The sequence below is a fragment of the Pseudopodoces humilis genome, chromosome 1 (assembly GCF_049639895.1).
Source record: "Pseudopodoces humilis isolate 2021_Gansu_Grassland_sample_001 chromosome 1, ASM4963989v1, whole genome shotgun sequence".
Classification (NCBI taxonomy): domain Eukaryota; kingdom Metazoa; phylum Chordata; class Aves; order Passeriformes; family Paridae; genus Pseudopodoces; species Pseudopodoces humilis.
In genome coordinates, this window is record NC_142200.1 from 61,455,018 (window position 1) to 61,527,106 (window position 72,089).

General features: G+C 39.3%; 1 protein-coding gene across 6 annotated transcripts; it reads left to right on the forward strand.

The window, feature by feature from the left end:
• Positions 1–1,651: 1,651 nt before the first annotated feature.
• ANKS6 (ankyrin repeat and sterile alpha motif domain containing 6) lies at positions 1,652–43,957 on the forward strand. Of its 6 annotated transcripts, none has more exons than XR_015772386.1 (18): positions 1,652–2,059; positions 5,537–6,036; positions 8,346–8,390; positions 10,092–10,296; positions 13,752–13,858; positions 15,299–15,447; positions 22,401–22,611; positions 23,204–23,253; positions 24,274–24,477; positions 26,267–26,432; positions 27,076–27,245; positions 30,813–31,002; positions 32,383–32,499; positions 35,366–35,433; positions 36,721–36,837; positions 37,733–37,829; positions 39,306–39,678; positions 43,192–43,957. XR_015772386.1 is itself a non-coding variant. In XM_088054100.1 (18 exons), exons 1-18 carry the CDS (start codon positions 1,695–1,697, stop codon positions 43,633–43,635), a joined length of 2,889 nt encoding a protein of 962 aa, XP_087910226.1. In that variant the 5' UTR covers positions 1,652–1,694; the 3' UTR covers positions 43,636–43,957. The 6 variants fall into 6 exon arrangements, 4 of the variants coding, with proteins under 4 accessions (XP_087910226.1, XP_014112140.1, XP_014112137.1 ...); XR_015772387.1 differs by having other exon boundaries at positions 39,306–43,237; positions 43,554–43,623; XM_088054100.1 differs by lacking the exon at positions 39,306–39,678 and having other exon boundaries at positions 43,192–43,237; positions 43,554–43,957.
• Positions 43,958–72,089: the final 28,132 nt, after the last annotated feature.

A 72,089-nucleotide genomic window follows, 5' to 3' on the forward strand; every position in this document is an offset into this window, starting at 1 on the left:
ACATAAATTTGTAGGATCAACATGTTCAGTAGCTTATCTCAAAGATAAACTGGAGTGATCCTGTCACTAATTTGACTATATCTGAGCATGCACTTTGATATGGTAAGTATGACCCAGTTTTCTTCAATCATGAATAATGTATTGCATTAATCACTCTTGCCATTCCCTTATTCCAGGCTCTGAAATCTTACAAAAAGTGAATTGCACCATCCAGGGTTTATTGACAATGGCAAGATCCTCATACTGTTGTAACGTAAGGATGGCTGTAGGCTGTTTTGGCCGGACCAGAATTCTCCCTAGCCATGCATCTTCACTCTGATGATGGTCACTGTAAGCTTCTTTATGCTTAAAGAAATTATTTAACATAAATGTAGGCAACACATAATTAAATATTCTACACTAACACATGCTATCTGTAATGAAAGAAGTATCCCTGAAACTGTTCTATTATTTCTGTAATGATAAATATGCAAATTTTTTTTTTTTTCTATGAATGGTACTTTCCCAAAGGAAAAGTGTCCATAACTGCAGCCAAGACTGTTGTTTGCTGTAGACTTTCTCCAAGTGTAACTTGTTTGGCCCTTTGCCATGATGGTCTGGCAATCTGGATTTGCCTGTGTGTCAGAGCCCAAAAGCTGTATAACTTGGAAGATAAGGATGCCACTGCCTAAAACCAGGGGATTGTTACATTTTAGTGGCATTTGGTAGTTTTATTATTCTCAAACTTTTAAGTTTTCCTAGTCTTCTCTTCCCCAAACCCTCCTCCTGTAACAAGTGCCCGGTCCTGCCATGGAAGTCACTGATTTTTATAGAAAATTACCTGTCTGAATTTACAAAATTATATCCCTGAGTGACGAATTTCAAGATTTTTCTTTTATTTTTTGCCTTGCTTTAGATGTTGTAAACCAGTTTAGCCTAGAAAAGATTTCAGGATTTTCTGGTGGGGTTGAAACTGAAGACACACAAGAAATTCACATTTTATGTAGAAAGATTTTAAACTGAAAGACTAATCAGCACTCTCAGGAGATGGGAAATGGGTGTTTGAAGCCGAAAAGACTGAACTTCGAATCCTGTATCTCACTGAAGGGAGAGACCGCTTTGGAGCTAAAGGAGACACAAAGTAGGATGGTGCAAGTAAAGGCTGAAGTATCACGTAAACGGAGTGGGGCTGACAGAGGGACAGCGCCAGGCTGTAGGAAGTCGTGTTGTGAAGAAAGAAAAAGGGATTGTTGTGTCAGGTGAGAAGAAATAAGCCCCATAGCGAAGGCCTGCTGCCATGACCCCGGCAGAAAGACACGTAACGCGGACACATTTAATTGTGTGGCGCTCAGTAACGGCGGGGAAAACGGCCGCATCCCGGAGGGCAGAAATCGCTGGCCAAGGGGACAGGAGCCGTGAGGACACAGGAGCTGGCTGGGCGAGGCGGGGCGGGGCGGCGCCGCTGGGGCTGCCAGCTGGGCAGGAGAGGCTCCGAGACCCCCGGCCCAAGCTGGGATAATCCTCGCCGGCTCCGAGGAGCGCAGCGCGGCCCAGCCCGGCTCCCCCTTCTCGCCGTGCGAGAGCGGCCGCGGCGCTGCGGCCGCCCTGGGCCGGCCTCCTCCTGCCAGCCGAGTCCCCTCCTCCCTGCTGCCTTCCCGGCGGCGGCGGGGGCGGTCGCGGGCGGAGGGGCCGCTCGGGGCCCGGCAGCGCTGCCCATGGGGGAGTGCGGGGTGTCCCCCCAGGTCCAGCTCTTCCTCCGCGCCTGCGAGCAGGGCGACTGCGAGACCGCCCGACGCCTCCTGGGGCTGCCCGACGACGGCGGCCCCGCCGACCCTGCGGCCCCCTCCTCCTCCTCCTCCTCGTGCGGCCCTGAGGAGGCGGCGGCGGAGCCCCGCGGCGAAGCGTCGTCCCCGCCGACCCCCGCCGTGCCCGTGGACTGCACGGACGAGGCCGGCAACACGGGGCTGCAGTTCGCCGCGGCGGGGGGCCACGAGCAGCTGGTGCGGTTCCTGCTGCGGAAGGGCGCCTCGGTGCAGAGCAGGAACCACTACGGATGGAGTCCCCTCATGCAAGCGGCCAGGTAACGGGGGAGAGGGAGGGAGGGATCAGGGCCGAGGCGGGGGTCTACGACCGCCGTCCTGCCTCGCCGCGGAGCATCGGCCTAGTCGGCGGCAGCCCCGGGGCGGGGAAGGGAGGGAGGGCCGCCGAGGCTCTGCCTTCCCCGCCCCCGGGCTGCCGCGGGCGCTCGGCTCCCTCTCCCACCGAACTGCGGTCCCCGGGCCGAGGGAGGGCGCCCGGGAGCGCCGGGGAGCTCCGGGCGAGTCAGCGTGGGGGAGAGAGAGAGGGCGGGCGCCATGTTGAGGGCCGCGGTCTGTTGTCGCCGGTGGAGCCCGGAGTTGTCCCGGGGGATCGGCGTGGGTGAGGAAAGGCTGTCCAGTGTAGAATTGGCTAAGTGTTATCCTGGGGCGTTAGAAACTTTACATGTTAACGACGCGGTGTTTGAAGCAGTGCATGCTGTTTCTTGGTTAAGCCAGCGCAAAATTTGAGATGACGTGAACACGAAATACTGCTCTGTGACAATAGGTATATGCACGTAGCCTTACTTAATTTTCCATATTTTTTTTGGTTTTAGGGTGTGGTTTTTTGTTTTTTTTTGTATGTGTGTGTCTTATGAAAACTACATCTGACATAAAACATACTGAAGTGAACAGAAACAAGCAGTTTCACTTGACTTGCCCACGTTTGCCTAGGTGTCTTGCTGGAGGATATGGAAAATCATTGCTGAGGGTTTTTAATGACACACCGTTGTTTTCTGCATCGGTGATGCTGTCTTTTGCGTAACCCACTCCTACCACAGCACTGTGCTACCAGTTCTTCCTGTGTTGCTAATGCTGCTGTTGGTGCTTGTCTTTATTTCTACAAGGACACCTTGCGCTCAAAGGTGTGTTTTGCAGGGTTGGAGGGCATTGCTGTCCTATAATAACTGAATGCTTAACCGAGAGAAGAAATGGTTTTTGTTGTTCTGGTGGTGGTGGTGGTTTGGTTTTGGTTTTTTGAGTTTTTTTTTTCGTTTTGTTTTTGTTTTTGTTTTTTTTTTTTAATTTCATAACATTAAAATACTTGGAAGAAAAGAATCCATTTCAAAGTCAACATTTCTCTTTTCAATTAATGGCCAGAGAAAGTTCCCAAAGAATGAGTCACACAGCTGGTTTCCCGGTAAGAACAAGGAAGACAAGGTTCAGCAATTTGGTTACTTTATGCAAGTTGAAAAAAAAGAAAAAAAGTTACAGAAAAAGTTTTAGATTTTTTTTTCCCTTTAATGAAAACCATATGCTCATTCCCTAAAAACAATAAAGTCAGATGAGTATAACCCCTCTCACTGCTTTCAAGAAATTACTGGCTGACATTTGAAAAGTACTATATATATAGTTGAAAAGTGTAAAGTAGAAGAACATGTTTCTCTTTTCTTTTTAATGGATAACCAGAAAAGAAACACAGTGTTTGTACAAAGGTAGGCTTTAGACTTATGTAGCTGTTTAATTTTCTGGCTGTGATTAACTGTATTGCAATTGAACAGGAGGTAGCATATATGTACAAAGTTAACTGCGTGCAGGGGTTGCAAGCTCTACCGAGGTGATGCAGTGAAGGGTACCAGGATAGACCTCGGGAGTACACAGGCTCCAGAGGCTTCCTCCTGCAACTGTGTACTTTCTGGAAGGAAGCTAAGGACTTTGGGGCTCGTGGTTGCTTTAAATGGTTAGTAACATTTTTTGGGGTTTCCTCAACTAACATTTGCTTTGCTGTTGTGTACAAAGGCTGCCTTCAGGGTCAAAGTTGGGTTGTGCTAAGTACAGTGTGCAGGAGCGTTAGTAGTGCATGATACCTGCAACAAGAGCATGACCCACACATCCTGTCAAGGTATTACATTTATTAAAATGTATTTTAATAAAACATATTTAATAAAATATATTTAATAAGATATTAAAATATGGGGTTGCCATTTTCTCACTGATAATTGACTGATTTGGTGTATGGCTTACAAGATTGTCTTTTGCTTACTGACAAACTAGCAGAGCCTCTGACATTCAAGTGATATCAAAACTGGTTTGCTGGTAAAACTGGTGTCAGAGTTCAGTACTCTGATCAAGTTCTTGTAGATATTCCACACAAGGAGGGTTTGGTGCCAGGTTTCCTTATTGGAAGATACTTGATATTACAAGGTTTTAACTTAGCCTCATAATACAGCAGTCTCTTGAAATCATAGTGCAAGCCTGACATAGCAGCTGCAACAGACAGTTGAATCACATGGCACACCCATTACCAGTCCCTGTATTCTCATCACCATAATGCTGGGTGTTGGAAGGAATGGGTTAAAAAACACAAAACTGTTGAGGAGGATTGTAAGTCGCTCAAGTCATCTTGTAGACAGGAGTAATTCTTGAGGAGCCTTGTGTGAACTGCAGGCCAGTGGTCCTTTAGCATGAGCTGGTAATGGTGAGTGCTTCTCAACTTCTCTGTCTCTGTCTGTGTGTTGCTTTGGAGATCCCCAGGTTCCTGAGATAACAAATAAATTTACTCTTTGCATTCTAGCTGCGGGAATTTGTGGTTGTTCTGGCTGCATGCTTGTGTCAGCTTATGCACTGGGTATCCCCAATTAGCAGGAAGGAATATGCGACTGGAAGCCAACTCAAGCGCCTTTCTTAAAATTCATTTTCTGGTTGCTCAGTTTTGGTGCTTGGTGTTGTGCTGTGTATGTGACCATGTGGTCTTTCTGACTGAGGAGCAGAATACTTTCCACTGATACTTCCCCACTAGGGAAGGCCATTCACGTGGCCAGTTGTCCCACTCTGCTTGTAAGCCATTTCTCTTAAAGATCACCTCTAGTTCCCTTGGTATTGAGGGAAGTTCAGCTAACTTTACAACAGTGATGGTCATTCACCGTGTTCTTCTCTGAGCTTCATGGCCACATCTGTGTTCACTGAGTCTTCTTCCATTGTGGGATTTCATTGGTAGTTAACAATTGGAAAACAAGGGATATTACAAATATAGAAGACTGACTCTCCAGTTGATAAAATGGTCTTTTTTTCCTTAGTTAGCACTGACTCTTTGCAGTTTTTATTCCAGTTGTTCAATAGTAATGAGGGTACTTAATAAAGATCTCTGGAAACAAGCTGGCTTTGATCTGTTAATGTGGTACAGCTGTGGAAATAAGAGGATGACAGTGATGCTCTGGGTCATGGAAGTTATGAGTTGGTGCCCTGCAGCAGGAAATGAGGCTGGCACTTTGTTGCTTTGAGCAGACCATCCTCTTCAATAGGTGCCTGCTTTAGGAGCATGGTCAGTGGTACATGTGGAATGGTTTAGTTTACAGTCCTCAGCTGATGATTGCTCTCCTCCAGAAAGGTGCCAATTGTCATATTCAGAGATGTGTGTATGATCCCTCAAAGTGTACATATTAGTCGAGAGGCAAATTTGGTAACTAAGTTTTCTAGGTTCAGAGTATGTTGTTTTTTGTAATTCAAGGTGTTAATTCTCTTCCGTATCTCTTTCTCCCAAGGTTTGGACATCTAAATGTGGCCCACATCTTGCTGGAGAATGGTGCTGATCTCAATGCGCAGAACAAGTTAGGAGCCAGTGTCCTTACAATGGCTTCCAGAGGCGGTCACATCAGCATGGTGAAATTCTTGCTGGAATCCGGAGCTTTTGTGGACAATTACGACCATTTTAGCACAAATGTACTTAACAGCAGCAGAGATGACCTTCCTGATATCACTCCACTGATGGCAGCTGCTCAGCATGGGCATGAGGCAGTAGTACATCTGCTGCTAGACTGGGGAGCTGATTGTAACTACTCTTTAAAGACAATGGGTTGGAGTCCTTTAATGCTGGCAGCTGTTAGTGGAAAGGTGTGCTTGGCACAGCAGCTCATAGAGAAAGGTGCCAATCCTGATCACTTGAATGTACTACATAAAACACCTTTTGAAATCTCTGTTGGTTTCAAACACAAAGACATGAAGGACTATTTGGAATCTCTCACAACCATCAGGCCTCAGGCAGGTATGGAATGTTACTTTTTTTTCTCACTTTCTTGCACTTCTGATTGTGTATTTAGAAATTGAGGAGCTTATTTTGTATGGACATGACATTCTTTGTAATTTGCAGCTGGATTTTTGAAAGTGTTGGGGTAGGCACGCCTTCTCTGCAGAGGTATGAGTGCCCAACTTCAGCAGATTTTTTTCCATGCTAGGATAAAATTCTTGTCTGTAGGTGGCTGTTTTGGGGACACTATTCAAGATATTTATGCAATAAATATTTTCAAGATGTTTATGCAAACCAGCACAGGGAAGTGCTTAACAAAAGGGTTTGAAAGAGCTGGATTTTCCAATTTTGGACTGCTTGCTATGAGACGTAAGTATATGTGGCTAGCTCTAGAAGGATCACTTTCCACTGCCATGTGGACATGGCCAAAACTGTTGTCTACATTTGGTGTCACTCCTGCAGGTCAAGCTTCCCTTGTACTTGAAGAAGTAAGGCCAAAAATTAGACATCTGTTTCTGCTGTAGAGAAGATGTTAACTCAGATATTGACTTATAGGTTATTGGAGTTTTCATGCAGCCATGCTGCCAGGCAGAACTGATTCATTGTAGATGTTTGCTCATGACCAGTCTCTTGAAAAGCAGACATCAGTTGGATAGAGTACACAGAGATCCATGGGATTCACTAGTGTCCAAGTGTCTGCATGTACAGGATGTATGTGCAGGCAGAGATGGCCTCATGAATCTTGAAAGTGTTCTGTGGTCATATGACTTGAAGAATTGAAGGACCCTGTTTAAGTGAGGGGACTGGGCTTGCTTTAAAGATTAATGTTTGTCAGTTGTGCTGGGGGGGAATTTCTACCAGCAGGAGGGTAGTAACTCATTTGGGCAGAGAGGGGAGTAAAAACATTATTCTTCCACACAAATTCCTGCACTGGTTTTTGACCATACTTCAGTCTCCTCCTGGCGCTGGAATCTTGAATACCCTGTGAAGAAGAAAGATAATTTCTGTCATATGGAAGACAGGAAAAAAGGAACTTTTCATCTGATCATTGGCGTAGGTAGGGCGAATTGCCTCCTAGGAGAAAGCAGCTCTCTTCCCACTGCTGTTCTTGGTAGCAAATTCAGAACTACCTGGAACGGCTTGAGTGTTCCTGTCCTTGTCCTTACATAGGCTTACCCAGATGGCAGTCTTTCCTTCTGGCATCTTCTCATGGTCTGCTCCCTGAAACTGCCTCTCTTCCAGGGCTTTCACATGGCAAGTATGGAGACTGGTCCCTTCCTAAACTAGTCTTTTGAAATCTGTTTTACAGGGGTGAGCTCATACACACAGTTCCTTCTATAAGACCACTTTCTGAATCAGGAGAAAATGTAGGACCTATCACTTTATTTCCTTAAATAAGAATTTCCTTAAAATAAGAATTTCTTGGAGTATTTTTTGCTTTTCAGCAATTGTTTTTGTTCAGCATATTAAGGTGACTTCCTCTGGAATCAAACTGTGAACATAAACCTTCTCTGTATTTCATAAAAATGCCAGAATTTGGCTCATGAAATCTCTCAGTGTCTCCTTGTTTTCCATAAAATTTTGTTACCCCATTGATTCTGCAGTAATAATTTGTCTGTAATAATTTGGAAGATAGATGATGGTATTTTCTGGCATGAGTGGAAGGTGAAAAATATGTCACTATTTTTCCCTCATCTTATATAGTGTCAGAAATTTTGAAGCACTGGTAAGCCATGTAAAAAGAATGATTCTTCACTCAAAATATTTCAATTTGTAGTAATTACAGTTCTTATTATGGGGATGGTTATCTGGGAACTGAAGAATATAATTTCACAAGTAAATTGACACTATTATTTTTGTGACCTTTACAAATTAACCTGGAAATACTAAAGAGGAAATAAAACTGGAGCAGCTTGTAAAACTCCTTTTGAGTCACCTTTCAAAATAATCCCGTATTATTTGAGTGTTTGCTATTGTACAAGGGATTTTACCAGATCGCAGACCCATATTGTAGTTCTTTAGTGGATATTTTGGACTTCCAAGCAGGAAGCAAAAGCATTTCCAAATTGAAAAGCCTGGGCTGGTGCCTTATTATATTATTATAGTTTCTAGCTTTAGCTCTGCACAGAGGACCTTACAGGTGAGTCATTCTTGCCAAAGGTAATAAAGAAGTTGTCAGTAATTTTTTTGTTCTTATTAAATGCATGCCTAAGCATATGTTTTATAGTGCTTTAAATTTTTAATAGTTTTTCCTTTAAAAATTCTACTAGAAATTTTTGCCTTTTTTTTTTTTCTGATTGCTAATAGGAATGTTTATATTCTTTCAGATTCAGAAAAGAGTCAACCTGATGTCTTTAATGCTTTGAAACTGGGTAAGTACTGCCTGATTCTTCCACCCTGTCTAGTTTTGTCTATCAGACATGTCTGTTTGATAGCATGGGAAACATGATTTTTGTGTTCCCACTTTTCACATGTGAGCTACCAAAACATCTTTGTGGGAAAGCCTCAAGTCTGTTAGATTTTTAGAGTGATCATGTGCCCTTCTTCTACCCCTGTGATTTTTGAGATTTACAGATGTTAATGCTGGGTCAGAAGAAATATTATAGGAGGGGCCAAATAAATACTGCTCAGCACACTGAGTTTCAGCTATTTACTTGACAATGGATGGCAGCACTGTTAAAAAAGCAATGCATTAGGTTAAGGAGTGTCCAGGGTTCAAAGTAAATTGTGGCATCTCTGTAGGTTCCAGGGTTTCTGTTTAACAAAGTCTGTGCTCTGGGTCTGTGTTAAAAAAGTCACCTGCTGTCTTTTACCAAATTGGAACATACAAATAATAGTTCTGTGGTTTTCTATCGTTCCTGTTCCAAGAAATTAGCTGAGTGGCATTGGTGGCTGTGAGTTTCAGTGAGTGCATTCAAGTGGCTGCAGGGTTTGTCTGGGATTCTGACTGACTTTCCAAGGAAAATGTTGATGCCTGTGATTGAGTTGAAAGCAGCCTATGCCATGAAGTAGTTTACCTTCTGAAGGTCTTTATAAAGGTGAAGATTTTTCCATTTGCATGGCAGTTGATGATTTACTTGTTCTTGCTCCTGTTCCTGTGGTGGTACACACAGTCACGCAGTTGTTGTTTTTTTTCTTTATCTTCTTCTCTGCTTTTGCCTGCCATAGGACATCAAAAAAATGCAGGACGTAGGTAAGCTTAAGCTCTCTGTTTAAGGTAATCCTGAATACCTCATACATATCTTAAAAGTGGTCCTTCTTCAAGATTTAGGAAAAAACACACAACCTTGTTCAAATATGTTCTGTAATGTATTTCATACTGCTTTTCCTAATCTAGACAGGAACTCAAGTGACTAGCAGCTCCTTTATGTGGAAACTTGAAAATTAGATTAACTTTTAAAGAACTGCAAAGATGACTAATGATGACAAACAACCTTACTCTTGAGCAAGGAGTAGGGAAGTTTTGTATTGGAGGCGTAGCTCAAATACAGGAGGAAGAAAAAAAGATCACTGAGAATATAAGAAAGTTGAACGCTGGAATAAACTCCATGGGATCTTGTGGAATTCTATCAGCAGAGGTTTTTAGAAGCAGTGAACTATCTCTGTAAGAGGAACTTAAGGGTCATTGTGAGACAGGGCATTATTCTACCTGTTTAAGGCAGTGGATGGCCTCCAACACTTTTTAGAGTGCCTTTGCATCCACCTACTTAGATTCTAAAATCCTTAGTTCTGTGGTTGCAGCCTGTGGAAATGGAACAGGGATCTTTGAAGGAAAAATCATGGTGCCTCAGTACCATCAATTTTCCTTACATTACATCATCTTACAGTAATTTAATAGAAATATTCTTTATTTGTGTCTTCACATGCAGGATAGACTGCAGTTCATACAGCCTTTCTTAGTCATTAATTTAAAAAATAATTCTTGTAATGGGATTTCACCTTAAGTGTACAGATAGAGAGAAAATGAGGAAAATACAGTGCCTTATTTTTTACGTAGGCTGGAAATTTTACGTAGGCTGGAAAGATGTACTAATTAACTAACATTTAGATTATGTTTTATCACTGTTTTTCAGGAAACTTTCAGCTGGTTAAAGAGATCATTGATGAAGATCTGAGTCAGGTTAATATTACCAATGTTGATGGTGCATCTCCTTTAATGATTGCAGCTGTAACTGGGCAGCTGCCCCTTGTTCAGCTCCTTGTTGAGAAAAAGGCTGATATTGATAAACAGGATAATGTTCATGGCTGGACAGCACTAATGCAGGCCACGTACCATGGGTAAGATATGTGCTCTCTTTGTGTCTAGCAGTAAAGAAGTTTAATTTTTCTTACATCCAAATAGATAAAACCCTTTTTGATACTGACTCTAGAAGCAGAGAGGTCTTACAAGAAATTAGGAGACTCATGACCTCAGTTTTTCATGACTCTTGCACTGCCTTCAGCTTTTTGGAGCAGATCTGAGTCATGTTTTGATCACCACAGTATAAGAAAGACATTAAACTATTAGAGAATGTCCAAAGGAGGGCAGCACAGATTGTGGAGGGCCCTGAGGGGAAGCTGTGTGAGGAGTGGTTGAGGTCACTTGGTCTGTTCAGCCTGGAGAAGTCTGAGAGGAGAACTCGCTGCAGTCTGCAACTTCCTCAGGAGAGGAAGAGGAGAGGCAGACACTGATCTCTGTGGTGATTAGGACCTGAGGGAGTAGCCTGAAGTATCAAGGCAAGGTTTAGGTTGAATATTAGGAAAAGGTTCTTCCCTCACAGAGTGGTTGGGCACAAGAATGGTCACAGCACCAAGCCTGACAGAGTTCAAGGAATGTTGGAACAAAGTGCTCAGAGACATGGTGTGACTCTTGGGCCAGAAGCTGGGTTCAGCGATCCTCATGGGTCCCTTCTAAGTCAGGTTTTTCTGTGATTCTGTGATGTTTGGACTTTAGAATGAATAGAGCATTTGGGAACCTGAAGCAAGCTCAGTAAGTACAGGGAACATAGTGCTCCAGGCTGTCCCCAGGAGCCTTGCGCACATTTCAGCTTCCATCCTTTGATGTTTTTCAGTATTGTGAAAGATACTATCACCCCTCCTGCCAGGGTTGTAAGCCTACATGAAGCTGTGAAACTTCAAGGCAATCAGCCTTCCATGTGCAACATTTACCAGTCTTAAAACCATTCCTGTGTTCTCCTACAGCTTTTAGTTTTCCTGGAGTTTTTGAAAATGGAACCAAAAGAATTGTTATTTTCTGTAAAGCTTCTTCCTAAATCTAAGTAGATGGCTAGGAGTCAGACCTCAGAAATTGCCCTGGCTGGTACTTCACATGTGATATCTATCATATACTTGACACTCTCTGAATACAGGATATTCAGTTTAGGAAGGTGAACTTTTCTTTGTTGTTGTAGAAAAGGCCCTCAGCAAGGTGAAGGTTCTCTTCAGTGGTAGTGCATTAATTGTATAAATGCAGGTATTCTGCACCAGATTTTATTTCTGGTCAGCAAATCTCCTTGGACTATGCAAGTGCAACAAAGAGGGGAAAAATAGGAGGTCAAGTTGTTTGCTTTGTGAAACTTTTCTGAAGCAGTTCTTGGGACCTTTATTGATAGTAGTGACAGACATTCCACAGAAGTCCACTAAGATCAGTTTTTCTGGTGCAGCTGTTTCACTTAGCAGCAGTCACCCAACATGCAGCTGGAATAGAAGCAGCCAGCATAAAGTGATGGGCAGGACTGCTGGTATGTCCTCTTGCTGGTACTCAGGTACTTCTCTTGTTTGTTGAAGCGCACACAAAGCTGAGTCCTGCATGTTTTCAGATACTGGCTGTTCAGTTTACTGGAGGACTGGGTTATGAAGATTATTTTCCCTAGTATATCAGTCAGTCTTCATAGTTAGGAAGCTTTGTTAGTAATTTTGTTAATATGCTTAACGTTTGAGGTAGTGGAATTTTAGGAGTCTTTGGTATTGTTCATGCTTAAGTAAAGCTATCTGAAGGACACTATCTTAGTGAAAAGACCAGAAGGACGTCCCAGCCCTGGAAATAGGAAGTAGGAAGGGTGTGACTTCTTGGGAACTTACAGCTATCCATGAAGGATAAAAGATACCCCTAGTCACCCAAGATAATCCCAGCATCACAGCCATCTGTGAAACCATCTCAGTGCTGTCTGGTGTCATAGGTAAATAGTGACAGCCAGACTGCATCCTGGAACAGCTGGATCAGTAGAAGAGCAGCATGGATGCTGCAGAAATACAGTTGCTGTGCTAAGTTTTACTCTGATGAGCAATCATAGTACAAGCAGTGATAGTACACTGGCAGTGTACAGGAGCCCTGTGTGTAAAGCCACATTCAGAGTGCCCTAGCGTGGGTGGAATACCTCAAGTGCATAAATAAGTACTTATCCTTGTAATTCTATGCTTTGTATCTGAGCCTTTTTCTTAGCGTGGACAGTTGCAAATTTTCATAACATCTGGAAATCTTTGGCCTCCACAGAGCCTCAGCTAACCCTTCCTCAGGACCACAAATAGTATGAAGGATCTTGGGCTTGAAAGAGGGAGCAGGCAAGGTCTCTCTGAGCCAGAGGCACTAAAAAATTGTGTCTCTCCAGGCTCTCAAGGTGCAGGACTGGAAAGCAGAATGGAGGGATGATAGTTTTAAAGAAGAGGAGAAAAGTAATAGTAAATATGCAGAGGAGTTGTGGTGAGGATAAGCAGAATTTTTGTTAAAGGAGTAACAATCCTCCATTTCAGGCTGATATTGTGTGGAGTGAGTTCAGGAGTGGAAAAGTCATCTGTATAAGAAATGATGCTCTAGACTAGAGATGTTGAGATCCATTTTTCATCTTCATTATTAGAAGTTGAAGTTACCTGTTGGTGCTTGAGAATGTTTTTCTCTGTGTTGCTGATGTGTGTCAGAGTTTGATTTTGTACAAGGTCAGTCACTGCTCAAGAGTTTTGTATTAAATATATTTTCCCTAGCTTTGTTGTCTGTTCTGTTATTTCATAGGCTGAATTAAGTATTGTTTTTAACTCACAAGGAGTCCTGCTTATTTAGTCAGGTGTATCAGAGGGGAGAGGGGCTAACTGGAACAGGATGGTGAGTGTCTTTTTTGCAGCTAGCTTTGAGGAGCTTTTGTTGGAGGTGTTTGTATTAGTTGGCATTTAATGTTGATTGGTTTTGCATTTTAAACACCTCAGGGAAGTGATAATGTGCCTGCTCAATTATATAATTTATAGCTGTAATTAGGTGAAGTACTGCTTGGAGTTTAAAAGTTATCTTCAGTCAATTTGGTTTTTCTGGATGCAATTTCTTAATGTGCAAGTTGTGAAAATGACGTTGCACTGAAGTATTAGTGATAGCATATGATTACTACTGAAATGTCCTTTGTTGTTCCATCTGCTTTTCTGCCCTAGGTATTCATTGGCTTTCGTGGGAAAGGTGTTCAGCAATATATTGCAGTCGTTTCCAAAGGATCAGCTTAAGAAACTGACTATTCAAATTAGGCCTTTAAGGCTAACTGTCTGCATGTCAATTAATGTAATTCATCGTGAGTAGACAGTGACTGACAAAGGATTTGTGGGAGCTTTTGAAGAGCTCGTGAACAAATTTTACACTAAGTTAGCTGTAGAACATGTAAAACTGATCTCTGATTGAGGAACAATGTTATAAAAGGTTGAAAATGGAGTATTGGGGGCTTCTTTCTTAGTTTACTTGTTCTTTAATATGATCAATGTCTTTTTTTCTTCCCTTAAAGAAACAAAAACGTTGTAAAGTACTTGTTAAATCAGGGAGCTGATGTTAACCTTCGTGCAAGAAATGGATACACAGCTTTTGACCTGATAATGCTGCTGAATGATCCAGGTATGCTATTTCAAAATGCTCTGGAGAAATGTACGACATAAGCAAATACACATTCCTTTCAATCTAGAAAATACATTGCAGTTGCTAGTATCCTCTCATGTCCAGGCTGGACTGGACTGAGAAAGGCACTCTGAAAGTAGTGGGGTTTGAGTTAATTGGTTAGATGAGTGTATCATCTGATACGGTCATGGGTGATACATCATGAGATGGGTTAACATTTTGTGCATTCCTCTTGCCTTTGGTTCCTAAGATGCTTGGAAACTGTGCTGTTGTGTCACCAGAGCCAGCTGAGTGGCATTTGATTGTGGACACACTGGTATTCTGTAGTGTCATCAGCACAGAGCTATGGGCAGGAGCTAGAAATTGCTCCTTGCCAAAAAACACCAAAGGGACAGGACAAGGAGAGCACAGTAGGAACAGAACTAGGCAACTCCTGGCTGAACCTCCCTCTAGTTCTGCAAAGGCTGAGAATAAATCACACCGTCAGGGTTCACGTTTGTTTGGGTGTGCTGTCGGACAAGGCAGCATGCTTTGGGGAGGCTTGAATGAAACAAGTATTTTTTGTTGCAATTTGTTTTACATGTATAATTTGTTATTGTTAACCTTCCTTGGTAACTGACTTGATTTATCTGAAGCTAAAACCATTACTGCTAATGAAGTCTCTGAATTTACATGTTATGGTGATCTTGGTTACTAGCAGATTCTTTTCCATGTCAAAAGTAGATCACTAATAGTAGAACCTTTTAGACAGTAAATACAGAGCATTATTTTAGAACCAATTTCTGTGACAGAATAGTTTGTCGTGCTACTTCTTTCTCTTTCGTTCAGTTCTCTCTGCCTTTCTGAAAATCCTACCTGACTCCTGTACAAAATGCAGATTTACAGAATTTTTTTTTTTTTGCTTTCCTGTCTCCTGTCATGCTTGTTCTTTTTTTGTCCTCTTACTTTTTTTCTTACTTCTTTTTTGTCCATCTTTTTTCTTAATGTTTCTTTTCAGTTCCTGTATTGTCCAGGCTGAGCATCTTCTTTCTCTTTGGGATTTACTTTCGAACTTCTTTTCTGCAACTTCCACTTGAGGAAAGAGTCTTCATTTTCCTTTAATCTATTCTGTGTCAGGTGAGGAAAGGGAGCATCTCAGTATTGTTCTTAACTTGTACAAAATGCGAGAGGAGGCAGTTCACTTGGTCACACGTCTGATTCCAGCTGAGTAGCATGCTTATTTTTATTGATAAATACCTTTAGAGAAATAATAAGAGCCCTTATTGTGGGGAGAAAGCATGGGAAAATAGGTCAAGAAAGAAGGAAGTTTTGGGGGTTCATTTGCTTTGTGTTTGAGAGGTAGATCCATTGCTACTTATGGGATTAACAGGGAAAGTGTCAGTGGCTGTAGTTTGGGAAAGCAAAACAGGCCAAACATTATCTTATTTTGCTTCCTTTCAGACACAGAGCTTGTAAGGTTACTGGCATCAGCATGCATGCAAGTAGATAAAGACAAGAATAAACTGAACAACAGATCATCTCTGCCTTGTTCCAGAAGCAGGCAATCCTTAAATGTCCCAATGTTGCCAGATGACAAAGGAGGCCTAAAGGTAAATATATTCATTCTTGATAAAAACTCATTAATTCCTGTAATGTATAAAGAGAGAAAGCAGTTGCTAAGTGTTTTGGATCTAATATGTAACTGGGTTTGTTGGGGTGTTGTGTGTGTTTCCGAATTCCTTGTTGACAGTGTGTTCTGTTTTTGTGGAGCATAGCATGTATTCACCTTTTTGTCAGGTGGCAAGGTAGTGGGAAGGGTTTGCATTGAAGCATTTCAGTGCCTAGAAATAGATTGCATGATTAAGTGGAAGGTACTGTGTTCATTTGTTTGGAACTCAGTTTCCATTATGATCTTGCTTATAAGTCTGGGCAGAGGGTAGACTCCTTCATTGCCATAAATGTTAACAGGCTACCGACATTGAAAATTAAAAAGATCATAGCAGAGATTTGAAGAGTTGTGGAGGAGTGTGCACTTCAGGCTTACATGTCCTCTGGCATGCTGTATCCTTAACTCAAAACTGATGTTAGTAGGAAACAACATGGAGTTAAAATAAACGTATGCAAACTAAACAAAGATACTGCAACTTGCATTGACTGTTTGCAAAAGAGAAGGAAAAAGAGTAATTTTTGTACTTGTTCTCATTATTGTTGCTTATTTCCAAGCATTGGTTTATTTAGGTGAATAATCTTATGGTGTATGTCAGAATTTCCTGGAGTTCATGATGTTGTCCTTTAAGTATAAATATTCCAGGATCTTGAAAAAAGTTATGTTAATTTCCAGGCTATTTTTGACATGAATTTTAAAGGCCATTTAAAGTTCTGCTTTAGAGCTCAGATCTGTTTTGCAGATATAACTGTGAAGGAACATGTGGTTGTTTTCATATGATTATGCTATTATTCAATATGATAAAACTTCATTTTCAATTTAGATGGACCTATTTTACTTAGATGGGAAACTGACAGATTAGTTTATGGCTTTATGGAGTACAGATCTGTGAAAGTATCCAGTTCTTTTTCTCAGGATTGGGATTAATGAGCAGAGAGACTGCTTTCACATTTGGATTTAGGATGTTTATTTTTCTTATCTATATTACATTTTTATAGACAATAAGCACTTCTACATACTAATCTAATGAGCTGCAAATGGCAAAGTAGGGCTCTGTCTATAAGGTCTTTTAAGTATAAACTGTTTAATTACCAAATGCTAACTAATTTATTTTTACTTTTAACCCAATAACTAAACAGCCGTGTTCCACACTGCACACTTCTCTGTCTAATCATCAATATTACTCAAAACTATGAAGAAGGAAGAAAGGCAAAGACAAGCTAACACCTTAGAACCTCCATCTAGTCTGTCATTCACTACTATATCTCAAACTAAGTTTTAAATATTTCACTCAGTGACTTAACATAATTTTATCTAACTCACACAGTTACATTCTTAGTCTTATTTTTGGAGTTGTTAATATGTTTTTGTACTTGATATGGCTTTACACTCTTAGTTGAATCCTTCTTTAGTGGAAGTTTTTGTGGAAAAACAAACATAGCCTTTGCCTTAGGTTATTAGCAAAAACAGACTTTTAATTTGCTTTGTTTTTGAGTTTTTGATAGATGGTTTTAGCTGTTATATTGATGGGGTCAAATTGCTAAATTAAAGTGACTTGAACATTGTTTTGACGGACAAAACATTTGGGTCTGGTGGCAAACCTTCTATCTAGGTAAAGTTAAGGCCTGGCTAGGGCCTAGGCTTTAAACTTGAAGGATATCTTAACTCATTTTTAAAACAAAGGCTCTAACACAGATCAACAGTGGATTGGATTGCAACCCTTCCAGTGTTACGATACAATGGCTTGAATTAGGGTCATAGAAGATTGTGAGGTGAAAAAAAAAGATTTCTCAGTGATAAGGATATACACACAACTATTGACACAAATGTAATATTCTGGAATATTTACATAATTGGTCTCAAAACTACAGAATATTACAGTGCTTACTAGTCATAATCAAACACTTTTTCAGCAGAAACTGTGTTCTGAATAGTTCTATAATAAATATAACCTGGAATATAATCTATTCTTCCATCACTTCTTAATGCTTTACCAATCAGACTGTCTGACCACGAGGATCTTACATATTTACATTACTTTTACAAATACTCAAAAAGGGCAAAAATGATATTTTCAAGTTTTCTGGCTGGAGGGCAGTGTCATAACAGCAATATCTCTTTGGGCCAGCATGTGACGAGAGGCTGTAGTGAGGGACCTCTCCTGGGATTTGTAGCAATAGTGTTTCTGTGCAGGCAGTTGCTCTGTGGTGAGCTGGAACTGTAAACAAAAATACTTCTGGCAACTCAGTGAGTACAGCATTTTTTTGTCTAGATCAGTGCAAATGACTGAATGTGGGGTCTGCAGGAGCATGGCAGTGTAAAAGTGAGAGGGAATTCATGAAGCTTACTTGGCTTTACATCAGGAGACAGAATAAACACGCCAAGAACATCTTTGACAGATGTTCAGTTCTCTCTCCTTTCACTTGGTGAAGAAGATCCCCTGATCCCATGGTCTCCATCAGCACCCAATTCCACTGCTTGATGCTTTTTGAGGTCAGAATTTTTTTCACCCTGATTTAACCTAGATCTCTTTTGTTGCCCATTAAATTGATTGATTCTTGTTCAGCGGTCACCTTCATTTTAATAAGAACTGTATAAATACTTTGAGAACTATTATATTAATTTTTTTTTCTAGTCCAAACAAAATTGATTAATGCAAATTTGTTTGTCGGTTTTGTTTCCTAAACTTTTTACTGTTTCTTGTTTGAATGTTATCTGTGAAGATGAGGATTCTAAAATGATTGATGAGACTCTGACTAGGATCACAGTATCACGTAAACAAAACTACATGCAAAAACTATGTCACAGATGTGTTTCCTATTATCAGTGAAATTCACTTTTTTTTGCAGCAGCAGCAGTAACTGTGCGTCTATACTTAGTTTCTGCTATGTTGTGACTGATTTTTTTCTTTAGTACACCTGCTTTGTTCCTTTCTTATATTAGTACACTTGATTTCTTCTTGCATGCCAGCTTGACCCCTACTGAATAATGTCGATTTGGCAGTGTTTAAACTTAGAGTGTTAAAGATCCTTACAAAACTGTCTAGATGCATGTCTTCTATAGACTTCAGAAAAACATGTTATGTTTCTTTGTTGTAGTTGTTCGTGAACATTCCTAAACCTACTGCACAAAGTATGTGTTGGGGTTAGAGGCATAGAAAATAGGCCCTTATCTGTGGTGCCTGGCTCTGACACCCAAGAGAGCACTGAGTTTAGCCTGAAACCATGGAGATGGCTTTTGAAGTTAAGCAAAGAAGCTAACAATGTGAGTGTGTAAGTTAGAGTTCTCTTAAATCACTGGATGAAAAAGAGTTTGGAGTTTTAGTTATATTAATAAGTGAATCCAGGATGGAGACTTTGGGGTGTTGTCTCTTCTTGTTGTTCTTCTTTCTTCATCTTCTTCTTCTCAGGGTTTTTGGGTAATAATGAGTGATTGGATGAAAGAGTCTGTAGTGCAGCACACAGGTGTCGGGTCAATGGGTCACTAAAAGAAATAACTTAGTTGGCATTTGATTATTGGATAATAATCCAATATAAAGACCAACATAAAAGACCTTGGAGAGATTCTTCATTTTGCACCTTTCTATCCTACTGTATGTAGCTCCTTGTACTCTGTATATATGTAATATAGATAAGGAAAGAATAAACAACTGAGCCTGAACATGAGAAAATAGCCTCTGTATTGCCAGTCTTGGTCCTGGGGAAAAAAATCCAACCACCAGTGTCACCGTGACAAGTATGTTCTCCCAATTTGAGATCAAATAATTTGCAGTTCGTCTCATTTTTTGGCTGTGGTCTTTTCCTTTTATTAATTTTACTTGAAGCATATGTTTCTCAATTGTTTGATGAATGCTACATGAAATAGCAATAAAAGCTTTATTAAAGTCAAACTGCATTCCAGCTTTTCCTCCCTTCTGCTCTTTTGACTGGTTACTCTGTCAAAAAGAGATTCATTTGGTAGAATTTATTTTCAACAAACCTATTCTGTGTCTTATGAACTGTGATGACATACAAAGTTTTTCAGTTATGCATTTTCATGTTAAGCATTTTGATCAGTAAATTTTCAGATTTTTCTTTTTCAGTAGTTGTATATTTGCCTTTTGCCTGATTTCTATTAATTCTTCCATACTCTTTAACTGAAGATAATCAATATTTGTTCAGAGGTTATGTTGCCTATAATTAATCTGGGGTAATTTTAATCAATATTGTCTGGTTTTAATTTGTGTAAGCTCATTTAAATACTCTTACTCTGTTAAGCAAATGCACATATATTCCTGCCTTCCTCTTATTAATGGTATTCACACTAAAATACCTGATTACAGGTAGGCTGCTTTTGAAGTTTAAGAAAAAGAAACGCTTTTCAGTTTCACCTTTTGATCACTTTTGTCGTTAACTAGTAGACCTTTTATTTTGTGATGTGTTTCTTTTATTTTTAATTTGTGTGTTGTTCCTTTGCATGCTGATAATGTAGGATATTCATGATCTCATTGTTCACCTCTATCACACAAGAACTGTTAACTGCTTTGTTTCTAACCATTTCATGGCCTCTGTGTGAATAGGTGGGTAACCACAGCAACCACCAAGCCACAGCTAAAATGCAAGGAGAAGATTTATTTTGTTACCTCAAGGAAGAGGCTGGGTGCCAGAGACACACAGGGACCCAAGCTCCAGTAGGCTCAGTCCATCCCTATAACAAAAGGCTTTGGGTGTGTCTGTGACAGTGTGTTACCTCTACCCAGGAATTCCACTTCTCCAATCAGGCAGAGGATGAACAACAATAGGCTAATAAATGGAGTTTTCCACACCTACATTTTTAGCATTCCCAGCTGAAAGGTCACTTTGAGTAGAAACCCTTCTCTCCTTCTATTTGATTTTAACCCTTTCCTCCCAACAGTCTCAAAAACAAAGTTGTCCCTTTTCCATATGCAAAAATTTTATTTCCTTTTTTTTAGTTCCTGCCTGTTCCTCTTCAGCATTCACATTCAGTTTCTATTTTAGATTAAAATTGTTTGAGGGCAGAGATTTTCAGTTTTCCCCCTTACTTTTTAATTCCTAGTATTATAAATGTCTAAGGTATTTCTGAAATGGCAACACCATTTTTCTAGTTCTCTGATACTGTTGCCTTCTCCCACTGCTGCTAGATTTCAACCTTTTTATAGACTCTATTTTTAACCAGAAATTAATTTTTGGTACTTGAATACCTCAGTCTATTTAAAGCCCTTTATTACAGCTTCTGTACATGTGTGATGTGGTAGGGGTATATGGAGAGGCTGCAAACTCCTGCAACAGCAAACTAAAAACTCCAGAGATCAGACTGTGAACACCAGAAGACAAGATGAACCTCTCCAATGTCATTACTTTCTTGTCATCGAGCAGTAGTTTTCTGTCTGGTAACATAGTGGCTCTACTTACTCCATTTTGGGGTAGTTTGTGGTAAGTGTTTATTAAGGAAGCAGAAGCACTGTGAGTAGGAGTAACAGAGATGTTGAGCAGTTAGAAGTGATCTTTCTTACAGAAGCAAGTGACCAAAACCAAGAAGTTCAAGCACTCTCTTTTGTAAACTCATTGGACTCTGTGTTAAAACTAGATGAAATTCCAGTTCCTTTTGGAAGGTGAATAAATGCTGAACTGTGGGTTTTATTGCTTTCTCAGAGCTATTTGTCTCTCTTGCCTTTTTTCATCAGATCTTTGTTGCTGAAAGTAATGTAAATCTTTATTAGTTGTGACACCGACGAGATACAGAGGTCTGAGAACTCTATACATTACTAATGCTCTGTGCAGATCTAAAACGTTTTTAATGGTCTTCTGCTACAAGGATTAATAAGCAAAGGATAAGAAAGTTGCAAAAACATATATCAGTGAGTAGCTGAAAAATACTAAATGCCAAGAAGAGAGAAGAAATATGTGTTGCTAGAAGGGATTGTTACCTGGATTTGCTATCACCTAAAGCCACCTATCTACCATAAAGTGTTGTCACTTTAACATGAGTTTTTATAAAGTGTTCCAGAATGGAAAGGAGAAACTTTACTATGAAATAATCAGAAGGTACTTATAATCTGATTTACCTAGAAGCCACATAATTTTTGGTGCAAATGGCATAGGTTTTGTATAGTCTAGAGAAATATCTTGCAAAAGACTTGAAGCAACTTGCACTGTCTGCCTGTAAAAATGTGCAAGTCTGTTGCACACAAAATTTTATTTTGAGCAAAGATAGTCCTTATGTGTAACAGGTTCCACGTATGTGATATCTGTATGGATGGAGGTTATATTTACATAGTCCGAAGGTTTATGTTGTTTTCACAGCTGCTATTTCCTTGCCTTGCTCTTTTTCAGTTTGTAGTCTTTCCAGTCTGGTTTAAATTATCTGTACAGCAGCACTGTATGGATTATGGATCTTTAGTTTGACATAAATCCTACCAGACCTCTTCAGGTTTGCCACTGATTTTGAAAATCTTGACGGGAAGCTTTGATGCATATTACATAAGCTCATATGCGCACCTCTAAAAAGCAGAAAATAGAGATGCCACTCATTGATTCCAGAGAGAGTCAAAATTGATGGTGAAATTGGAAGTTAGTGGGAAAATTAAATATTTGCTGTATAGCTACAAAAATTCCCTATTCAAATTGCCCTAATACTTCTATCTACTTTGGTCTTCTATATACTGTGGAAAAACAATTTAAAATATTTGCCAGGTAAAATAAGGGAAGAGATAATTATTACACATACAGTGAAGGATTCTGTTGGTAACTGCAAACCGCTTAACAGTGCTTTTCAGTTTACTTCAGAAATTCCTTGGTAAAGTTATTGCTGCTGAAAGGATTGCTTATTTATACATTTCTATTCTTCTTTGTTTTCTTTTAGTTGGAACTAAATTGTTGTGTCTTCTTATCCATCTAGTCCTGGTGGAGCAGGATGTCCAACCGATTCCGCAAGCTGAAGTTGACTCAGACATTGCGCCATGGGTTTCCTTCTAATGAGTTTGTGCCTTTTCCGGATGAGACCGAACCATCATTAAATTGCACTATAAAAGTAGCCTCACAGAGTGATACAGACACCTCTGGAAACCTTGATGCTGCTACAGCTTGGACCACAAATAACAAAGCTAGTGGTAAAGGCAGAGTTGTCTTGTGGGAAATGAGCTCTTGTGGGGTAGTCAGGATGATACTATTTCTGTATTTTACTGGGTTTACTGGATTAGCTCTGCTTTAGCTTCATATAAGTGAAAAAAACGTATTTACAGTCTGTAGAAAAAGAGATGTCCATTCTTACTGTTGATCATGCTGAGTGCAGCATCATTTAAGCAGGAAAATATTAATATAACCATGTTACTGTTCTTTAGTGAAAACCATTAAATACACACAGGTCACTGAAAAATGTTAATATATTCAATAAACTAATCTATGTAATGAAAACCATTTTATTTAAACAAATAAGTAATTCTGAGAAGAAAGAGAAATTGAAAAAGCTCAACTTGTAAAGCACATCTACTGAAATTGTACAGCTCTCCATGAAAATCCCCCACTGTCTGCAATGCAGAGTAGGATTTGGCTTTAGCTGAGGTGCATGACAGTGTCACTGGAAATCTTCATAGTCTGTGCTTCCTGTGGGTAAAGCTGTTGACTGTTTAAAAACAATGACCTATTCTTAGAAACAAAAGTAGAAACATGTAAACAATAAAACATAATTTATGTATTTTTCAGGTGCAAACACTTCAAAAGGCGGAAAGGATGATGAATTATTGACAACTATGGTATGTTGCAGTGTTCTTGGTGTCTTCAGCCAAATTCAGAGGGTCATGTAGCTCCCGTAATTTCTACAGTTTTTTGCTTCCTGTCCAAGTCACTTCTAGAAAAAGAGCTTGTTTATAGTCACTAGATAGGAACTGACAGGCCTGGATACACCGGTAGTTCTTAGACTAGAAAGTTCTAAAAGTAGTGTGATACAGAAGCTGTACTGAATTCCTTCAAGAGTTACCCATACCTTTGTTTGATCAGCAATTAAATAGTAAAATAGATGGAACAGCTGCTTAGTTGCTGACAAAATCAGTATGAAGTGAAGACAACATGGATGGAACATGGTACAATGGAGGTGTGAAATTACTGGTAGAGGTAACTATTAAATATTTAATTTGGGAGGTGTATTTGTGTTATTCTATTTCTTCTTTTGTTATGCTGTAACTTTATATTCCCCTGCAGCTTACTCCCTGGTGATATCATTAAATTTGGCTGGTTTTTACCTTTATGTTCTTTTGTAAGAAGTTTGAGTTCTTTTGTAAGAACTTTTGATATGACTGACTGACTGACAGAACTCCAGGGAGCAAAATCAGTTGTGGTGTTTTTATCTCTTTCTGCAGTACACATACAGCAGGAACATAGAGTTGCTCACTGTTTCCAGGCATCCTGTCTGGGAATACAAAAAGGACTACATTGTTATTTCTTTGGAAATTGAGAGTTATTCTTCTTAAAGTCATCTTGAGCAATATTTAGTCCAGTAAAGGAAGAGACAGTTTCTGCCACTTAATGAACTATATTCATTGTATCAAATGAATAAGCATAATACTGAGGGGTGCCACAATGTTCGTTGGTGTTTGTCTTTCATTATGTGTTGTATTTCTTCGCAAATAGTAATTCTGTGTTTCATTTCTGTTCTGTTTAAATGTGTTTTCATCTTTTTGCTTAACTTAAAACTTTGAAACTACATCACCAGCTCCCAGTAATCTGTTTTAAGAAGTGACTCTTTTCCTCCACTTTTCTTTATTCCCCTGTCTCAGCTGAGGAGTAGTGCTCCATTTACCAGGCTGCCCAGTGATAAGCTGAAAGCAGTGATACCACCTTTCTTACCACCCTCAAGCTTTGAACTTTGGAATTCTGACCGAACCCGACTCAGGAAAGATGGCAAAGCTGAACAGATGAGAACTGCCTGGCCACAGAGAGCAATCAAGCACGATTTTAACAGCAGTGGCAACTCTGATACAGTAAGCAAACTGAATGTGTGTGAAAATACTGTGTTATGCCTGGGCCCTGCTGACTGGTGAGCCACTCTGTTTCTGATTAGAAATTGCCTTTAACCCACTGTCTCAGCAATGGCTTCTTTTAAGCAGTGCAGCTTAGGAAGAATGCACATTTGTGTGCAAGGAACATAATGGAACAAAATTTCTGTACGAAGTGAAAGAACTTTCTCTGTTTGGTTTGGTTTTGAGGGGCTTTGGGGTTTTTTTATTTTGTTTGGTATTTTATTTTGTTGGGGGGTTGTTTGTTTGTTTTGGGTTTTTGTTGTTGTTAACCAGAACCATGAAGAGTGTGGTAGAAACTCCTCTGAATTGGAAAAAGAGCAGGGACAGAAAAAAAGAATGAAAATTGCTCAATTTTTAGGAACTGAGCGGGAGGGAAGAAATATCAGTAAGACCAATATACAGACATAATATTCTGAAAGATTAGCAATAGATAAAATTGTAGTAAGTAGTGATCAAGTGGACTTGAAGGCACACAGCTTTAAATTGGAAGTACTGTAAAAGACTGGAAAAAGTCTTGATTATTTCTGGTTTTTTATAGAAGGAGCTTGCCTGATTCCATAATATTTTCAGTGAAAATGCAAACCAAAAGAAAAATAGGTGGTTTGTCTTGAGATAGGAAATTAAACAACCCTGACAGCGTTCTCTTTCATAGTTGGACAAAAAGGAGAAGTGCTTACTCCCCTAACTGTACACTGTAGTAGCTAGATGTAGAGAGGACTAGTCCAGAATAGTGTTTCAGTGTCAGTTCTAGAAATGGGACAATGAAGACATTTAGGAGGAATTTTTTTCTCTTTTCCTTCCTTTAAGTGGATGTTAGCTTAATGCCAGTAGAGGTGACTTAGGTGGAATAAGGCAGAGTATTAGAAGGGAAGTGACAGGAAGATAACAGGAAGGCAAGTATTAATCATCCCAAAAAAAGATGGTTGTAATAATGTAACTGGATAATTGGCCTGTGTATAAAGTGAGGAACAGAGAAAGTAGGGGAAGACTAACCATCAGTCCTGTGAGGAAAGAAGAGTCTTGCTGAGGGTATAGGAAGGAGGGAAACAGTAAGTTAGAGATGGAAGTAGTGATTTGAGCAACAGGATAAGAAACATGAAAAAGCTGAGCTACAAAAGCTCATATGTCAAATGGCTGGCAGCAGCCAATGGTGTAAAATAAGTTAAGGAGGATGTGACTGAGGATTTGGGTAGTGTATAGCTAGATCAGTAGTGCCTCAATTAATTAAACTTAGTAGTGTAGCTGGCTGTTTAGATTGCAGGGAGTATAAAAATGCAACTGGTGGAAAGTAAGTTTATATCACTTCTTGCGGCTTAGTTTGTAAGAAATAGAGATATGATGAATGGGAAGTTTGTAGCTGTTTTGTAAGATGGTAGAGACAAAGCCAAGATTCTGCAGGAAAGAAATTTCACATGTGATAATTTTTATTCTTCCTCACTGTTCATAGTACTGTGTATATCGCGTCTCAGGTGCATCATACATGCTCATTTGTGTTGGCCAAAGATTAAGAAGAATTAATGGCTTAATATCGTGTAATTTCTTTCACTGAATAAATATATTCTATACAAATATATATTTATATAAGTATATATTCAGTATATATGTATATGTAAAATAAGGTTCTTTCTGATATCCCCTTTGTTCTTCAGTGGAAGTTTCAGAACTTGGGATAAATAAAACAGTGGTTGATGTTTGCTCTTTATTTTTCTCAATCAAGAAAGAACAAATTATTTTTCATTTTGTTTTCCAGACATCTGTTAGCAAAGGTGCTAGGCCAGTCAAGTTATCAACGTTTACAAGAAGACCAGCATCTCCTTCAAATTCCAACAACTTCAACCATTCTCCCCATTCTTCTGGTGGTTCCAATAACATTGCAGGAATTAACAGACATGGAGGAGAACTGCATAACAGATCAGGTACCATTTTTGTACCATCAGGTAGAAAGTAATTTGTATCTGATTCAGTTAAAAACTGTGATGATGGTAGAAGATACTAAACCTTTTCTGAGCACTCCTACCATTGTACAAGCAAAGCTTCTGTAAATTTAGTGGATGTGGGATTGGACTTCAAACACCTACATAAGGGAAGAAGAGCCTCACATCTGTTACAGAAGTCTCAGTGGTCACCAAATCTCATGCACATTTTACTAGATCCACCCATGGTGGATCAGGTGGATGCTGGTTCATTGCACCATGGATGTCATAGAGCTGACTCCTATGCATGTTGCTTAACTTTCTGTTTAAAATAAAAATCAATTTTCAATTAAAACCAAAGGCATGCATTATACCTAGTAGTTGTTGAAGACAATATGGTGAATGGCTCATAAAAACTATGTCCAAGGGTATGAAAATCAGCTCTGTGTGTGTATACACAAGGCTGGCTTCCCTCTTCTGCAACTGATTTCTGTTCTGTATTCTGGAAGCTGCTGGAGAGACCTGAACCTGGCAATTTTCCCTTGCTTCATCCAGTCAGTTTTTAAATGAAAGTGAATGTTTGAGAGTTAACAGACATTTCAAACTTACGGTTTCCTTTACTGGGTTTATTTTACTTTTATTCTAGGTGGCAGTGCAGATAACGTTTTGTCTCAGATTGCAGCCCAAAGAAGAAAAGCAGCAGGCTTACCTGAACAGAAACCCAGCCAACAGTCCAGTCCAGTCCAGTCAACTCCTTCATCTACCATGTCGGATTTGCAGAGTGCTCAGATTGTTGGCAATGGACATGTTGTAAAGGTAATGGGAAATGTAAAATTTCGCACTTCCAAATTGGCTAATAGGTCATATCTAAGTCATGAGTAGCTGGTGCACAACATTGCACAGCCAAAAAGGAATGAACACTTTTTATGTTAGTGGCAGCTTTTCAGCTCTACAAACCTTACTTTTAAGTACAAGTCCACAGAAGATGAAACCTAAAAATAAAACATTTTACTTTATTATTAATTTCATTATATTTTAAAAACCAATAAATGTAATGCTTAATCTTAGGGTAGATCTGCACTATTGTGGTTTCTCATTATTTCTTTCATGGTCCAGGTCCAGTGTTTTATGTTAGTTATTCCTGGATTTTTCCCTGAAGTGGTATAGTTGGTTTCTCTAGCTAGTTTCTCTTCAAAGGCTCAATCTGAATGCAGAGCATGACATAATTTGTACCAGGATATGCTGACCACAGCATATCCTATATCATATTATATACATAACCAGTCTGCTCCACGAGGTGTCATTTTTAAACAGTAGGCCATCACCAAAATCCGGTTTTGCTCCTGAGGCTTTACTATCTGTACTGACTTAGCTGTCAATTCCCTGGGATAGCTTTACCCTCATCACCTGCCCTTTTGTGTGTGTGTACTTTGAAGTTCTTAACTGCTTTATACAATATTTTTGACAGTTAAGATTTTAAATTTTCAAGATCTGCAGAGGCACAAATTATAAAGCAACATCATAACAGAAGATGTGATACACAATTGAGAAATTGATGGGTCTGTTTACATAGGGAAACATTGCATTTCAGAGAGCAAGAGAAGGAAAACATGTAATTTGGGGTTTATATTCTAATGTCTGGTATTCTGGAAATGTTACAATATGTGAGCAAGAGCAAATTTCTCCAACTTTTGCTTATGTGAACTCCAAGCAGCTCAGTTTGTTTTGTTGTGTTTACCTCTTTCAGTGAGGTTCTTCAAATTTTGCCTGAGGAAACAAAAATGTCCAGAGTATAAAATTAATACTTTTGCAATCTCATTCTGTGATGTCTTATGGGAACAGTATGCAATACTTGTATTTAATAAGTGCATAAAAATGATAAATGAAATTGCAAAGTTGTTCAGAAATTACATGGAGATTTCTGGAAGACAAAAATCAGAAAAAGAAGAGGTGCAACTACCAATGCGGAAACAGTTTCCATGAATAGTCACTTTGTCTGTGATCTGTCAGTCCTGATTCTGGAGGGACTACTGGTTGCTTTTCAAAGATGAGACTGGGAGCTAAAATTTCTAACTCAGCTGGACCGCCAGAGTCTGAGGATTCAAATCAATTCTTTGGTATATGGTATTCTTTCCTCCCTTTCTATCCTGTATAACTGCTCCCTGAGTTATAAATGATCCCTGTCTTTTTCTGGTAGACAAAACCCCTTTATCATACTCTTCCCTCATTAAAGTCTTCTCTGCAGAGCAGCTACCAAATGCTTTTTCTTTCAGAGGTGGTCTGACCAGTATGTTTTAATTAAACTCTCAGCATGTCCTCTCAGCTTGTTTTTAGCTTGGAAGTAATTTCAGAAGAGCTCCTTGTGTGCCCACCAAAAGTCTCATTTTTCTCCAGTTATATTAATTATCCCACCAAGAGATAATACCTGTGCCTGTGAGCTTTGGCCTGTATATCCCATGGCCTTTTGTTGCGGCAGTGCTGACATTAAAAAGTTTAACTACTGTTTCCACTCACAGTGGGATACATTAGAGGATAAAAGAGTAGTGAAGTGCAGTGTGCTGCAGATCATCTTATGGAAAGGCTGTTCATTATACTGTTGAGAAGATTTTTAAACAACATTTTTGCCACTGTTTCGGAAAGGCAACAGCTTTTTCAGTGCCCTTTGCTTAGATGTCTAGACGAGTTTCATTCTGTCCACCAGTAACAAAACGTGTCATAGTGTGGATCTCACTATAGGTATTCATGTGTCACACAATGGAGGTGATTTTTGGAGATTTCTGTTGGGAGAACACAATCAAATATGGATGCATACAGGCTACAGAAGCTAGCAGTGTGTTATTGTAATCAGCAGTGTAAATGCTGGTTACTGTATCAGTCTGTATCCATTGAGGAATGGCTTTGTCCTCCTATGAGGATCATGCTGTCTAAACTTTGAAATAGCTGATCTAAAAATGCAGTGATATTACACTGATGAATTTTGCAAAACTTATCCGTGAGGGGTGAGATGGTGCGAGCTTTAAAGAAAAAAAAAATATAACAACATTTTAAAGGATGATGTAATTTAAATAAATGCAGACAGTGTGCTAAGGAGGGAAGACCATCCTGCAACACAAATGGCCAGTAATAAGTTAGATGGAAATTTGGGACAAAAAGTTGGAGTGAGTTCATGATGCTCTTCAGGGAGCTCTCAAGTTTGTATCATGCTACATTACTTCTAGCCAGTTCAGTGCAGGGCTAAGGAAGTATTACATTCTGACACAGGATAGAGTAATGGAAGAATGTTACCACTCAAATAAGTTTTATCTTTTAAATCTGCATCTTTTTCACTAACTAGAAAAGTTCAATTTATGCCACAGTTCTGTTTTTGCACAGAAGCAAAATTGTAAAGACGGGAACCACTGTCATTCTCATTTCTCACATTGTTACACAGATCAACTTTTTTATCAGTTTGTTGTAGTAGCCTGAGTGACAAAAAGGTATTTAAACTCTGAATTCTGGAATCCAGTAAAAATTTACCTTCTTTTTGGATCATACAATGCAGACATCAAAATGTATATGTAGATCAAAGAATTTAGGAGATGAGGCGCATTGACTGTTTTTGGGAAAGACTGTTGATATGTGTTCATATGTATATTCTTATTACCCATTTTAACTCATGTATTTTCCTGTTTTCCATGCCTCCAAATGAATTAAATATTTGCAAAATTCTTAATAAATCAGTTGATTCCTGTTAGGCAATAATAAATTTTACGGCTGGCAGAAAACTTCCATTCCAGTGCAGCAAGCGGTTTAATGTGCCCAAAACTTACTTTGTGCTTGCTACATGTTTCTGGTTAATCCAGCATGAAGTGCTACTTTAAACTGGCATCTCATACACTTTGAAAATCTTTACCTGAGACTTAAATTTCTGAATGAAAATCCTTATTTTCAAGTCAAAGTAATGAATTTTGCTTCTGTTATTAAACTGTTTTTATCTCAACTGCAAGTTTTACTTCTGCTTCTGCCCATTGCAGAGGGGGTGGGGAGGTGTGTGAGAGGCTGTGTGGTGCATAGGTGCCACCTGTACTTAAACCATAATAGTCCTTTTAGAAAAAGAATAATTGTAGTGCTTGTGGGCAGTATTGCTTTACAAGAAATAATTTTCCTATTACAAAATTACAGCCTTAATAAATGTATTTTTCTTGATAATTTTGAGGAGAAACTTTGATCTGGGATAAAATCACTATTGCTTCAATTATTTCAATATAGATCAAGCAGAAACTTCTAGTTGTGATTACATACTCTCAGAAATGATATACAACTCAAGTAATAATGAAGCATCATGTATAGGTCAACATTTTTTGGATTATTTTTTAACTGAAATGATTGTATCATTGACTGCAGCAAAAACTGGAGATGAACAAAAGACCTCCATCTGGGACTTCATCTACATCTAAAAGCACATCACCAACTCTCACACCTTCTCCATCACCTTCCCCATCTCCTAAGGTTCAAAATGCAGAGTCTTCTGTCTCTTCTTCTCACAGACACGCCAAGAGCAATGGCTCCAGCAGTGGTACTATTACAGAGGATGGTGAGTAGCTCCCTGTAATTACAGGAGATTCATTCATCAAGAATACTATGTATTTAAAGCCATAGCTACACTGGACTTGTGTGTATCTGCATGAGAGTGAGGTCTCTCTTTCTAGAAAATATATTACAGTGTTTCTTACAGTGAGATTAGTGTTCCTGCACTAACTGCCTTTTTCTCTCTCAAAACCTGTGATTCTTTCCGTTTACAGAGAGACTGGTATCACCTCAAAGCTAGCATAGAATAGGTAGGCCACTCTTACATGGCCACATTTTTGCCCTTCGTGGCTTAAGGCCTGTTTTTCACCCTTTGCTGAGGCTACAAAATGCATTTTTTCCACGCTAGATATTTTTTTTTCTTAGTAAATGCAGGGAAACACATCACTACAGAGATAATTTTTTTATCCATAGCAAGTCATACATACATGAAAGTTGGTTAAGAGCTGTAGAGCATTTATTTTTCTAAATCACAGAAATAATCTTATTACAACCTCTTTTTAACTTAAAGTCATAAGAAAGAATAATAACGTTATTACTTTTCTAGTGAGATTAATACCTTTTATATTAGACTTTTAGGTATAAATTACAACTTTCAAAAAATCACTTTACTGTGTTGGAAACAGGATATCAATAACTTTGTTTTCTCTTGTAAGTATTTCAAAGAAGTGAAGGAAATAACATGACTCAGAACCTTTTAAATAAGAAATGGAGGCACTTTGTATTAATTTTGTTTTTCTGAAATTGTCTGTATTGATTTTGGTTTATTTTCACTTATGCCATCTTTGTCCATTAACACTGTAATACCATTTGACACTGAAGACAGATAATACTTGACCCTTTTTCTGTCCTCTTCTCATGGCTTAGTTGTAACATATTCTAGTGACTGCTCGAGCAAATCCTTTCACATTTAGTGCCATTTTATAGTGATGTCTTGATAATATAAGAATTGCCAATTTAGAGATACATAAAAAGAAGAGAACTCACTGTTGGATAACGAGGCAAGTTCCAAGCCATGAGCTGCTCTCATCTCACCCAGTGAAGCTTGGTTTTGTGGCCGCACACTAATGCTAGGATACTGTGAGTTGCCTTGTAGCAGAGAAAAGATTGTTTGTCAGAAACCCAAGTAGCTCTGGGTTCATTGTGTTCATAAGCTTTTGTAGTTAAGTGCTCCTTTAATTCGAGGGCTTCTTTTACTGGGGTTTGATTCAGCAGCAGCAGTAAAATGTTGATATGCCAAGCAGTAATCAGAAGTGTACAGAAGGTCTGCAGTGTTAGCTTTTCTTTCAAGTGAACTTAAACGGCTAAGAAAATTGATTTGCATTGACTGTTACTGTGAAGGAGCAGTAGGCAGCAGCATTCAGAGGTGTTCTTTGTTTCTCTCTAGGCAACCACTTGGTGGACCATCAACAGCTTGGCCCTATTCTGAGAGCCAGTGATGTAGAGAATCAAGAAAGACGAAACCACATTAGAGTGAAAGAAGGCTCTGAAAACTTGGAGAAAGGTAATCCTACCTTACTTCTATAGAGTAGTGTCTTGGTTCTAGAAGACAGGTGTCTGCTAGGGAGAGCAGGAGCCTCCCTTGGGATGAAAAAATGTAGACCCCCTCCCTCCGAATTATTATAAATTTGGAATCAAGGGGCTTTCAGGCAGAGATCTGGGGATAGGAATAACAGTTCTTTACTAGTATAATCAGGCAAACAAACAAACAATAAGTACAGCAATAACAAGAACACAGAACCAGGGACCCCGGGACAGCCTTCTCGGCTGAGACGGGATGGAGGAGAGGTTTTGTTTTCACAAACCCCCTCGGGCAGTCAGTCCCGGTGCTCCTGCAGGGCTCTGAGGAACAGTCGGCTGGAAACAGCAGGGATGAGCTGAGATCCTGGGCTGGTGGGTGAGGTGTATCAGCAGCTCCGCGGCGGTGCCTGGCACTGCCACACGTCCCGGCAGGGCAGGGGGTGCGAGGCCACCAACCAAGAGGGGAGAAGGAGAAGAAGGAGCAGCTCTGTCTGGGTGATGGCGAAAAATTCCCTTCTCTCCACCGCAGCAGCTCCGCGACCCAGCAAACGAACGTCCTTCCCCGAAGCCGAAGAAAGCCAGCTAAAAACTGTCCCCACCCTCCTTTTCTGCCCTCCCCCCCCCCCCCCCCCCCCCCCCCGCCCCGGGCCCCGTTGTCAATCACCCCTAAGTACCGGTAGTTAGGTTGTCCCAGCACATAATGGGTAAAAATTCCCCGGGCAGGCCAGAACGACAAAACAAAAAAAGGACACCTAACCCTCAACAAGTAGTATAAAAGGAGGTGCTGAATAGGAGTAACATGGAAAAAGCAGTAAGAGCTCCAAGAACCTTGCCTTGCTCCAGGGATGGAGGTAAGGAGACAAGGTAAGTGTAGAGCAAACGAGAGTGGTAAGGCAAAGGACAAACATGTTAAGCAACAGTAGTAAAACGGAGAGGTTTCAGGTACCCTGACATTAATCCATGGGAAAAGGTTATAATTTTTAAAAATGTATCATGGGAACTTCTCCACATTGTTTGATGAAAAATATCATCTTAGAAAACAGAATTCTCATTAGAAGATCCTTAGATATATTATTAATGTTTTTTTCTTATGGGTTGTTAGTTACCCTTCTCATTTTTCATCATATTGGTGTACTTAGAACTGTAGGCCATAGCCTTACTGTAATACTACAGGACCTGGAAGAGGGGTAGAGGAAGAGAAAATGTGAAGGGCCTACACCTGAAAGCATTCTCTTATGTGTGAAAGGTGTTTGGTGTTATAGTTGTTCATGACAATAAGACTGAGCTAAGACACCCTGGAAGTTTCTTCCCATATCATGGCCTACAGTTCTAAACACACCAATATGATGAAAAATGAGAAGGGTAACTAACAACCTGTAAGAAAAAACATTAGTAATATATCTAAGGATCTTCTAATGAGAATTCTGTTCTCCTTCTCTAAGATATTTTTCATCAAACAATGTGGAGAAGTTCCCATGATACATTTTTAAAACTGATAGCCTTTTCCCATGGATTTGTGTCAGGGTACTAAAGCTTTTAGTCTGGGACCATGTCAACTTTTGCAAATCATGTTAGGCATACCAAGTTAGTTGAAATTAAGGTAAAAAAAAAAAACCAACAAAACCCTAGCAGAAAATAAGATTCAACTAGAATTTTTCTCTTCACTTGTCTTTGGACTCTCTTATGTAAAAAAGACTTCCAAAATAGTACGAAGCAGTGTATTTATCTCAAGGTACTTGATGTCTTTTGAGAAGCTGTATTATGAGAAGTATGAGATTTCTTTTTCATGTTTCTAGTGATGATGAAAGAAAAGGCAAAGTCAAAAGACAAAGATATGAAATAAATGAAAGCAAAGTATATTTGGTAATGGACTAGTGATCTTTAAAATGAAAGTGAGTTTATATGCAGAATATTAAATATAGTTTTGTTTTATAATGTAATAATTCATATTCTTCATTTTGACTCTGACTTCTTAGTTTCACTGACCACTTAGGTTCTTAAGGGGCAAAACAGTTACTTGTGACAGCAAAATAATAAAAAAAAAACTTTAGCTGAGAGAGGTATTGTGTAATTAAGAAAGGTAATGTCAGGTTATTCTGAAAGTGCACTTAAGCTTTTTAGGTAATTAGATTTTAAATGTGTGGAAAGAGTCACTGTCAGGTCCTGCAACATTAAATTTCCTTAGACTTTGAGAGGAAGGACAATACTCAGTGCTCTTAGCCTTGGAAGGTGAGCTGGTAAAACTTAAATTCTGTCCAGTTTTCATCTTAGCTGAACTTCAGCTGTCTATGTCCAAGATGCGTGGATGTTGGGCACGTAAGGAGAAGAGAGTTCAGAAAAATCTATGTTGTTTCAGTGTTTTGAATGAGCAGGTGTGTGGTTGCTTGTTCTACACTTTGCCTTCCTGGATAATCACATAGAAATATGCCTTTCAGTTCCTTGCCTGCTTGAGAAGTTTTGCTGTCTATCTAACCTGCACAATCTGGATCAGCCATCTGGGGCCAAGCACCCACATTTTAGGCACTGAAGTGCCTTAGTTGTCCTTGCTGGTTTGGTTTTGTAAGATCCTTTTAATGAGGTAGAAAGGGCAATACAATAGCATTTATCCTAGCAAGGTGAGACTAGATGGAATTGCAGTATATGTAAGTAGGTGAGAACAGAATAAGCCAATATTTCAATTTCTAATGGAGAATAAATGGGGTTGTTTTTTTCTTACCATAAATGACTGTGGGAAATATAGGCTTTAATATGTATTTTCCATTTATAATGCTGAGATCATTAAAATATTTTCTAATCTATGGGTGGGTTTTTTTTGTTTGGTTTTGTTTTTTTTTTCCCTGTTACTGCAGATGAGCTGACTGGCATCCTTAAAAAATTATCACTTGAGAAATATCAGCCTATATTTGAGGAACAGGAGGTATGTGTTTTCTAAAAGATCTTTTTTTTTACTGTTTTAATGAAAGTAGGTTACAACACATTGCATCAGATTTATGATCCAGAGGTAAGTTCTACAGCCATTTCTGGTTGCAGATAAGAACATTGAAACATGGACAAAGTGATATTTGTGGCATTCTCCAGAGTACTGCAAATAGCAGAGCTTTTTATGCTTAACCTATAACTTTTGTATACATAGGGGTTTTTATTCTCTCTGATGTTACACTCTGCTTTTTCTATATATGTCTGTATCCAGTGTGGCTAAACAGTTCATAGGACATATTATATCATCCCTAGAATCACAGCTGGAACCTCATTTTCAGAAGGAGAACAGCAGGGTGTGAATCACTGAGATGGCTGCTTTATCTTCTTTGTCTGCTCTGCATAAGCAATAGAACTAAATTGGGGAGCTTAGACATCGTGGTAGATGAGAACTGTGACATTGACTTGCTGAAGGATACAGTGAAAGGAAATGTTGCTGAAAATAAGTAAAATTAATTCATTACATTGTTTAAGGTAGGATCAAATGTGAGCATATATTGTGTGCTTATATTTGGTCAAAGAAAAGGGTAGTGAACAAACATGCATTAAATTGACATTGCCACAGAGTTCAAAATTCAGCACAAGCTCAGACAATTTAGCTTCATCACAATAATAACAGGGTTATTATTGTTCCCCTGCATGATAGGCAAGGGAGCATTGTCTAGAAATTAATATGCTTAGTGTGTGAAGGTTATATCAATATGAAAAGTTTCAGATATTTGTTCTTATCATAGCCTTATGGATATGTTGTTAGAATAAAAACTGATGTATGAACAAGACCTAGGTTTTTCATGAGGAGACTCTGGAAAAGTAAATACAATATTCTGAAATTCTAAAAATACTTAGGGGGAAAGGGTGAAGAAAAGAGAGAAACTTTAAGTTTATTCAGGTAGCTGCTACTGTGGGCAGAGGAATTTCTGTGAAGACTATATATTCTATATTAATAGAACTTGATGGGAAAAAAACTAAAAATCCATTAGTATTTTAGATGTACTATCATGATTAGTTGAATGATTAACAGCAGGTTAGAAGCCTTACAACAGAGTGGTAAAGTATGTACCATTTGGTGCTGGTAATTCATCAAAAATTCTTTTTGCACAATATTTACATTAAGTCTACAAATAAAGAAACCCAACAGACCACTTTTAACCTGTAGTTATGAATCTTTGCATAGGTAAATTTGTCTTACCTTTTTTTCTTTTATTTCTTCTTTTTTTTTAATATACAGGTAGATATGGAAGCTTTCCTCACGCTTACTGATGGTGATTTGAAAGAGCTGGGTATTAAAACAGATGGATCAAGGCAGCAAATTTTGGCAGCTATTTCTGAACTGAATGCAGGAAAGGTACATTTTTAAGTAGTGTACTTAGTAAATTATTTCAAGGTTTCTTTATATAATTAGTTCAACATAGATTTTGAAATTAATTTGTGGATGTTAGTTAGAAAAGCTAAATTAATTTTTTCCAAACAAAAGTGTTCCACGTTTTGATTAGTGAAAGGTCTTCCTTTGTGGCACTTTCTGTTCTCTTTCAATAACTCTTTCCTAGTCCAGTGAACAAGCTACTTGTAAACATGAGCAATATTGCAGTGTCTGAATATTGATTTCAGCAGTGCTAAAAAGAATCAGCTGGCTGCAATAGGCAGCTAGAGAATGCAGTATAAGAAGAAAGGTGTCCTTTGATTAACATAATAGGTTTTGATTCCTCTGTGATTAGGTGAATAGCACTTCTCTCATTTCTTACACTTTCATTGCCTTTGAATTTTATGTCAACATAAACAAATTTGCTAAGAATGATGTGCAGTAAACAGCTCTCAGCAGAGGGATTTTGTACTGGAACATGTCTTTGATTAGGCTTGCTGATGCTTTTCAGCAACTTTTTTAGATATGAGGTCCATTTGCTCTCTGATAGTGAAAGTTCAGACAAACAAAAAACACAATTTCCCTAAGTCAAGATCAACAGTAGTGATGAGGCTAAAAATTAGGGGAGGTGGATGATGTTCCATACTGAGATATACCATAAAGATAAATTTAATAAAAATATTTCTACTGTTGTCCATTAATTTCAGGAAAATATTAATTCAGGGTTTTTTATATATGTCTGTAAGGTAAGGATTTGTTATTATTTCTAAGTGTATGGACATAGACACACATATTGACTCATTTATTGTGAACTCTTAATAAATTCTCTCTTAAACAGAAATTTAAGAATACCTTATTTTATTTTATTGTTCTTTTACAGGGTCGAGAGAGACAGATTTTACAAGAAACTATACACAACTTCCACTCTTCCTTTGAGAGTAGTGTTAGTAACACACGACAGCCAGGTCATTCCCAATGTAAGTAGCACCTGAAAAGAATTGAAAAATCAATTACAGGTTGAATCACAGAATCAAAAAATCAGTTAGATTGGGAAACACCTCTGAGATTATAGAGTCCAACCTATGACCAAACACCACCATGCCAAACAGACCATGGCACTGAATGCCGTGTCCAGTCTTTTCTTAAAGACCTCCAGGTATGGTGACTCCATCATCTCCCTGGGCAGCCTATTCCAATGTCTGATCACTCTTTCTGTGAAAGAAGTCTTCCTAGTGTCCAAATGTGTGGATATTTTATTTAATACTGGCTGGAAAATAGAATGTGACTAACAAGCCAGTGAGCTGCTTTCCTGGTTAATGAAGTCTCTTGCTGAGACTGTAGAGAAGATTTCAACATAAAAAGTAGAGGTATCTGTAAGATGTTTATACATCCTTCATTACTATCTGAAATAAGGATAAGATTTTTGTTGTGCATTACTAAACACAGAAAATGGATGTATGTATAGCAAACCAGAGTATACAGCATACTGTCTATAGTGTCTGTATGTATATATGTAGCATCAGTGAGAGGTGTTCCTGTATGACACATAATTAACTTTTGTGTTCTCTTTATAGGAGACACTTTAGTATGATCAGGTAGAATAAATATATTCAAGATTTACAATTTGGCATAATGCTTTAGGCTGCTATGTTAATTATATATTTATGTATGTATGCATTTAATTATTTCGCATAGGTGGTATTTTTATAGAATTATCTATAGTTGGTTTCTTTGGAATACATGTATTCCAAGCACCAGTGTTACCTGCTAGCCAAACTGGAGAAACTGCCTTTTAAAATGTACTGTCTGTAACCAAAACATTCAGGAAGGTGTTGCTGAACTGTAGTAAATGAATACATTTCCTATGCTCTCAGATAAAAAACCTGCAAATCTCTGTCCTGCCAGCTGCCTGAGACAAAGGCAGATACTCATCTGTTACTCCAGATTAAAGCATAGGGCACAACCTATTCCCACGTGTACTTCTGTATCCATGTTTTAGTAGAAACAACAAAAGCCATTGAACAGCCTTGAGAGGTGTACCATGTTAAAAGTGCTTCTTCTTCAATTGTTTATTTTGCTACTTTCATTCACTCACAAGATAATTACATTTGTTTAGGGGTTATGTTAAATAATTCAGGTATTTTATGCTTCAGGAAACCTTAATAATGAGCTAGTCCCAGTTGTTTTAATCTCAGTCAGCTGCATTTCACTAGATATGTGAAAGCAGATGCTACCTGTTGACCTGCTGATGTCTTGGGGAAAACTGGGAATTGCTGGAGTAGTTAGTGAATGTAGGCTATTTCCAGTATTCTATGTAGTCTGCTTGGCTGAAAGCCACTATCAGGTGTCCCTGTATGCACTGTGCAACTTTCCATTCTCAGCATAGTCAGCATATGTGGGAACTTCTGGATGTCTCTTGGTAACATCCCAGAGCTGAAGAGCCTCTTCTGTAGGTATTACTAGGTGAGCAGAAGCTGTTTGGGATTTGATTACATGGTGCAAAGAAGTGGAATTACTCAAGAACCAAAGAAGCATAGAGGTGTAATGTGTCTCCAAGCAACTTTCTGACCTTAAATGTCTTGAAGACATCAAAGGAAAAGAATGGTGGCTCAGAGTTGGGGAGCATATCCTTTTGTAATAATGGAGGCAGCAGTTGCTCCTGTTGAGCTTTTGACAAGACGCTGCAAGAAGGCTGCCATAAGAGATCTGGCTTTTGGGTTTTTGTGTGTAAGAGCTCCATGATATAGATTTGGCTGTGAAACAGAAAAAGAAACACAAACAGAGAAGAGGAAGAGAACATGTAGCTAAAAGAAGTTCCTGCACCAGGTAAGCTGCTTTTTACTGTAAAAAGTAGCAGTGGAATCCTTATGCAGTCTCTGGAACTTGAAGTAATTTCCAGGAATATGTAATATTATAGAGCATAAGAGCACCTGTACCAAGTCAGATCCAGGGTCCATTCAGTTGTGTTCAACTTTTTCATCCAGTCTCATCTGACACTGATATGAAGAGCTACTTACTTTCATTTACTGTGAACTTGCTATGTCCTGACTTCTTTTGCTTCATCATACTGGATCAGAAGATACAGTGAGCAATTGTTTTCTTTTCACTGCTTCCATGCCACTCATGATTTTACAAATCACTGTGATATTCTTCTTCATTCATGTGTTTTTCCAAAGGGAAGGCTTATAGGTTGCTTTGTTATTCCCTATACTATAGTTTTTCTAACCTCTTTTCCTTTTCTGCTGTTATCTTTTTAGACTTGGGAGATATCAGCCTAGCATACAGTATTCAATATGTAGGCATATTATGGATTTACATGACAGAGTGACATTTGGTTTTCAGTTGTGTTCTCTGCTTTCCATTCTCTTGCCCTTTCCTAGTTATTTCTGGTACTTTGCTGTGTTTGCTATAATTGAAGACTGAATTGGTATTAATTCAAATTACTTTGTACAACCCAGCTGATCTACTGAGTTTGAGCTCACTGCCTATAATTTTATATAAATAAACATACATCTTCTTTTCCATTTGCTTTCATATTACTTCATATTTATCTTCACCAAATTTTGTTGCTATCTTATTGTTTAGGCACAGATGTCACATGAAGTCTTTTTGCCAGTCTTCTGTTTACCTTTTATTTACATGGATAACTTAGGAAGGTTTGTCCTTTTCAAAATCGTATATTGAATATACTGTTCGTATCCTGAATATCCTCAGGCAAATCCCTATGAAATACTAGTGGTGAATCCCTCTACTGTGGAAAAAAATCACTGTTTACTGAAAACTTCTGTCCTCTGCCTCCCTAACACATTATTTTTCCACACAAGAAATTTTACTTCTACCCTGTGGGTTTCTTACTATCTTAAGGGCTAACCCTGGACCTTGTGAAATGCCTTGTCAAAATCCAACCATGAAATGGACCCCTTTTATCTGTGAGACTATTGGCACCTTCAAGGAATACTAGTAGGTTGGTGAGGCAAGACTTCTAAATCCCTTCTTGATTGTTTTCCACAAAAAATTTCAGACTGTTACAGTTTTTACTAATCTGGTTGGTATTACTGTCCATTTCGATGGTCACTGTTTCCCTGCTTTTCCTGTTGAACCATTAAAAAGATTTGCATCACTGTTACCACATCTCAGTTATTCAATAATTTAAACAACAACCTGTGCTCTGTACACAACAGTTCAGCTGCTTAATCTTTCTGCTTCTCTAGGACATCTGCCTTAGAAATTTGCTATTACTTGCTTTGTGTATTTGTTTCATATTAATTTTTGCTAGTACTTCAGTTTAAGGTATCTCCCACGTAAAGAAGGTTTCTGAAATGGAATCCTTCCTCCCCACCCCATGCCAGGGACACTAGGTTAGGCTGTGTGAATTCCGTGCTCCAGTCCTTGCCTGACCTGCATAAGGCAGAGCAGTGAAAATGATTCACAGGTTACTGGACCTGTAAGCCATGGTTTGGAGGCGCCATGAATTCTGAGTAGGCAAACAGAACTTTCATAGAGATGTTCCCTCCATCTCTTATTTTAATGGAAATTAATTGGTAATTTTTAGAAAATTCTGATAAAATTATTCATTCCAAGAGTGAATGTTTTGGTGGGTTTTGACACTTTGGTAGTTTTGGCTACTATTACATATTGGAAAACTGACAATGCACCCTATCTTTGATAAGAGAAGCTACTAGGAAGACATTGCTTCTTTACAGCCCAGTGAATGTGTCCAGCAAACACAGAATTACTATGCTGCTTTACCATTTAAAACAGATGACCAGCCCATGGAGGCATGAGGCAAAGTGACTGCTCTGAGGAGAAGAATGCTTCTCCTTTGTCTGGATTCCAACTTCAGTGAAACAGCAAGTGGCAGCATAAAGTCCACCTTTCTGAGAGAATGGGATTTAACAAATAATATCCCAGGAGAAGTTTCTGTTTGTGGTTTGAGGTGACCTTCTGCTTACCTGATTCTAGTAAAAAAGAAAATTTGACTTCCTGAATGACTAATTGCCAGGACTAATTGTTCAGTTTATTTTGGGGGGCTGTGTCAAGATTCATGCTCTCATTATGTGAGTGCAATCAAGAGGTTGAACAGATCTGGCAGTGGTCTGCAGGTTAATTGAAAAAAATGACACCAAAGAAGACAGAGTTGAATTTCAACACAAACTTGCCAGATCAGAAATGGAAAGCTGAAAAAAGGTCATGTGGATTCTTATGGGAAAAAAAAAAAAAAGTGGGGGAGAAAAGCAACTGAAATAATTTCCTCTGGAGGAGGACATAAAATCCTATATGCTAGTTATCATATATGTATAAGGAAGTATTACATGTTAAATCTTCTGATAAAAAATGGAAACACTTCCTGGAAGTTCCATTGCCCATTTTTGTCTTGCAGCAGAATTTGCTATTTCCACAAAAGTGTCATGAAAAATGCAAGAGAGGATCCAAGATTTATACTCAGAAGAACACAATCTTTTTCTGCTAAGACATTTCTTAAACTCATTATGAAAGAAAAACCATTAAGATTGGTTGGAGGTAAAGCTAACTACCAGTTAACTTAGTTTGCCTTCTAATGCCAAGTTTATTGAAATGTGTGAAAGAAAAAAATGAGCCTTGGCACTTGGTACAGCCATCCAGCTGCTCTCCCCCATCTAAACAACACTTCTGACAGGTAGGAAGAAAAGAAAAAATCCAAACATCTGATAGGCACAAAGGCACACAGGCAGGACATAGATATCAAAAGAAGAAACAGAATATTCTCCAGAAAAAAAAGTTTAAATGAAGAGTAGCTATGCCTATGATAAAAAAGAGTATGATGCCATTCAGTCTATTGTTAGTGGAAATACTGGTCTTCCAGTTTCTTTTTGCATATTATAGTATGTTATATAGATAGATAGATACATATGTGTCTGCAGATACAGAATTGTTTGTGTATTAACTTTTCATTTTTGGATTCAGAAATATCAAGTGGAAATCATCCAGAGGAGGGAGTTAGAGATTGAAGAGAGAGAAGTAAAAATATGAGCAAAATCAATACAAACTTGCATATCAAAATCATACAGGATTCAGGTAATTGATTACTGGAAAGGTGCACATTGAGAAAAGAGGGATACTCAAAACTTGGTGACAGTAGGTAGCCTTTTCACATGAGTTTGACTTTTTATACCTTATCCTTACAGGACACAACTTAACATGAGTAAAATGAATTACAGGATCAAAGTTAGATACTGGTATAACAAATGCGTTGGGAAATGTAGGCCTGTTTCCAGTAGTTGTGGAATTGTTCTCTTGTTTGTAGCTGTGAGTCTTGCTGATTGCAGTTTTTCAGACTTCTTTTTTTTTCCCCTCTTACAGCTCCTGGCTGCTCTTTAAAACCACAGGACGCCATTTCTTCTAAAAGGTAGCTACTGGAACAGAAATGTTTGGTTTTTTTTTTTATGGTGAAGTTTGGCATCTGACTAAGTAAATCCATACAAATCCTTACCATTGAAAATTTGAAGTTAGTTCTGACTACACTGACATAGGATTTTCTGCAGTAACATGCTTAAAATACAAAATCAAAGAAAACAATAAAAAGATTGTTTCTATAGTTCAACCTAAGTGTTGAAATGTTCAAGGCATCAGTGGTCTGGGTTTAAGAAGAGCAAAATGAGAAGAGCAGGAAGAATGGATGAACATACAAGAAGATGGATGTTTCATTCCACTCTTGCCCATAGATGTAGAACTGGGAGACTACGTTGGCATGGTCAAGAGCAACAAAAGCATGGAAGAAGGCAAGAAGGCCACCACAAATTGTGACACCTTCTACATGGGGAAGTACATAAGCTGAATATGCCTCTATTGATTGGATACAGATAAAGGAGTCCAGATTGAAAATGTAATGATTTCATGTGACGAAATATAAAGAAGTAATGCTGCATTCTTCAGTAACCAAAAATATACTTTATCTATTCAATATTATGAGGTTAGAACAGCAGTAAAAGTAAAAACAAAATACCTATTTGTAAAAACAGCACTTTATTTGAGGAAATGCATAATCTGTCACCAATATTTAAACAGAAAGAATGTTAAAATATTTTATATTGTTGACTTTTTTTTGAGAATAAAACTATTTACGTGATATTGGCTGTTTTTTTGTTAAATAGTAACACTAGCATATCCTTAAAAATACATTTTTACAACTTGATTTTTTAGCAATTTTGAAATGGAAGTTACAGTAATTACAAGTAGAAATAATTTTCTGCTTAGTAAATACCATTTTTGTTAAGCAGTTAAAATGCAAATCATCAGGACTTAAAAGTCATCAGAAGCCTCTGACATATTTATCTTTCTGAAGACTCAAGTACTGCAGGTAAAGGCAAGAAGATCTTGGAGCTCCAATTACTTGAGTGCTCTCAGTACATAACTAAGTATTTTACATTTCTCCATGCTCCTTGCTGTACTGATAGCTCATGGCTGCTTTTTTTGCATTTGAGAGGAGGTGAGTTTGAGACAGAGTCCTGTATTGTGTGTCTGTGTCAGGGCTGGCACGGGCAGCTCTTTAAACTCTGGTGTAGACAGCAGGGGTCTGGTCAGTACCATCACTGGGCCTCAAACCCCAGTATCTGACTGGGCTAGAGCAGAAGTTTGATTCAGTTATCCAGACCTCCACTGGCATTTGCCAGGCCCTAAGGCATCCAAAGCACCCAGAAGGGATGCCAGACATGACACTACGTGAGGGTTACGATCAGGTGGTTTGTTGCAACCACTTGGACAAAGAGACCATTCAGAGATTGAGACTGTAATTTATTGACTTGTCTTGATTTGTCATAGACTTTCAAAGATGAAAAGGTTTTGTTTTTTTTTTGTTACTGTTTGCTGTTCATTTTCTGTGTCCTCCTTTTCAGTTTAAATGAAAACCTTTGTTAGTAAACTTTGCTTATGTCATAACGAAAAGTGGTACCTTCCGGGTTTTACAGAAGAAGGAAATCCTACAAAAACCAGTTCTTGTTATGATTCAGTCTAGTGTTATAGACTACTGACTAATCTGTAGTTATTAACCTAAGATTTTGTTGAGGAGTACTGTTATTTTACAAGAAGCTTTTATAAGTTTCTTTGAATTTAATTTTCTTTTTTTGCACTTTGAGCATTAATGAAGATGAGATTTTAAATAAAGATACTTTGTTATCTGGAAATGATTCAAGCAGTCATCTATAGTATATCTCATGCTTCAGCAAATGCCTTAGAAGCCAGGTACCTTCTCAAGGGAATAACTTTAGTTTCCAGAGTGAAGGGGGACATAAGAGTTCATGCAAAGAGATTTCTTTAATACCGAGATCAGCTTAATTTACAATTACTTGGCTTGTCTGACTCTGACACTAATAGCCTCAAACTTGCCACTTTATTTTATTTCAAAGCCCTCTTGGCAGTACAAGGGTACATTTAGTGGGAACAGGCTTTGTCCATTAAAACTGAAACTTCTTGTGCTATATTTAAAGCTCATTTGGAACACTTAATTTCCAGTCTCTCAGAAGTTTGTATTATTGAAATAATCTGTTAATGCAATGTCCTCTTAAAGTGTCACAGGAAGGAATTGTTTCAAAGCAATTTTTGCCACTTGTCAATCATAGCATTCCAGTGTGCACTAAAACTTAATGGAGTCAACACGCAGAATAAAAACAACAGCAAACAGATACTTGAAGTATGATAGCCATATTCCCAGCATTGCAGCTATAGCACTTTAATTGGCCTCTTACTTCTCTTGAGTTTTTATTCCTAAGTATGTACAACAGTCTCAAAATAGGTCTGTCTGGTCTGAAGAGGAGTGGGATATCAGGACTGTTAGGAGAGGGATGGTGCTGTATTGGAGCAGGGTTCTTGAAGGTGATAAACAGGTTAGTGTATGTGTTGGAAAGCAGGCCCATTCAAGACACTTCCTTATAAATAACCTAAAAATATTGTGTTCATATATACGCTTGATACGTGGCTGTGAGTCCTTGTTTTTAATAAGCCTATGTGATTTGTTACCCCACAGAACTGGTAGCCTCCAGTTGGCTAGTGCAGAGATTTCCTGTTTTTTCTGAGTTGTGGAACAAAACCATTGCACAGACAGCAGCCAGCTAAGTGCAATAGGTGTGGTCACAGAGGGCCTGATTTCAACTGTTCTCCACAGATTTCTCCATATATGTTTTTTTCCAAATCACTCTCTGCTGCCATTATTTCCTAAGAATGGGAAGAATGAATAGAAGGAAAACAAAACTAAAGGAAACTATAGATAGAAGCACAGCTACTAGAGTGGGATTTCTGGTTTTCTTTCCAGGATTTGCCTCTCTTCTAGGTTGTTTTTTTGAATAGTCAGAATTAATATTGAATGTCCTGGGATTCACTTACTTCAGCAGGTCAGGACCCCAAAGTGCTTACTGTTTGTCACAGACTTAGTTCAAAATCTGTTGCTCATAAACCTTTACTTAGAGCAAACAGAAAGTGTAATTCTCTGTGCTAATAATTAAATGGTGTATGCAGAGAACCACTTTTCTAGCTGCTTGGGCCACAGAATACAAAACAGAGCTCCAGTTTATACATGCTTCTAAAACATTGTATTATATCCTATCATGCATTTTAATTGCTTATTTGGTGTATGTGTCAAGCACACACACAAACTGTAGTCCTTAGCAATGCCACAGATATATTTTACACAATCACAGAATGGCTGAGGCTGGAACGGGCCTTTGGAGTACATCTTGTCCAGTGCCCCCCTGCTGGAGCAGACTACCTAGATCTGGTTGTCTGGGACCCTGTACACTGGTCTCCCCTCGTCCAGTGAGATGCTCTTCATAGGAAGGTATCAGGTTCGTTAGACATGGTTTTCTCTGTTGCCAATTTGTGCTGGCTACTCCCAAACACCATCTTAAAATAATTGGAAGTTATTTTCAGGGTTATTTTCTCCATCACATTCCCAAAAGTCAAGGTGAGACTGATATGGTCCAGTTCCCTGAATCCTCTTTCTTGCTATTCATGAAGATGGGGATGAGCATGTTTTCTTATATTGTGCAGATACCTTGGCCAATCACCACAACCTTTAAAAGATAATTGAAGCAGGTTTGCAATGACACCAAACAGCTCCCTCGGTACTTGTAAAGTGTGTCCCATCAGGTCCCATGGACTTGTCTGTATCATACAACATCTCTTGGAATGCCATGGAAGGATATTTTGTCATTGGCAAGTGCCCCTCAGACAATGGTTGTTACTCATACTACACATCTGTTAGTCCTTTTGTGGTTTATAGACATCCTCTTACAGTGAATTTCATAGTGGTTTGTCACTTCTATTCCAAGCATCCCATAATTTTCATTGCACAGCAACAGCATTCATGGTTACCATTCTCTGTGCACGCTGTGTTGCTTCTCAGTTTACACAGTGATACATAAACTTTGGGGTTTTCCTTCCAATTCTTTGGACAAAGAGAGTGAACAGGTTGCAGCTAAAATTTGCCAACACTTTTTTGTGTTACCAGCATTCAAGGAAATCAAGCATGAAGTGGGCAATGGTCTTAAAATGCTGAGACTTTGTTAGGCTCTGAATATTCTGAGGAAAAGGACCTAGTACATACTGAGGACTGCAATACATCCTGTATTTCCTAGCCCAACATATAACTTCACTCTTGCCACTCATCACTCAAGTACAATAAAACTAATTAAAATAAGTGCACTGTTAGGAAACATGCTGTTTGATTTAGAAACAGATAGCAAATCCTGCCTCTCCTTAGTGTAGCCACAGGTGGTCTGCTGTGTTTTATCCAGATTACAGACTGTGAAAGTCATGCTGACTAGTCCTATGATGCAGCCAGCCAGCCAGCAGACATGGGTCCAACTCCTAGGGAAACCAATCACTCCAATTTCCATTTTCTCCACAGCAATAATTACTTGCAGCCAAGCTCCTCCTTATTTCCTCTGTGTGAGGAGAGATGTACCTTCTCAAGTATGCTGAAATACAAACTTGGACAATCAGACAATGATACTGACATCTAACATTAATAGTGTCAATTCTTTGCTTTATTTAGAGGACAGTGGTGTTCTCAGATTAGGCAGTGCCCCATGACAGCCCCTTGTTGCAATCCTTCCTCCCGGTGGGACCCCTCTGTCCCACCCCCCGTGGTGAGAACCTGCTCGTCTCAGGGCACAGGCGGCGGAGGGGGTCCTGGAGTGGATACAACACGGACTCAAAGTATCTAGACACAGGAGGCTCAAACTTGCTGGAGTAATCCCGGGTTTATTGTCAGTCGTCCCGGGGCAAGAGAGAGAGCGAAATGCTCTGGGTCTTATCTCTTATACCAGGGGGCAGGGGTGATTAGGGGATGCAGGGAGGTCACAGCCAATGGGAAGGGGGAAGGGAAAGAAGGTTTTCAGGTAGGAACTAACATTACACAAACCAGAGGTGAGTTTTACCCTTGGGAGGTACCAAGATTTTTAGATGCACTACAACAGCTCCTAAATGTACTGGGTTTTGTGATAGCACTGCTTAAACATAATAATGCTTTTCTACTTGTTTCAAGATGCTTGCTGAGAAGTTGTAATAAAATGTCCCTTTTTACCTTTCGTTAAATAACTGCTGAACTAAAGAGCCAAATACTGGCCTGATTTGTACCTGTGTAACTCTACCACATCCAAGCCACAGTGGATTGAAGTGCAGGGAACTGCAAAAGAAACTGGGCTAAAATAAAGTAGAAATGAAGTATCCCACCCACATGTCTGGTTGCATAATTTCTGTTCAAGCACGGTGTGCGTGCAAGGAAACCATAGGTATGTTTTTTGACAAGGAGCTGCAGAATGTGTTGTGTTGCTTTAGCTATCTTTTTAATCTTGTTGGTGGCTTACCTCCCTGTTGGCATTCATTATGCCATTGTTTAACACCTTGAAAGGCCTTGCCACTCTCTAATCTGATGAGTATTTATTTGATAAATATTACAAATGTTATTAATGGACTTGTTTTATAATGCATTTTCTGCGGATCAAAGCAACACAAAGAACAGTTAGTTTATAGAGATGAGGGGACAAAGAGGACAAAAGAAAACTAAAAAAAAAAACAACAAAAAACACTAGAAAACCCTGACTTGATTTGATATATCAACAAAACGAAGCAAATTGTTTAGCCCTATTATGTGGAAATTAGCAATAGCCTTCTCATATGTTAGCTGTTGTATACATGTGAACATTTTAAATTAATTTGGGAGAACTGTTCATAAGCACAGCAGGAGAAATGCCTCATTTCTCTCCTGGAGACAACATGCAGTGTTAGAAGCATTGCACAGCCATTTCACAAGCAGAGCATGCCAACAACTAGCAAATACAGAAGACAGAGCTGATGATAGGATGGAAATCTGTACTATGCTGTTTTCACCTTCTATGTCTGGCTCCCCACATTACATTGGATTCCTTTTAGTTTACTTAACACACATAAAGAAAATCTAGATTCTTCGTTTTGTACCTTTAAGATGTCTGGCAAAGACACACTAGTGATTTCCTAGGTGAAACAAGGATGATTCAGGAAGGGAAGAGGAGGAGAAAGACACTGTCCAGTATTTTTTGCATTTTAAAATTAAAAATTGCACAGAAAGTTTTAAAACATGGATGAGAGCTGTATGGCTTACATTTTATGTTAAAATGTAGTATTTTTAAAATCAAAACCACACACATCTAGAAATTTCCCATAAAAACATAAAACAAATGTTTACTTTCCATTTGCAACAACAATATTTTTTCCAGCTTCACTGTCCCTGTTTGTGTACCTGCTTTTTTCAGTCTGTCATCCTAGGTTTTTTAACACTCCCCAATGAGCTCATGTTCTCTGTAAGTGCTTATTATCAGAGCCAAGTGCATGTTGCAATCCAGATAATTCACCACTGTGTTTCTTTTTTGTTATACATGTTAGACATGTATATTTATAATGCAATTAAACCTCAAGCTGAGGTCACTGGATAGAAGAAGTATTTATTTGTCTCAAAAGTTTGAATGGAAGACTATGTTCTTGGCATTAGTTATCATGTGATGAATTTGGGGATGAGTGTGTGACCAGAAAGAGTGTACATCCTGAGTTCTGCTCCTGCTTGACAACAGACACGTTGTGTGATGTTGAGTAAATCACTTTTCTGCCAGTTTCCCTTCACCAATAGACAGCTGGTAATGTTCCATCCTTAGCTGCAGCCACCAACACTGTCAACAGAAAGCTCTAAGAACAATTAACATAAATTAAGAGCAGTAGCAAATTGCTCTTTGACATTATTGATATTTTCTAGGTGTTGAAATGAGAGTACAAACACGACAGAAACATTCACAATTGTGTTGCTGCCCAGATAGGAACACCACCATCCCCAGGCTTTGGATCATGCTCCTTCCCAGGATTCATGGTGAAAGCTGCAGGAGTCAGCATGAGGTTGCCAACTGCTTGACCAATCTGACTGCCTTCTATGACAAAATGTCTGAATTTGTGGATGCAAGGGCAGCACCTTGACTTTTGCAAAGCTTTTAGCATCCTGTCTCATAGCATTCTTATATCCAAGGTGAGATACCACAGTTTGGATGAGTGGGTAATTAGACAGATAAAAAATTGGATGGTCAAGGTTACACTGAGGTACTATTGCTACTAGATAATAATAGTACGTCAGTGGTTTATCCAGCAGAAACTTCATAAAATCCAGCAGGGACAAATGTCAAGTCCCTCACTTGGGAGGGAAGAACCCTGAGCAACAATACAGGCTGAGTGGTGGGAAGCAGCTCTGTGGAAAAGGATTTGGGGGCCTTGGAGGACAGAAGGCACAGAAGGCCATCAGAATCATCTGTTGTAGCAGCCACAGAATGAGAGGGGACAATCCCTCTCTGATCACCATTTGCTAGGCCCCGCTTCATCCACTCTGGGGATCTGCAGTGCATGAAAAGCCATGGATAAACTAGAATGAGCCCAGCAAGGGCATTAAAATATTTGAACACTGGAGCTCTTACCCTGTTAGGAGAGGCTGGGAGAATCGGTTTTATTCAGCATGCGGGAGGGAGGGCTACATGGGACCCTCTGATAGCTATGCAGCTAGTGAAGACAGCAGCCTCCTGCTTCCTTTAAGGAGGTTGTCAAGAAGATGGAGTCAGGCTCTTAGTGCTGCGGGTAGGAGGACGGGAGTCAAGTCACAGTGTTGAAAGAAGACTGCCTATCAGTGATGTGCCTATCAAAGACAGCCAAGCAGTGCAGCAAGTTGTCCATAGGGCTGTGCATCTCTCAGTTTGGCAGGATTTTGATACCTGAAGGGACGAAGCCCTGGACATACAGCTCGTACCTCCCAGCTGACCCCACCTTGAGCAGGAGCCGGGCCGGAGCACTGCGCCACCTGAGCTCAGCTGCTGCACCCTGCACCCTCCAGCACCCCACCGGCACCGGAGGGGTGCCCTGAGCACTCCAGGATGCGAACTGCTATGCGAGGGCCGGCTGATACCGGCGGACCGGGCGCCAGGGATCGAGTTTAGCTCTCTCCCGTTCACTTTTTAAAAGTTGGAGCCTCCGCTGATCTCTCGATACCCTTATCTCGGGCTCCTCAGCCTCCACGGCAGCGCCTTGAATTATTCATTGCTATCGACAGTCCCAGAAATCACCGTGCCCTCAGGCGAGGCGCGCTGCAGCACCCTGATAATGATGATCACGGGGGAGCGGAGCAGAGATTGCCGGGGCCGCCCCTCAGCGCCGGGCCCGGCCCGGCCGCGCAGTCAGGGGCGCCATGGCGGCGGCCGCCCGCCAGGGGGCGCTGCCGGTTCGGCGTTGGCCGCTCCGGCAGCGCCCCGGGAATGAAGGCGGCGGCCCCGGGCTGGGCGGGAGCTGCGGCGGCGGGGCTAGACGGTGGCTGGCTCTCGGCGTCGCCCTTTCCTCAGCGAGCTGTTGTGGGCATAATGGATTCTCCTCTTTGACTCGCGTCGCCTCGTCCCCGCGTTTCCCAGCAGGGCGAAGGCCTCTTCCCGAGCGCCGCGGGCGGTCTGAGCGCTCTGGGTCTCCGACATAGCGGAGGGAGTGGTGCGACCTCCGGCCCTGAGCTGTGCCCCAAGGACCGGGACGGGAGCTGGGAACGGGCCAGCGTGGCCGCCCCGGCAGCGACAACGTGCCTTGGGTGGGGAGAGATGCTCCTGAAGCGACTGCAAGGCCTTGGTTTTGCTATGTCCTGAGCAGAGCCTCCAGGTTTACTGGGAAGGGCGGCTGAGGGGCCCACCTGCACTAGGCACAACTGGAAACGCCCTCGGATCGATTTCTGCCCCACGAAACACAATTGCTCAGTGTAGGCTGATGCTCTGGCAGCTCCACGGGATAGTGGGTGAACTCCCCGAACAGACACAGGGATTCAAGCCCTCTCCTGTTTATGTATAGAAAAGGAGAGACCACAAAGTAATACCAGTGAGTGAATGCCAAATCAAGTTTTAAGTATTATCTAAAATTGCCCTAGTGCATTCATTATGCTGTGTATTTGCTGTAGAAATAAGGTATAGAAAGACGAAGAAAGGGAGCTGTGACAGGAGCAGTGTATTCACAGGTACGCTTCAGAACACATCAGTGTTGTTCTCTATTGCAGTCAGCATTCCTACTGCAGTGGGAAGAAGTATAACTGTTCTGAGCCCTCCAGTCTGAGTATCTGTTAGTTTAAACCATTTGAATCAAAAATATTTATGGTAGTGAAAAATCTCTGATCTGCTTAAATTCTTCCAAATTTAGGTTTGGCGTTCAGCCATCATTATTCCCTGTCAAATGGTTTTGTGAAGTCACCCAAAATAATGAGATGTCACTTGCCGAGATACATTAATAATTAGAAGGATTTATTGTAGTAGGCATCATGGGAAAGTGTAACTTTCCCATTAGATGTCCTTAATTAGAAAGGAATGTGTCAGATTTCAGATCAACGTAGGGGAACTACAACTATCCATTAAAGAGAGAAGGACAAATAACTCAAGTGACAGCTCTTGCAGAAGTACAAAGATTTAAATACTTTATAAATTAAGGGGATTGAAGGTGCTCATTTTCATCTCTAAAGCTCTGCGACCTGTCTTCAGCGTCAGAAGGGTACAGCCTCCAAACTGAATTAAACAACGTAAAGAGCAAGTACTCTATATAATTCTGACAATTGAATATTTGTGTAATCAACGGTTATGCCTTTTCCTGTCTTTCAGCAATGGCTCCTTAAGGTGGGCCAAACTGCTCTGGAAAGTACTTGATTATGCTAATATGAAAATTTAATAGTGACAGTGGCATCTCTTGAACCACAGGAGCTGTAGCTAATACACTTGTTCAGTTGGTGGCAAGATGTGGGATAGAGAAGTGGTCTGAGTGGCTTTAAGATAAAAATTGGAGAGAGCTGTTAGATAATTCTTACATGTGGGAGGCATTACTGTAAATCCAAGCAGAATGAGGTGCCTAGCTACTTAGCCATGTGCAAGGAGTTAATTTAAGTACCCATCTTTTGTGTCTTCCTTTGGCTCTAGGTAATTCTTCACAGACCCAGGCCAAGGGTTTTACTGGGTGTTATACAGAAGCTAGAAACTAAGTGTAAGCATCTTACAATGCTTACATTTACTTAGTCATGAGTGGAACCAGTTCATACTCATATTTCTGCTCAGTGCTTGGTTAGGCATGTATTTTATTTATGCAGTCTTAAAATCATGTCATGAATGACATCAAAGCAAGAGTAATTTAAGGAAGAGGAACGTGTCTACAGTTTGTTTCAGCTTGCAAAGAGATGATATTCTGAGATGGGGAGCCTTGAAATTTTGCACCATAAGCAAACTACTCAATCTGGGAAGTTGGGTCTATTAATCCTATGTCAGTTACACCTGAAAGTTACTACAAGCTGATTTCTGTGGCCTACAGCTTCTACTTCAGCTTTTTCTGCAGCCTCTGTGAAATCACTAACACTGGACCAGTGCCCAACTGACAGGTGGCCACATTACCAAGTTATCAGCTTGTTTCCTGCTCTTGATAAGTGTTTCATTAGCTGGTTTTGGGAGGAAAGGTGAATTTGTTTCTTACGGGGAAAGGAGATCCTTTAGCACAGAGGCTGAAAACCTCACAAATAGGGCCTTGCTAAATAAGCCTTTAAGATTTACCATTTTGTTTTTGTTCTTTTATGAGCTTTTATCTGAAGAATAGTTACAATCATTAGGTTTGGATTTAGAAAAGGATATATCTAGTTTACCTGGAGGAGATAGGTGCTCAAAACATATGTAGTTCTGTGGGATTGAAAATGTGTGTGTTTAAAACAAAGTTCGGGTAGAACGTTAAAGACATGACTTGAATATTCTTTTGAAGTAGTGTGTGGAAGCCATCTCTTCTATTTTCAACCTTTATCACATATTAAATGCTAAGAGTGCTAGGGAACACAGGATGTGTTCCGAAGGGATACGTAAAAAGCACCTTCCTTAAATTATTAGCAACCAGCATTTGTGTTTTTAATGAGCTGAAATGAGAAGTCTTGTAAACTAATTTGAACAAACTACAGTGTCATACTCAGAGCAAGGTGTCTCAAACATCAATCAACTCTTGAAAGTTTGTTTGTGAGATACTTCTCTAAGAATCTTTCATCCTAAAACTGGCAGTAGATCTTGAGAAGATTCACATGTGAATGCCCAAGAGATAATGTGTACTGAGGAAGGTGGTATAAATATTCCACTTTTGAAGGCAAGACTAAACAAAGCTCATCTGCTCATTAAAGGGTACTGAAACCTGACTATTTTACATACTGTCTTGTAAATGAGAGTTCCTGAAACACACCTTTAGTTTCAAACCTTTTCTGAAAAACCTCTGGGGATAAGCAAGGTTTGGTATGACAAAGAAAACATTTTATTCAGCTTTAGGAGCTGGAATGTCTGCCTTAGGAGAGTGTTGCATAGGATGCCTATACATCACACCCTCAGTAGAGTTGCCTATTCTTGTAGTAGTAGTATTTTTAGTTTTAAATTAAAATTTGCCTGAAGCCACAGTTGAGTCCTCAGCACACTGCTCTCTGACTAACAATGCAAATTTAAATTGAAATATTCCTTAAAAACCTCTTTAAAGGTTAGCTGTCCACTTGGACTCAGTGAAGCACCTTTGACTTGAGGAAGTGCTGCAAGTGCTTGCACTTTAAAATGTTGGACAAGTTATGCCAGAGAAAGAGACAAAGAAAGTGGTTGAAGCCAGATCACTGCCCATTTATTTCTCTGGCAGACAAGGGTCTTCACGTATCTGAATACAAAAATATTAGGGCTTTTGCATCTTAAGAATTTCTGCCACATGAATTCAGGTTGATGAATCAACATAGCTGTTCACTTTCCATGTGTTAAAATACATGCCTGATGCAATTATGCTGACTTAATTTTGCCAGTAAAAGCAATATATTGAGCAATTATACAATGATGAAGTTGCCCAAACTAAATGGACAATTGGAAATTTGGTTGTTTAGAGATCTTAAGGTAATCAAATATGCGGACAGATATTTCAGGAGATGTAAAATTTACCTTGTACCCCTTGATGTAAAACCAGGTATTCAAAGTAAACCATGCCTATTTTTGGTGGTATACCCTGTACAACAATCGTGAATAATTATATATGTCATTAATTATGGGAAGCAACGTATGCTCATAGTCAAAATAAGAGCTTAGACACCGAACATCTTCCTGTTTACTGGGCTTTCGGGACCATGTTTAATATGAACAGCTGCAGTGTATAGAGCTCTGCCTGGGGAAAGTGAGCCAGCTGAGTGCTTTTGGGTATCAGTTTCTGAGTACTGCGTGATGTTGTAGTAGGTGTAAACTACAGGTGTCATAAGCAGGAAGACAAAATGGAAAAGCTCTTCTGTAGACAAGAAGACACCTCATGTTGCAGACTGTGGTTCTCCTGGGGAAACTTCACCCACCTGATGATATCTTCCAAAGGAACAACACAGATGGACATATGTAATCCTGGAGGTTCCTGAACAGTATTTCCTGATGCAAATGATAGAGGATTGAGTGGGGACAGGTGTTCTGCTGGACCTCATAATTAAAAATGGGGAAGGTTGAGGATATGAAGGTTGAATTCAGCCTTGGCTGCAATGGCCATGAGATAGTGGAGTTCAGAATCCTGAGAAGAGTAAGCAGGGAAAAAAGCAAAATCATGACCCTGGACATCAGGAGAGCAGACTTTGGCCTTGCAGGGAGACTGTTCATGCAGATTCCTGTGGATTAAGGCCCTGAAAGGGGCCCAAGAAAGCTCTTTCATAGTCAAGGATCTTGACCTTGCCTCCTCCAAGGTCAAGAACAGTCCGGTGCAACAAGCAGGAAGTCAGGCAAAAATACCAGGAGAGACGCTGTCTGAACATGCAGAAATTATATAGGAAAGCCAAAATCCATCTAAAATTGAATTTACTGGAGGATGTTAAAGGTAGCAAGAAGACTTCTTACACTACAAAATTAGCAAAAGAAAACTAGAGAAAATACATGCCTGCTGCTGAATGGGGCAAGGGCCCTGGTGACACATGGTGTGGGAGAGGCTGAGCTACTGAATGCCTTTACCTCAGTAAAATGCCTTTACCTCAGGTTCCAGAAAGACCTCCCTTCATAAATCTGAGGGCTGAGAGACTAAGGGGGAAGGCTGGAGCAAGGAAGTCCTAACCTTGATGGAAGAGGTTCAAGTTAGAAAATAATCCAACTGCACATATGTAAGTCCATGGGCTCTGGTAGGATGCACCAATCAGAGCTGAGGGAATTGGTGTCATCCAAAGGCCACTCTTGATAATCTTTGAATGACACAGTCACCAGAAGTGTCTGAGGGCTGGAGGAAAACAAGTGTCATTTTGTCCCCAGAAAGAGCAATAAGGAGGAGGACCCCAGGAACTACTGGCCGGTTAGAGCCTCACCTCAGTTCCTTTGCATGTGATGGAGCATCTAATCCTGGAAACAATTTCCAGACATATAAAGGACAAGTCATCATCCCAGGGAGTCATGCTTGACCACTTGATAACCTTCTATAATGAAATGACTGCTGTGGTAGATGAGGTAGTGGATATTGTCTGCCTCAATTTCTGTAAGGCTTTCGACACTGGCTCCCACAAGATTGTCATGCAGGAGGTGATGAAGTATAGGTTGGCTGAACAGAAAGTGAGCTGGGATGAAAACTGGAAAGAGTCCAGCAAAAGACCACTAAGGGAATTTTGCCAGCACATTAAAATATTTGAAAGGAAGGTGCAAAGAACCAGGTAGCTGGGGAGTCTCCATCCTTGCAGATTCTCAACAGTCATGGTACTGGGCAGTTTTAGGTGGCCTTCATTGAGTAGAGGGGTTGGACTAGATGACCTCCAGAGGTCCCCTTCCAACCTCACCCAAGCTGTGACTCAGTGAATTTACCATGCTTTTATTTTGGGGATGAAGACAGAGAAAATAAATAAATAAATAAATAAATCTCATCTATATTTGCAACCCAGTGACTGAATCACAAAGTATAAAATGAAAGTAAGGAAAAGAGCTGCAGAAGGTCAAGACACTGCAACAAGTAGGGTTGTACTCTGACAACTAACAAGTAGTTTCATTCCTCACTTTGGACTCACTTCAAGTAAAATGGCTGAATGGTATCCACAATGATGGGGAATTAAACAGCCACATGAAAGATGCATTCATTTCTCTGTTATGGAAGGAGAATATATACAATGTGTAAGAGAGGCCAGAGAGAAGAGACAGTACTTACTTGGCCTTGGTGTTGCTTCAGGAGTTCTTACCTGTTCTGAAGAGCTGGCAGAGCCACTACTGATCTTTTTCTGCTTGTAGGTGACAGAGCCACCTTTACTGCTTACTGACCAGGAGCTCCACATCAGGGTTCTGGAGCAATCTGCAGGTAGGGCAGGAATCCATCATTTTCACTTCTTCCTTTTAATATACTGCTAGATACTACTTGCCAAAGTATTTTACTCCATTTTTTCAGTGAGGAAGAGATCCAGGGACTGTTGCCAGAGGAAGATTTGTGTAGCCATATTGATATAGGAGAACTTGAGCTGCATGAATTTGCAGTCATCTGCAAAGAAGGCCTCAGACCTTAGACTAGGTGAAGTGGTTAAGTGCAGATGGGCATCAGTCTGAATCCTGTGAGAAGTGAGTTTAAACATCTGCTGTAATCCTGTAGAGCAGGGAATCTAGAAATGGACTTCCCAAAACATTGTGGAACATGAAAAGGATTTTCCAAGGAGCCTGTCTTCCTTTCCATTGATTTGTCAATTCAATAGCTCCTTGCTCCTCAATGTGCTGGCCAAAAATGGTCTCTATTTGGAAGTGGAGGAAGTTGATAGAAACAGTTAACATGTGCCCAAGCTCTTTTTATCTGCCTGACTGTAAACATCCGTGGATATTAGCACAGTTTGTGTATATTTTTCCAATTACCATGGAAGTGAGCATTGCTGCAGTGTAAGCATTTTCATCCATTTGTCTTTTGAGTAAACCCAACAAAAATAACCAATACCAGAACACTGAAAGCATTGCAAAATCACTAAGTGTTGCAGCTCATACAGATGTCCACTTTGACCTATTGTAATGCCATAAGTAAAATTCTCAGTATTTTTGCAGGGTTCGTTTACCTAGTTTCATTATCTTTTTAATCAAATGATACCTCAGATGTGTTTTTTTCTTTTTTTTTCACATGTGCAATATGAATATGATTGGAATGGTTGCAGCTTTCTATCCAGTAAGTGTGACTTTATACATAGAACAGCTCAAATATAATTACAAGTATGGACAGAGTCACCAAAGCATTTTCTATTCCATGTGACCAACAGGGCTGAATTGGCTATCACTGTGCTTGATGAGTGGAGCTTCTGCTTTGCATCCCACATTTTTTCAAAGCATAATGCAGTTTCTATTTCCCTGTTGTTATGATTGTATGAGACAATCCCTAGCTTTAGAAAAGGCAGCAGCAAGTCAGGGCATTAAAATTAAAGGGGAAAAAAATCTACACAAACCACTTAAGCACACTCATTATTATGGCCCTTGCTACCTCAGGCCACTGGAGAACTTATAATTTAGTCAGCATTATGCAGTTTGAAGTGTTTTATGTTCTGCATGGGAGCAGGCTGCAATTCAAATATCAGTGGCCATGAAAAATATGCACATACGTTTAGTATGAAAATCTCCAAGGGCATAACAGAAGAGACGGGCACATGTAGCTGCAGTGTGATGGAGAATTTCTGCGAATTAATCATTTGGACATAGTTTATCACCATTTTATATTTTGCCAGAGATGCTTCCTCGTCATTTGTTGGGAAAACTTATTATACATGCACATCTTAGAAAGATAATAAGGCCAAAGCCTTTGATGCTTAAAGGCAACAGCCTTTGTTAGATTCTGTTATGACACAGACAACTTCTCCACTGACAGAGCCATTCAGATAACAAGAGTAATTGCTTATTTTATCGAGTTTAGGGAATTGTGCTCCATTCTCCCTTCTTGCCTACTACATTAGCTATTATGACCCATCTTCTACTATAATTTAGGGGGAGTGGAGTACGTGCATTTTTAAAGCTTTTCTTGAAAGAATAGAGTGCTGTATTTACATACTTCCTTCATTATTCCACAGGGCCAAGACTTTAATATATTCCTTCCAAAGAAGCAGAGTGCCATATGCGTGCATGTGTGCATCTCTTTCTGTGTCTAGGTGTTTGTGTGCAGTTTAGTGTCTGAGTGGGTAGGGGAATGAGAAGGGCTTATTTAGTTGTATCTTTGTACCTTCTTCTGACTGAAGACAATACCATTGTAATTTGTATTAGCAAAACTACAAACAGAGCAATAGCTTCTGACACTTTAAAAGAACTTTATTGACATCGCCAAACATGTGAGGAATTTTAAAGTAGAACTTTTCCATCTGTAAGTCCTGGTTTGATCAAAAGCCTGTTAGTAGCTCCAGATGTAGCAAATGAGGCTCCAGAACAGACTCCAGCTCCTTTTGGATAAAAAGGGAAAAAAAAGGCTTAAGTTTGATTCAGCCTAATCCTGACAAAACTGTCAAAAACCAGCATTGTAGGGAGAGAAAAAAAAAAAGAAAGCTTTCAAAATTTATGTGCCATCCAAAGATTTTAAAGGCTCAAACACAATATTTAAGGTTTAATATCATAAAATGATGCTGTGCTTTACAGTTTTATTACTTAGAAAACCCAGTTCTCTCCCGTATGAGCATGTCCTGGTTCTGGACAAGATGGGTTAATTTTGCAGTAGCCAGGAGTTACCATGGCTAAGACCCAGAGGTCATTCTGTACCTCATTTTGGGGGACAAAGGGAAAGGACTCCCCTTCTGGAAGGAAGGGCTCTCTTGCCATCAGGGTGGTGTAGCTGGAATTGTGGGCTCCAAGGTGAGCATTTTAGCATGAATCACTCTTTTGCACACTTTTGTTATTAATATTGTTGCTGTTACTTTTAGTTTTATTTTTTCATTGTTTCCAGTAAATTGTTCTTAGCACATTATTTTCTACCTTTTGTGCCTCCAACTCCCCTCTCAAATGCACCACAGGGGAGGAGCAGCAGTATTGGTTTTGGTGGGAGTACTAAATTGGAGAATACCATTCCTAAACCACAACAGACCACTACAGCAAAGCCATGAAATGGTCAGGATCTGACTTCTGAAAAAACAAAACCCAATACTGATGTTAACAGAAAGACGATTTTCAAATGGAAGTTGGAAATTAAATGGAAACCAAAGTGAGTTGTACCTCTTCCACTGTATATAAATAGAATAATTTTCCAGAAGTGTAACCAAATATGAAGGCCGGTTCTGAGCAAATTCCAGCAGCAGTTTCATAAAGGAGGAGTTTGTGATTTTTCTTCCTAACAGGACAGGTACACTTTCACACTCCAGACACACTTATTAAGAGGCTGTTACATGTAATTAAGAACTTTGTGTTCCCTAACTCTTTTTTTTTTCCCTGGTTCATGTGAATCCCCTGGTAAAGTATCTGAACTGACTCATCTAGCATCCCTGCTATCAGCTGGGTAGACTGGATGCCAGCTTTATGTCCCTGATGCTTGTTCTGCTTTTGTCTCCATGAAAAGGTCTGGTTAATACATCCACCTTTGTGTTTGTCATATTTAAATGTGCAGCCAGCTTCTCTGTTTTGCAAGGACGTTTTCTTCATCTTTTGAAGTCACTCCATGAGACTGGTAACAAATGATAGCTTGCCAGCTACGGAGTGGGTATTAACAATGAATTTTTCATAGCAGACATTCATGCGATTGTCTTGTGGCTGACTGAGAGGACACAAGTGTGTTCTGCATCTCAGTGGAGCAGCTGGCAAGATAAGGAGAGTGTCTGGATTAATGTGCTTTGCTCTGATTAGCTCCATAAAGAGGCAGTTGGTCTATGCAGAAGGCTATGCTAGATTAATGAAAATACACCTTCTTCAGGACAGTCTCTCTGCATAGCACTGGTTCCTATAGAGGGACCAACTCATTTGGGACAACTTATTTGTGACTAAACTATCTCCATTGTGCTTCTTGCCTTGTCATTTTCAACTGTGAGGTTGAGAGTGACATAACATTTTCACAGATTTTATATTCTTGGCAAAACTAAGGAGATCTACTCACCATATACTCAAGCAGTTTAATGAAACTGAAAGAGGGTAGAAATTTGACATTTCCTTTCACAAATACTCTACCCCTATTTTTCTTTATGGGGAAGTCACTTTGTTTCCTGCAATGACACCTGCTCCTCTCTATAGCTCCATGATCATTTTGGCTGCAGGGCTGTTGGATCAGGAATGTGGTGGGATTCACAGGTAGGTTTGTGCTGTCTCCAGAGGGCTGTCCTACTGTTACCCTCAAGTCAGTTGTATGTACAGATAGTGACCCTGCAAATGGACTTCAGTTGCCCAGCAGCTCAGCACCCAGATACATAATGCTGGGCACGTGCAGTGACTCTGACAAGCAGGATGTGCCAATCTTGCCAAGTGTGCAGGTTCTGTGTATGCAGCAAATCTGACACACTCTGGATTCACTGAGCTTTCACCGTGTGCCCAGTGTCTCCCCTGCACCTGACTAGTAAATCCAGGTTTCCATGAATACACACAGTAGTCATTTATGATGGAGTTTTGAGCGTTTGGCAACTAGTTCAAGCTACTGCCTCTGCTCTGTAGTCCAGGAGAAATGTCCAAATCCCTTGTTTCCTGCAGGACCAGTGGAAACTGCTCCAAGCTGAACAAGGTATTGTATCTGGGGTAGATCAGACACATGGCATCTGCATGGCATGGTTAGCAGATCATCACACAGGAAGAGTGACTGAGAGCCGCTCTTCAAGAAAGCTGGACATAGCTGTTGGTAACAGAATCTCATGTATTGAGATCAGACTGTGTTTGGTCCAGTTGCTTCTTGACAAAACTCTGGAATACCTTCTCTCTGTGGTACATTCTGTATGACATTGCTGTCTCCCACACTTCATCTCCTAAGGAGTCCAGTCATTCAAGTCCTACATAGAAACAGCACGGGTGCTTTTTAGTTTTGCTAAGAGTTAGTTAGGACTCCTGTATCAGGAAATACTTTTACAGCAAAGCTACTTCAGGATCTTTTGTTGAATGTCTGAAGTTGGTAATGCTTTATTGCAGCTACTCTTGAGTTGCCTGAAGTTATCTGGAGCACATGCTTCACTGTTTAAGCTTTCCTCTTTCCCACTTCCAAATCGAGTTTGCCTCCCCATCTCCTTTCATGTTGCTTTCAATACATACTGCTTCCTGTTTGTGTTTATGGCTGGTAGTGAGAGTAAATGAGCAGCAGTAAATTAATTGATTCAAGCAGCAAGCAGTGTGTGACTTGCCAGAGCCAGCCTTTCCCAGGCTTCCCAGGACAAGGTCAGGGAGAACTGGGCAGAACTTTTGATGGATAATCCAGGAGCGTATTTCCTTTTGCAACACTGAGCTGTGTTTCAGGGCACTTGCAGCCCTTGGTCTTTGTCTTACTTTGATGTAGATTTTTCTTTTTAAAAGCAACAACCAGAGAGTTTATTTTGAACAGGAATCTCAGCGAGTTTTATTCACTTTTCTGTATTGTCTTATCCTTTCCACTTTATGTCACTGTAACTTCTTTGTCAGGAATGTATTCTCACTCTTTCAGGCTGGTTATCTGGTCTTTGCTGCCGAGCTTCTGGCTGTTAATTTGCTCTCTGCTGGATCAGGCTGGGTTCTAAACATTTTTTTATGCTTTAGAGTTAGTTTGGCATTGTATATTGCTGTTCCTATTTCTCTCAAAATTAATTAACTGCTACTTTACATATCCTCTGAGAAATGGAAAATCCACATCACTCTGTAAATTGAGCATAAAGACTGTAATCTGAGAGAGCACAAGGCCTAATAGAACAGAAAATCTGTGGCCTAACTCTATTGCTTAATAGAGGTTATATATATATATATATATATATATATATATATATATATATATAATATATATATATATAATATATATATATATATTAATAACAGAAACTGCAAAGGTAGCAGAAATTGGAGGTAGGGACACGCAAGATCAAAATGGCTCTGGAAGAAGTTATTTTAGTCACAAGATTTTTTTTTATTTATTGCTTGGGACAAAGTAAGAGTGCAAGCTAAAATTGCAGCAGCAAATAACCCCAGAGCATGGCAAGTTATACTTAGCTAGCATTAAGGTAATGTCATGTAGAAGCAGAATATTTGTGGTTAGCTAAAGTGACAAAAATACAGCTGCACTGATATTAATCCTATATTAATCTTGTAAAGAGATGGGATTTTAAGAAGTAATGGTCTTTGGAAGGGATCTACTTGCTTGCTCTGCATAGACCAGAGGCATCTTTTTAGGCATTAACTGAACTTGTTATTCTGATTTTATTATTGATAACCCAACCAAGCTTTATTGCTCACTTATCTGTGAATTTTGTAAGTTTATTTAAAATCCTTTTAAGAGCCCTTAAATTATACTGATCGTAACAAGTTCCAATTTGAGAGATTTAGTGATATTTTCATAACTGGTCAGTAATTCAGGATGTGTTTTTAAAGGTGCAGCCACTGGCTAAATACTTTTCATTTACAAGGGGAACATCTGAATGGATATTCCATAAATCATGGTCATAACTTAGGAAAGAATTAAAAGTATGCTTCAAGTTATGTGAGTACTTAGATAACAGTTGAATGTTTCTAAATCTATTGTATATATTTTATTTACATACTCTTTCTTGAAAGACAGAATCCCAGATGGTTTAATTTAATTCTGAAGAGGGCAGTATATATATACGTGTATCTAGTACTTATATATTTGCATTGCTCTTTTTTAAGTTACTTTCATTTGAAAAAAGATGATAAATTGTGTAGTAGGTAGCTTTTATCCAATATGGCTATAAAATTTGGGTTATTTGCTGAGATATAAATGGGAAAATGCTAATATTTAAAATAATTTGCTGTAGAAATAGGCTAATTTTAATCTTTGATAGCCCATGCAATTTATGCAGTGCTGTTTACAGGCTATAAAAATTAGATTGGAACTGTAAGATATTTTCAAGTTCCAGCTCTTCTTTTGTTGGTGTAGGAGAGGTGTAATAATCTGACCTTGAGAAGAGACTTCATGTATTTGGAATAAAATAGCAACTCTCATGTTTTTAATTTTTCTAAGGAGTTACTATGATCCCATTCTGTTGTCATATCTTATCATTTATTTTAGCTCTTCATTTCCCTGGCAAATGCTTAGGTGAGAAATGTTGGAAGTGAAATGGAGACAGCTTGGGTAGGTCTAGAAACCCTTGAGCTTACATTGTTGGACATCAACCTTTCTAAGTAAATAATTACTGAGCAGTATTTGCACTCAGTGGAATTTTTTTCCAATAGTAAAAAGAAAGGAAACATAATCTTGAAGGTGTTTATAGTTTTGGCCTGTGTACTTTTTCTCTCTTCTAGTTTCCACTCATGCCATTGTGCCTTTGGAACTCCTTTCCCCCAGAGAAACACACTTTTCAGTGTTTAAAAACTGTTTGCGCCACAGTTCTTTGAAACACTGGTGTCTGTTTGCTTCAGATCTTTCATTTTTTGTATTATTGAATTCATGACTATTGTGTTACTGGATTGCAAAACCAGACTGGTGATGAATTCTGGTATGTTCATGACTTTTCTCTCCTGGGAAATGCAGTGCTAAAATGTGTCTTCCCTTTATCACAGTAAATGTTGCAGGTGTCTGTTGAGTTTTGAAAGGGAAATTACAGAGCAAATTTGGGACTTCACAAGCCCACACTGTCATTTTTTAAGCTGTCACCTAAATATTTGGCATGGATGTTCAAATTGTATCTCAGCTATCATCAGTCCTTGTGGAATTTAAGAATTGCAGAGGGAAATATTGTTTAATTTGGAGTGTGTGTCATGGATTGTAACTCCATAGTTTAAGTGAGGTAACTGGTGAGAAGATATTACATAGCCAGCTGTTTCCCATGGCTTCCCCTGCAGCCTCAGCTGCTCTGGGATGACACAGCACTTGAGGTAGGGGAATTTTCAAGATGATTCATGCTTTAGCGGCATTAGGATATATTTTATACAGATGTACAAACAGAAAAGCTTACAGGATTTTTTAAGGTGTTGCGTGCTGTTACTGCTACTTTCTGACTAACTACAGATACTGATATTTGTTCAGGTGGTGCTCAAGTAGAAATCTAATTGATTTCTGGGTTAGTTTATTGGCTGTTCATTAGCATCCTCCATGGATTTTCACTCACAGCACTGTCTAGCACAATGACTGCATAGTCCAGTTTGGTTTTGGTTTGGTTTGCTTCTATTAAATGATGTGCAAATTCTGGTGAGTACTGCAAATCCACCACTTATTTTTAATTGGGTTTCCTGAAAGATGAAGAAAAGGAGAAACTGGGTGTGCTTGCTACTAGGTAGCTTGAAAACACATTTTAAACACAGCAGGTATTATAGGAGGATCAGGGATTCTCTGTTAAAAATGAGCATATGTGGCCTGGATATTTGGACTGCTATATTCCTTTTCTTGTAGGTTTTGGCATTTGCCTGCTAGTCCTTTTCCACAGGGCAAGAGAGGGCATTTCCCTGTTGTCCATGTTAGCCACAGAGACTGGAGAGGAGGATGGTAAGTGGCTCTAAATACATCTTGGAAAAAGATAGGGTAAATGGCTGCCTTAACATGGAGCTATTCCTTGTGGACCAGTGAGAAAGAGAGATACTAAGGATTAGCAATCAGGTACATCTGCAAATTGACTGAGTCTTCTGGAGGGACCGTCCATTTAGAGTAGGTAAGGAAAATAATCATGTTCCTTTACCTCAGTGTGAATACAAGATGACTAATCAAGTTGCTGCTAGTGTTGGACTTTCAAAAGAAACACTTATTTGAAAACTGGAGGAAGTGCCTTCAGATTTACATGGTAAGTGAATGATAAGATTTTTTCCAACTGTTGGACAGTCTGAGCTAGATTTAAGGTACCCATTTAATGTGTATCAAATAAGAACTTGAAAAGCATGTCTTGATACCAGCAGATATAAGAAATAAAAATAAAAGAAACCCAGCCCTTTGGTGTTGCTTTACTTTCCTTATGACATAATATCCCAAAATGGTAACAATATGATGTACTATAATGTAGTTGCCACAAGACAGAGTGCAATATTAACATCTTGAAGTTTTGTAGTTGAAACATACTGAGATCACACAGACTGTGTCTTATAATGCTACAGAGTATTTTGTTATTGTCAAACATGAAATCAGATAAACATGGAGGGAAAGTAAGGAGAGTATAAATGAATATAGTTAGAAACAAGCTCCAGTAAATAGCTTTAGAGTTCATGTCTGACTTGGAGGTCCAGATTGCACATTGGTTAAAGTTCTCTTGTTTAGGGTAGATTTTTGTTTCGACTTTAGAGATCTTGATTTGTGCTCTTTATAAAATGCATTATTTTACAGAGTGATTGACTAGGGGAAGTTTGGTATATTTCTTGTACTAACTGTATGGCAGACACCAGAGTCTGGATGCAGAATAATCTTCTTGCAGCCATCTCATTACTGGAGTTTTTATGTGAGAGTGAGGCAGAATATGCAAGCCAGAAAAATTTCTATATTGGCTTATGCATGGAGAGGTTTGTTGTAGTAAACAGTAAATAAGAAAGAGAGAAGATAACAGAGAAGGACCTGGGATTGGAAGTTTTACCACAACTTCCCTGACTTAAAGAAGTATGGATGGTCCATGCAATGCTGACCTCTCTCTGCATTTGATGCATTCAAGTTTGATGTAAAAGCCTTAGCAGGGGAGCCACAGGCCCAATCTGCACCCTCTCTGTAGCTAAAGGAGATGTTTTTTAAGAACTGTCAAGCCACTGCTGTTCATAAGCAGTAAATTTATACAAATTAATTATAAGAGGTGGAAAAAAGTTGGGTTTGCTCACAGGTAATACATTTAGACTTGAACAATGTGAAAAATTTAAGAGCAAGTGAAAAAAGAGAGAGAGAGAGCAGGCTGTATTTTTTCCTTATATTTAATGAAGCACTGTGAATTTCTGGCTCTTTGGGAAAGGTGTATTACTAAGAGTCATTAATGGAATCTAGTCTTAAAATACACTCAGCTGAATTGCTGACTGAAGAAATGTCTATGTAAAACTTAATGTTTTCCTTTTTGTGAATATTTTAGAATCTTTAGAAAAAAATTTGAAGAAAAATAAAAATCGGTGTTATACTTCTTACCATTTGCTTTAAAAAGGATTTTCCACTTGCTCATTTCCAGAAGGTCATCTCTGAGATGTACAAGCTAGCCCTTCATTTAGGTCTCCTTTTACATTCATATTTAACTTTCTTTCATTCTGTGGCCTTTATTAGCTGAGCTCAAGGAGCTTGTAGCACATTTTAAACAGCAACACTGGGAGGATGTAAATGCAGAATAATGTATCAGGACTCAAATTTGCATGGTCAAATGTCAAAAAAATTAGGCCTTCCCCAGAACCATGTCAAGAGAAATAACATAAGTGGCCAGCTCAACAGCAGGCATGCCATTATCAGTTAGTTCAACCTGTCATCACTGACTGGGAGTGGAAGCAGTGGTCATTAGCTTTAACTCTGCTGGGGAAGGTTGCGCTTCTTTTTATTTTATTATATATATTTTACGCCATCTGACAGTATTTCACAGAGAACCACAATGTTATGGTTTCCTCCTTGACAGGGGAAGGAGGGGGAAGTGCAGGTGAGGGAGTAGAAGAGAACACTTGCAATCATCTGTTGTCAGCCGGAGGAGGCAGGAATTGCATTGCCTATCGGATAAATACTCATTTAGAGTAATCACTTTATTTCAGCCCTGTAATGACATTAACAAGCTTGGAATACAGGGAATTACATGAGTCAGAACAAATAATTGAATATTCCACTGCAGGGAAATGCAGCACAAGTCTGACTTAATGTCATGCCATCTCTGAAGCCAGCACTACCATGCAATTAGATGATAAGCTTAAACAGCATATAATTGGCACTACTAGTATCAAAAACATACTATTAATTGTTAACTTCTTACCTGCTTGTAACTTTCATGAAATAAAAGTATCTTGCATGTCTTTTTTAAACAAAAAGAACCAGAGGAAACACTTCAGTAAGTTTTTATGAAAATAAGAGGGGAAGAACTGGAGTCCAGGATCTAGAAGGAATAACTTCAACAAGAAAAAATTCAACACCTTTTTTGAGGGGTGGAGGGGGCATGATTTAGAAAGTGTTAGATTGAGAAGTATGAGAATTATTTAATATATCAAATATTACCCTATTTCATATCCAAAGGAAAAATACCTCATTTGTCCTTTCTTGGGAAAGGTCCTGTGCAGGGCCAGGAGTTGGACTTGATCCTTGTGGATTCCTTTCATCTCAGCTTATTGTGTGATTCTGTGATTTGATCAGCTCAGTTTTGTCTCCAGATATTGTTGCCTGATAAACTCTGATCTCACAACTTTGAGCCCTTTTTTCAGTCACTCACTGTTCTTAGTTAATAATGCAAAGGCCTTTTTATAGCAATATGCCAAAGTATCAAAAACTACTCTGAGGTCTGGTAAACGTAATTGGAGGAATCTTAATGTGATTGATTAACACAACACCTTATAATCTGTTTGTTTTATCAGCAAACTCTAGGTTTAATTTTTGAGACATTCTAACATCCCAAGTCAGTATAATTTAGAAAATTCCATTATTTTAAGCATCAATTAAACTGACTTAATCCTTCAAATTATACACTCTAGGATAGAATATTAAAAGGATTCAGTGGCATATATCATATGCATTGAATGATTTGATAGCAGTTACCCAGGCAGCACAATTCCTCACATATGTGCCAGTTCTTGTAAAGATTAATGCTGGACAGATAGAACGCAAATGCAAAAGCAGCATCATCTGCATCACCTACCTAGATTAGCTCTGAAAATCTGAAAGTCTTATCCAACAGATAACACATTAAATTTGCAATATTTGAACTTAACACAGTGGAGAACTTATCACATTTATTATAAAGATTAAAAGATGATGCCATCTTAAAACTAAAATCCTCTTCTGAATTTTTGGCCACTGATTTCGGCAGCATTGGAACTTGCATATAGTAAAATAAATAATTGGTACTGGAGTTGCTATTTGTTTTTCCCACTAGTCTTTCATCAGCCATCTCTGACTCTTTCACTCAGACTTTCACTGAGACTCCTGTAGGAGCATGGCAAGCCTAGGGAACAGCTCATTTTTTTTGAGTTGTTTTGTGTGGAAGCTCAGGCCCTGTGTGGCTCTTCAGGCTAGCAGATAGGTTCTTAGTTCAGAAGGAGAGAGGAATCCAAGCTGGCTGAGAATTGTGGGTTCTGATAAGTGAAGTTTTGCACGGCTAGCTGAGTCTCAGAGATCTGAGGCTTGTCATGTTGAACACTTATTTCTGTTTTCCTAACACAAGAGAATGACCCCACCTATTGCTTTCCTGAAGATAAGGTGTTCTGGGTGATCGTACTTCAGATTATTGCTGGCATTTGGGAAACATGACCCATGTGTTTGACAAGTTGGCTTGAAGAAAAGCTGACTGTAAAGTAGCAAGCACAAGCTTTAGATTAGAAGGTCAGGTGAAATATCTACTATAAAGGGATGTAGTTGATCCCTGGATGGAATCCAGGTGTGTCACTCCTGTAGTGGTATAGCTTTGAAATACTGAAGGTCTTCTAAAAGGACATATTTGGTGTATTGTTACTAATTAGTAATACCATTTTAATTACATTTACTTTATGATTTTTACTAAAAGATGGCATACTCTTAAGTAATTTCATTTATTCTATCAATAAAAATACTTGCAAACCTCTCTTGATTTTAATAATGATGCTAGAGTTACAGAATGCATTTGCAACTGACTTATCAAAATTTGTCTTACTAAAACAATATTAACATTTAAAAACATTGCAATTACTATCATCAGTCAGAACATTTATATTCATCTGCAATTTTCTACCTGTATGTATATATATTTTCTACCTGTATGTATGCATTCCAAGAAGACAATACTTTTAGTATATTAGTATTATCCATGCATCTGTCAAGGTTTTATATTACTATGCTGATTCAGTTGTTTCACCCTAGAACTGTACTAGCAGTCCTAAAGCAGCTGCAGCTAAAAATGTTAATTTATGCCAGAGTACTAATTTGTGGATAATATTTCTTAAAACCACAAAAACATTAGAAGGTACCTACTGAAGAAAGGTAAATGAATGCTGCACTGGTTTCCATGTCACTTTCTATGTATTTTTCAGGTCTCCAAGTGCATCCATTCCACTGTGTGGTTTTGGCGGCCTAGGTTTAAGGTCAGTGCGCAGTGTGGCCTTAGGTCTATATGCTGCCAAGGAAGACTGAGAAGGAGTTGTGGGAAGTCTTGCTGGGGTTTGTTTCTATTTTGTTTGAGTGTTGTTTTTAAACTCAGACTCTTGCTCTTTGCTGCTAGTTGACCTTTATTGCAGCTATGGCCACATATCCCATTGAGCCAGTCACTGACTTGTGCATTTAATTCCCTGGTTTGACTCTGGACCTGCCTCAGTACTGGAGACCTGTCCATTAGTTTGAAATCTTGTTTCCAGCTGCTCCTTTTCAGGTACTGCAGGTCTGTGCCTTTGTTGTCTGCCTTGCTGTCTGGCTCCCCTTCCTTTATGGAGAAGGGAACCCACCTTTACTGCTCCCTGTTGGTCACTTTACTTTTCTTGAGCCCAAAGTCAAGCACTGTGGAGCCTGGCCTTCGGATTTCAAAAAGGCCAGATGGTGCCTTTCTATTCATAGATGAATATACCTAATTCATCCCTTACACATACTCATGGAACATTCTTTCTAAAAGCTTTAATGACTGAGATTCTGCAGCCCCTCCAGTGTGTAACAGTTCTTAATTTTTTTTCCTGAAAGCAAACCTGAGTCTCTTCTGCTAGCAGCACAACTTTTATGTGGGCAAAGGGGACACTATATTAAACTAAAATAGGAGAGATTTAAATTAGAGATTAGGAATAAATTCTTTACTCAGAGAGTGGTGGTGCACTGGAATAGGTTGCCCAGAGAGAGGTTCCACATCCCTGGTAATGTTAAAGACCAGGCTGGACGGGGTTTAGTGGGTGGTCTAGTGGGTGATGTCCCTGACTGTGATAGGGGGATTGGAACAAAATCTCTTTGAAGTCACTTCCAACTCGAGCCACTCAATGATTCCATGATACCATTGAAACTGATTATGTTTTGTTTCGCTCTCTCTGAATATGAGTGTTGATAAGGTTATATTTTACTATAAATCTTAAAATGGTGTTAAGAGATTCTCCTCAATACTTTTTTTTCAAAGGCTGAACAAAAATTCCTTCCACCTGTTTCCACAGGCCATGTTTTCTAAACCTACCACCATTCTTCTCCTGAGCATTTATCTTATTTCTTTGCTTTCTTGAAGTATGATTCTGGGAAGTGGCTGCTGTGTTCCAGCCAAGCTGACCGAACATGGAGTAGAATGATCTTTATCACTTGGTCATATATATGACAGTCGTACCAATATATGCTAAAAAAGATGTTATTTTCACAATAGTAACGTCACCAAGTTGAGTCTGTCAATTTATGGTCCTCTATACTCTAGCTATCCAGTTGTTTATATCCTATTATGCACTTCACTTCTTCAGGCCACAGCTCTTTGCTTTTGCCTATGGAATGTCTTCCTGACATATTATGATCATTTTGATATCACTTCAATCTCTGGTGTGAGACCTTCAGACCAGTGACATCTGCAAAACAGTAATTCGGTTTTCTCTGAAAATCAAATTTTAAAT

Excerpts from the sequence above, each read along its gene's own strand:
- ANKS6 (XM_088054100.1), top strand. The coding sequence starts at position 1,695 with ATGGGGGAGTGCGGGGTGTCCCCCCAGGTCCAGCTCTTCCTCCGCGCC. Across the intron at positions 26,433-27,075 it reads AGAACTGCATAACAGATCAG|GTGGCAGTGCAGATAACGTT; the intron begins GTACCATTTTTG and ends CTTTTATTCTAG. Across the intron at positions 37,830-43,191 it reads ACAGCCAGGTCATTCCCAAT|CTCCTGGCTGCTCTTTAAAA; the intron begins GTAAGTAGCACC and ends CCCCTCTTACAG.